Source organism: Mesoplodon mirus, assembly GCF_964341445.2.
Source record: "Mesoplodon mirus genome assembly, chromosome: 8".
Lineage (NCBI taxonomy): Eukaryota > Metazoa > Chordata > Mammalia > Artiodactyla > Ziphiidae > Mesoplodon > Mesoplodon mirus.
The window spans coordinates 8,253,707-8,325,298 of NC_138984.1; the positions used below are offsets into that span (position 1 = coordinate 8,253,707).

The 71,592-nt window shown below is 47.1% G+C and overlaps 1 protein-coding gene and 1 long non-coding RNA gene across 7 annotated transcripts; both read left to right on the forward strand.

Moving 5' to 3' along the window:
• The first annotated feature begins 25,412 nt into the window (after positions 1 to 25,412).
• Positions 25,413 to 34,031, forward strand: NMUR1 (neuromedin U receptor 1). Of its 2 annotated transcripts, none has more exons than XM_082629746.1 (3): positions 25,413 to 25,578; positions 27,481 to 28,366; positions 30,985 to 34,031. In XM_082629746.1, the coding sequence occupies exons 1-3, from the start codon at positions 25,576 to 25,578 to the stop codon at positions 31,365 to 31,367; spliced, it is 1,272 nt and encodes a 423-aa protein (XP_082485872.1). In that variant the 5' UTR covers positions 25,413 to 25,575; the 3' UTR covers positions 31,368 to 34,031. The 2 variants fall into 2 exon arrangements, with proteins under 2 accessions (XP_082485872.1, XP_082485873.1); XM_082629747.1 differs by having other exon boundaries at positions 27,481 to 28,350; positions 30,985 to 31,355.
• Positions 34,032 to 39,799: 5,768 nt separating this feature from the next.
• Positions 39,800 to 59,745, forward strand: LOC309809598. Of its 5 annotated transcripts, XR_014294879.1 has the most exons (6): positions 39,800 to 39,889; positions 40,826 to 40,933; positions 43,779 to 43,875; positions 44,186 to 44,393; positions 45,745 to 45,831; positions 57,968 to 59,745. It is a non-coding gene; the product is annotated as an uncharacterized lncRNA (long non-coding RNA). The 5 variants fall into 5 exon arrangements; XR_014294880.1 differs by lacking the exon at positions 57,968 to 59,745 and having other exon boundaries at positions 45,745 to 46,942; XR_014294881.1 differs by lacking the exon at positions 57,968 to 59,745 and having other exon boundaries at positions 39,801 to 39,889; positions 40,829 to 40,933; positions 45,745 to 46,942.
• The last annotated feature ends 11,847 nt before the right edge of the window (positions 59,746 to 71,592 follow it).

Sequence of the window (71,592 nt, forward strand, 5' to 3'; positions counted from 1 at the left end):
TCCTTGGGCACCTCCTGCTCGCAGCTGTGACTCTTCATGGAGCCAGCTTTGCTCCATCTCTGGGGCATCCTGCGGATGGTTCACCCGTTTGGATGGTCTGTGCGTCCCAGGGCTGGGACTCACTGCTGTTCCTTCTCTCCTCCCACCAGGGCCCCCTCAACACAAGAAAGAGTGGGGAGAGGGGTTCTTCCACCTCAGGTGGGTTTCCAGAAAGTTATTGCTCTAAGGAAGTTACTCACTGAGCCTTAGCTCTGAACTAGTGGTTTTAGCGTCCTTAGTCAGGAAGGAACAATTTGGAGAAGTGATGAAAGGTTTGGGCCCCTCCCCAGAAAACTGCACATGCACAGATGCCCTGAGCCCCACCGCTAAGATTGGAGCCGTGTCTGGTTTTTGCATTCCAGGGACCAGCAGACCCCTAAAGTTCACCTGCCAAGTGGCTTGTAGGTCCAGAGTTGTGCACAAGTGGAGGGGAGGGTGGTCAGGGATGCAATCCAGGTGGAAGACACCAAGGCAGCAAGACGACGCCCTGTGGGGAAGCCGTGGGAACACCCTGGCTGAGCCCAGAAGGAAGGCCCTCCTTGGAGGCAGAAGGTGTCACTTTCTCCTGGAGGCCGAGGGAGTGGTGGCGGGCTCTGGGCAGGAGACAGGCATGGAGGAAGTGGGCTTTGGGAAGGTTTGGGGAGGAAGCCTCTAGAAGCACAGCCCTGTAAGAGCCTGCCTGCCACATTGCTGCGTGAATGAGCACTGCATTTTGCAAACATTCCCAAGAAAGACAGGCTCTGTCTTCCAGAACAAAGCAGGAAGAGCAGGGCAGGAGGCCCAGTCAGGTTTGTGCTTAAACAACAGAACAGAAAGTCTCCACCTGCCCCAGACAGGAATGTATTCATGGAGGACGGTCAGCAAGGAGTTTAGGAGATGAGGATTTGGCGCGCCAGCGTTATCAAGGCGAGAGCGTGATGTGCCTCGCGTCTCCCCTGGAGGGGAGGGACCGCCAGCTTGCAGGTACCTAGACGGGTCCCACTCGCCCCGACTCCATGTCCACACTCAGCCAGCTACCTTGGGTGTCCCTTAGCTTCTGTAGTGGATTCAACTGTGGCCCCCAAAAGACATGTCCACTTGCAACCTCAGAATGTTACCTTATTTAGAATTTGCAGATATAATTAGTTAAGGATCTCTTGATGAGCTCATCCTGGATTTAGGGTGGGCCCTAAATCCAAAGACTGGGTCCTTATAAGAGCAAGTGGAAGAAGTTAAGAAGAAGACACAGAGGGGGAAGCCATGTGAAGATGGAGGGGAGATGGGAGACATAGAACACTAAGGGTCCCCGGCAGCGAGCAGAGGCTGGGAGAGAGGCATGGAGCAGATTCTCCCTCAGGGCCTCTAGAAGGAACCCATTCCTGCTGACGCCTTGATTTTTTTTTTTTTTTTTTGCGGTACGCGGGCCTCTCACTGTTGTGGCCTCTCCCGTTGCGGAGCACAGGCTCCGGACGTGCCGGCTCAGCGGCCGTGGCTCACGGGCCCAGCTGCTCCGTGGCATGTGGGATCCTCCCGGACCGGGGCACGAACCCGTGTCCCCTGCATCGGCAGGCGGACTCTCAACCTCTGCGCCACCAGGGAAGCCCTGAGGCCTTGATTTCTAACTTTAGGTTTCTAAAACTGTGAGAGAATAAGTTCATCAAGTTTGTGGTAGTTTGTTATGACAATCCTAGAAATAAATACACCTTCCCATGGTGATCATAGGTGTTGGGAAAGGATCTCATGTTTAAATAAATTTGGGAAACACTGTGTTAAACTAGAAGTTTCTTTGCTGAGGAACTTCTCAGAGCCTTTAATAGGCTACAGAGCCCTATGAATTTTCAAGGAGGGGGATCAGTATTGAACACACATTTCCCAAACGTATTTAACCAAGGAACACTTGTGTATTAGTTTGGGCTGTCATAACAGAATACCACAGACTGACTGGCTTAAACGACAGACATTTGTTTTCTACAGTCTGGAGGCTCCAAGTCCAAGATCAAGGTGTCAGCAAGGTTGGCTCTGGTGAGGTCTCTTTTCCTGGCTTGCAGATGGCTGCCTTCTCACTGTGTCCTCACATGGTCTCCTCTCCGTGCATACACGCAGAGAGAGAGAGAGAGAGAGAGACTGCAGTAGTGTCTCTTCCTTTTCTTGTAAGGACATGAGTCCTAATGGACCAAGGTCCTATGCTTTTGACCTCATTTAACCTCTATTACCTCTTTAAAGGTATCTCTAAGTACAGTCACATTAGAGCTTCAATATATGAATTTCCAGGAGTGGAGGGGACACAATTTAGCCCAAACATCTTACTTCGTGAGACTGGTTTTCCCCCAGATCTGGGGAGATGCGGATTTAATTGCCTTGAACTTGATCCCAGGGATATAGGGTGGCAGGGAGCACTGTTAGTTGGCAGGTGGCTGTCATTCATCCCTGCCTGTATAAGGATGTCCTCGGTATGACAGGAGAGGAGAAAGAAGACGTGGTAGATATTTTCTGAAGGTCACAACATTTTGCAGCTCCTCCTGTCAAAAGAAGGAGTCTATTTTCTCTAGCCCCTGAATCAGGGCTTGGCCATGTGACTCGCATTAGTCAAGGGGACAGTAGGAAACATGACACAAGCAGAAGCTTTAACAGTGTTTGTGCATTGGGGCTTGGCTTCTCTTACTGCTTTTGGAGCCCAGCTGCCAAGCGAAGAAGTCTGGCCGGCTCGATAATGAGATTCATGTGGCCCAGTTGCCTTCATCACCCCAGCCAAATGCCAGACATGTGAGTGGGGCTGTCTGGGATCTGGACCCTTCAGCCCCCAGCCCACCTGCCTACTGACCGCAGCCACATAGTGTACCCAGGTGAGACCAGCAGAAGAACTACCCAGGGGACTTCCCTGGTGGCGCAGTGCTTAAGAATCCGCCTGCCAGTGCAGGGGACACGGGTTCGAGCCCTGGTCCGGGAAGATCCCACATGCCGCGGAGCAACGAAGCCCGTGCACCACAACTACTGAGACCACGTGTGACAACTACTGAAACCCGTGCCCCCAGAGCCCGTGCTCCGCGACAAGAGAAGCCACCGCAATGAGAAGCCCACGCACCGCAACGAAGAGTAGCCCCTGCTCACCGCAACTAGAGAAAGCCCACGTGCAGCAACGAAGACCCAACACAGCCAAAAATAAATAAATAAATAAATAAACGACCCCCCCCCAAAGAACAACCCAGCTGAGCCCAGCCCAAATAATAATAATAATAAATAACAACAACAATAACATTTTCTTTAAACTTCTTGGTTTTGAGGTGTTTTCTTTCACAGTAGTAAAGCCATCTTAGAAAAGACATATGACTGTCACTGCTTTATAAGGAATAGCCTTCTCAGGGTACTGCTCTCTGTACCAAGTTAACCTCCTCAGTACTGTGGGGAAACATCTTTGCCACCAGTCTTGCTATTAAAGTTTTCTAGTCTTTTAAAGATCAGCATGATGAATATCAGGTGAAAAATCTTAAACTGACACACCACAAAAACAGGATGTGAGTTTTATTAGCTCAGTCCCTGAAATTAGCCATACACTGGCTACAGAGAAATCGGAAACATGTTTCAAATGATGGAATGTATCAAACATGTAAAAACTGACCTATCTTGAATATTCTTGAATATCCCTCTGGAAGGAGTTGGTGAAAAATATAGGTTTGCTTGCAAAACAATTTCCTCTTGAGAAATGGCACCATCTTCTGAAAATCAAGCTGAAACGACTGTCTCGGTTAGTCTTGGTGTCTTGGGAGAGTCAGGGGCAGGGGAATCGGGGGGGAGGGGCGGGGGGGGGAGAAAGCAGTGGATGTGGGGCAGCTCCCAGGTGCCATCTCTGCTTGAGCTGGCTCTCTGCTGCCACCCAGTGCTGGTTCTGTGGCATTGCAGGAGGCTGCCCATCCCTTATTCAGGCCCCTGGCTCTGCAGGTGGCACCTCTCCCTGCCATGTGACAGCATGAGGAAGAGGTTTGTGCTCCACACCTCACTCCTACCCCCACTCTAAAAGCTACACATTCACTGTTACTCCACAAGGTGTCTAGTGACAGGAGAATAGTGATCATTACCAACCACTGCCTCTTCTGGGGCAATTTTATTTTGGGGTCCCACTCACATGTGAGTTCCATAGAATCACAGAAGACTTGACTTTCATTGAAGTTGAGGATTTTTCCCCCCAGTGGTCAAATACACATAACATAAAATTTACCATTTTAACCATTTGAAGTGTACAATTTAGTGGCATTAAGTACATTCACAACATAATATGACTATCACCACAATCCAGTTCCAGAACTTTTCATCACCTCAAATGGCAACTTGTACCCATTAAGCAGTCACTGCACTGAAATTTTTGATGCGTGGTTACAATTTTTAGACATTTAAACATTTATTAACTTTTATTATTAACATTTACTAACCAGAAATCACACTTTTATTTTTATATTTGGAGCCAATTAATCTGTTTTTTAAAAGTTGCACATATTCTCATAGGACATTAAAAGCTGCTAGGTTTAAGCCTGTGCATGGGGTGCCTGGGTATAAGGAGACCATGAGAAGTCTCCCTCCACTCCCACCTCTGTGCCCCTCCAGGACCTACTGGGACCCTGGGCCCTGCTGCCTTCCCAGGGCTCCCTGCCCTCCATACTGCCGTTGGCTATGGATTCTTTTAAACATACCTGTACTATTTATCTAAATTATAAAAGCGTGACACGTCATTATGGATGAGTTGGGAAGTGCAGATGAGCATAAAGGAGAATAACAATGCTTTCTAATTCTACCACCTTGAGATAACCACTGGTAACGTTGAGGTGTCTTTCTCCCCACCCCCCCCAATCCTTTTCTTTCTAGGCAAAATTACCACCCAACTTACGTCAAGCAATATATACAAGATATATATATATATATTTATTTTATTTTATTTTATTTTATTTTTTTGCGGTACGCGGGCCTCTCACTGTTGTGGCCTCTCCCGTTGCAGAGCACAGGCTCCGGACGCATAGGCTTAGCGGCCATGGCTCACGGGCCCAGCTGCTCCGCGACATGTGGGATCTTCCCGGACCGGGGCATGAACCCGTGTCCCCTGCATCGGCAGGCGGACTCTCAACCACTGTGCCACCAGGGAAACCCATATACAAGATATATATTTATTTACAAAATTGGGATCCTGTACTTTCGGTTTGAAACTTTGCCTTTGTTTCCTTATTAAAAATGATACTTTGAGAAATTTCCTATATTCTTAAATTTAATATTAATAGCTGAATATATTTAAATATAAATTTTAATTGAAAACATAACTACATTTAATAGCTGCATACCCATCATTAAGACACACCATACTTTATTTAGCCAGGCACCTGTTGTAGGATGGTTTTAGTCAGCTTTCACTAGGTATAGCTGCAGTAACAATGTACCCCCACATCTTAGTAGCTCATGGCCATCAAGGCTCATTTCTTGACCCTCTTACATTTCCTTCACAGCTTGGCTGTGGCTTGGCACCTTTTGGCTGTGGGTCAGCTGTGGCTGTAATTCTCCTTTGTTCAAGCTGAAGGAACAGCCCCCAGGGGGGACATGTCAGCCTTGTGGCAGAGGACAAGAGCAAGCGAGCGGGTGGAAAAAAGCAATGGCTCTTAAAGTCTCTGCTCTGATGTGCCACAGGTCCTGTCTACACACAGGCCGTTTGCAAATGCAGTCATGGGGTCAAGGCCAAAGTCAGTGGGGCTGGGCGAATAGTTCTTCTCCAGGAGGCACCACAGGCCACACGGTAGTGGGTGAGGTTGTATAATACTCTTTCAGGAAGGGAGAGTGAATAATTGGAAATAATAATACAATTGTCTACAGATGTTTCCATTTTAAAACTATTAAAGTGGTTTGGGCTCTCTTTTTTAATGATATTAAAAAAGATATGCAATTTTTAATGCAATTTTAAAAATTAAATTTTCATTTTAACCAAGGTTGCAGAGGTACATGTTTTTAAAAGTCAAATAATTCTTTAAGGCTTACAAAAAACAACCCCCCCAAAATAGCAGCTTCCTTCCAGCTAAATTCCCACACCTCAACAAATAGAAAGAGAACTTTTCCCTGGTCTTATTACGTGCCAGGAATTGTGATAAATAATTTATCCAGGTTATCTCAACTTGATCCATACAACCACCTCAGGAGGTAAATATTATACTTATTTATCTCTCTAGTAGAGAAGAAATTTAGGCTGAAGAAGCAATTTCTTTGGCCTAAGGGGCCACTTGCCAGCACGGGGCAGATCTGCGATTGGAACCCAGGTTGCCCGAGATGCCAGAACCCGGGGAGCCAGACTTCCACATTAGCAGTTCTCAATGTGCGGTCCTCACCCGCAGCATCCGCCTTTCCTGGGACCTTGTTAGAAATGCATATTTCTTGGGCCCCACCGCACCCCTGGTGGCTCAGAAACTCTGGGGTTACAATCAACAGTTCAGTGACTTTGATGGACACAGAAGACTGCCAGCTGGTCTCTACCCGGATCCTCCCCACGCCGGCTTCAGTCATTTGGGGCTATTAAAAACGTTAATTTGCAGACAGACTTAGGAGCCCCTGGCCGTCCGTGGTCCTCCCCACTGTGCCCCCTTCCCCCCACACACACCTCCACCTCCAGCCAGACGCAGAGCTGAGTGAGGAGGGTGCTCCTCTTTCCCCTTTGAGGGGCGAAGGTGTTCGTGTGTGGCTTGGGGGCTTGGCTGGTTGCTCGGGGAGGTCTCTGCAGCCCTAACCTGGACTCAGAGCTGCTTGATGTCTGGTCTGGAACCGGATAGAGGCGTCTTTGCACTTTTCATCTAGGAAATAAGTGGGAAAAAACCAAACAAACCAAGCCTACAAATGTCAGAAACCTCCAAAACAAGTTCATCGCTGAGCTTTAGAGCATATAAAGCTCAGTCTACTTGCTTAGTTTCAGCCCCCAACCCCCATGCTGATGGGTTTCACCTCAGCCCTTTGCAGGGGCACCGCCTCCCACTCCATTGCCTCCGCACACCATTCCACAGAGCTGAGGCCAGGGTGGGAGAGCAGAGGGTCAAGAACCCACCCTGTGGCTGCAAGACTCCTTTTGTCTCTCTGTTGAACCCTGGAGGGTGGCTGCTCCCCACAGCTTGGGGCTGCCCTTGGGCTTGGTCTCTTACCTGATGCTGCCCTGGGGCCCTCGTCCTGAGGGCACCTCGCTAGTGGCATCCCTCTCTTGGTCCTGCCGCTCCCCAGGGGCACTGCCAGGACACAGGAGATGGGGGCCCCTCAGCCCTCAGACCCACTGACCTCCTGTCTCCCCTCCCCTCTCTGCCCATCTCTCCCTCCCGTCCTGTAATCGGGGGAGGGGGAAACCGTGCCCTCCTTCTAGCTGTTACTCTGCCCTTCCTCCCTTTTACTTCCTCAGCAAACCCTCCAAGTTCTCCTAAGAAGGGCCTTCAGGAGAGAAGGGGCCCTGCCCGAGTGGGTCCCCAGGGGTGGAGTGGAAGGGCAGACATGGGAGATAGTTTGAAGGCTGAATCAACAGAATCTGGTGGCTGATGGATGGTGAGGACAGGGAGAAGTTAAAGCCCAGCCATGCTGGGAGAACAGGCCTAGTCCCCAGAGATGGAGATGTGAAACATTTGTTCACGTTAAAGATGACGGAAGGACCAGACAGTGGACAGGTCCAGAAGGCCATTTGGAAGGGCTGGGCCTGGATTCTATTCATGGAGGGTATGGGAGACCTTGGTGAGGACCACTGCTAGGGAGTGAGGTGGTGATCTTGCACAGGGAGGGCAGAGGGTCAGGTCGCAAGGTGGAGATGGCTTTATTTAGGGGACTGAGGCAGAGGAGGAGCAGGCAAGGAGGATGGAATGTTTACAAACAGCTAATGGGGACCAGCTGGCCCACAGCCCCACCACAGGCCAAGCAGAGCAGTCAGCAGGAAAGGGAAGCAGGCAGGCCTGAGAATCAGGCATCCATGTATCCAGTGAGCCTGGTGCATAATAGGTGCTCAATATGTGTGTTTCCGACTGTAAGGAACAAATGCAGGACTGGAGTGTATTAGTTTCCTGCGGCTGCCATAGCAAAGTACCACAGGGTGGGTGGCTTAAACAACAGAAATTAAATCTCTCACAGTTCTGAGGTCTTGAAGCACAAGATCAAAGTGTCATGAGGGTTGGTTTCTTCTGAGGCCTCTCCCCTTGGCTTGTAGATGGCCATCTTCTCACTGTGTCTTTTGCACAGTCTTCCCTCTGTGTCCTAATCTCATCTTCTTATAAGGACACCAGTCATATTGGATTAGGGCCCACCCCAATGATCTCATTTAACCTTAATTATGTCTTTAAAGATCCTATCTCCATATATAGTCATGCTAACTGGAGGTTAGGATTTCAACATATGAATTTTGTGGGGACAACATTCAGTCTTTAACAAGCTGCAACTACATACAGTTGGGGAGATAAAATATACACACTGAAGTAATGGACAAAATGGTGCACAATTAATTGTTAAATTGTGTGCTAGAGAGGAACAAGAAAATAAGGCTGTATATAAGAAATGACTAAAAGTCCTAGAGAACCGACTCCCTCTTGCGAGAGCACCAGAATCGCAACTAACTGCTGAACAATCATTGACAGAAAGACACTGGAACTCACCATAAAAGATACCCCACATCCAAAGACAAAGGAGAAGCCAAAATGAGATGATAGGAGGGGCGCAATCACAATAAAATCAAATCCCATAACTGCTGGGCGGGTGACTCACGCACTGGAGAACACTTATACCACAGAAGTCCACCCAATGGAGTGAAGGTTCTGAGCCCCATGTCAGGCTTCCCAACCTGGGGGTCTGGCAATGGGAGGAAGAATTCCTAGAGAATCAGACTTTGAAGTCTAGCGGGATTTGATTGCAGGACTTTGACAGGACTGGGGGAAACAGAGACTCCACTCTTGGAGGGCACACACAAAGCAGTGTGTGCATCAGGACCCCAGGGGAAGAAGCAGTGACCCCATAGGAGACTGAACCAGACCTATCTGCTAGTGTTGGAGGGTCTCCTGCAGAGGCGGGGGGTGGCTGTGTCTCACTGTGAGGACAAGGACACTGGCAGCAGAAGTTCTGGGAAGTACTCCTTGGCGTGAGCCCTCCCAGAGTCCGCCATTAGCCTCATTGAAGAGCCCGGGTAGGCTCCAGTGTTGGGTTGACTCAAGCCAAACAACCAACAGGGAGGGAACCCAGCCCACGCCCCACCCCCCCATCAGCAGACAAGTGGACTAAAGTTTTACTGAGCCCTGCCCACTAGAGCAACAGCCAGCTCTACCCACCACCAGTCCCTCCCATCAGGGAACTTGAACAAAACTGTTAGATAGCCTCGTCCGCCGGAGGGCAGACAGCAGAAGCAAGAAGAACTACAATCCTGCAGCCTGTGGAACGAAAACCACATTCACAGAAAGACAGACAAAATGAAAAGGCAGAGGGCTATGTACCAGATGAAGGAACAAGATAAAACCCCAGAAAAACAACTAAATGAAGTGGAGACAGGCAACATTTCAGAAAAAGAATTCAGAATAATGATAGTGAAGATGATCCAGGACCTCAGAAAAAGAATGGAGGCAAAGATCAAGCAGATGCAAGAAATGTTTAACAAAGACCTGGAAGAATTAAAGAACAAACAAACAGAGATGATCAATACAATAACTGAAATGAAAACTACACTAGAAGGAATCAATAGCAGAATAACTGAGGCAGAAGAACGGATAAGTGACCTGGAAGACAGAATGGTGGAACTCACTGCTGCGGAACAGAATAAAGAAAAAAGAATGAAAAGAAATGAAGACAGCCTAAGAGACCTCTGGGACAACACTGGGAATACACTTTCTTCTCAAGTGCGCACAGAACATTCTCCAGGATAGATCACATCTTGGGTCACAAATCAAGCCTCAGTAAATTTAAGAAAATTGAAGTCATATCAAGCATCTCTTCTGACCACAACGCTATGAGATTAGAAATCAATTACAGGGAAATAAACGTAAAAAACACAAACACAAGGAGGCTAAACAATACGTTACTTAAAAAACCAAGAGATCACTGAAGAAATCAAAGAGGAAATCAAAAAATACCTAGAGACAAATGACAATGAAAACACGACAATCCAAAACCTATGGGATACAGCAAAAGCAGTTCTAAGAGGGAAGTTTATAGCAATACAATCCTACCTCAAGAAATGGCAAACACCTCAAATAAACAACCTAATCTTACACCTAAAGGAACTAGAGAAAGAAGAACAAACACAACCCAAAGTTAGTAGAAGGAAAGAAATCATAGAGATCAGAGCAGAAATAAATGAAATAGAAACAAAGAAGACAGTAACAAAGATCAATAAAACTAAAAGCTGGTTCTTTGAGAAGATAAAGAAAATTGACAAACCATTAGCCAGATTCATCAAGAAAAAGAGGGAGAGGACTCAAATCAATAAAATTAGAAATGAAAAAGGAGAAGTTACAACAGACACCGCAGAAATACAAAGCATCCTAAGAGATTCCTACAAGCAACTCTATGCCAATAAAATGGACAACCTGGAAGAAATGGACAAATTCTTAGAAAGGTATAACCTTCCAAGACAACCAGGAAGAAATAGAAAATATGAACAGACCAATCACAAGTAATGAAATTGAAACTGTGATTAAAAATCTTCCAGGGTGGCACAGTGGTTGAGAGTCCGCCTGCCGATGCAGGGGACGCGGGTTCGTGCCCCGGTCCGGGAGGATCCCACATGCTGCGGGGTGGCTGGGCCCGTGAGCCATGGCTGCTGAGCCTGCGCGTCCGGAGCCTGTGCTCCGCAACGGGAGAGGCCACAACAGTGAGAGGCCCACGTACTGCAAAAGAAAAAAAAAAATCTACAAACAACAAATGCTGGAGAGGGTGTGGAGAAAAGAGAACCCTCTTGCACTGTTGGTGGGAATGTAAATTGATACAGCCACTATGGAGAAAAGTATGAAGGTTCCTTAAAAAACTAAAATAGAATTACCATATGACCCAGCGATCCCACTACTAGGCATTTACCCAGAGAAAACCATAATTCAAAAAGACACATGCACCCCAATGTTCATTGCAGCACTATTTACAATAACCAGGTCATGGAAGCAACCTAAATGCCCATCGACAGACAAATGGATAAAGAAGATGTGGTACATATATACAATGGAATATTACTCAGCCATAAAAAGGAGTGAAAGTGGGTCATTTGTAGAGACGTGGATGGATCTAGAGACTGTCATACAGAGTGAAGTAAGTCAGAAAGAGAAAAACAAATACCTTATATTAACGCATATATGTGGAACCTAGAAAAATGGTACAGATGAACCAGTTTGCAGGGCAAAAATAGAGACACAGATGTAAAGAACATACGTATGGACACAAAGCAGGGAAAGTGGTGGGTAGGGGGGTGGTGGTGGGATGAATTGGGAGATTGGGACTGACATATATACACTAATATGTATAAAATAGATAACTAATAAGAACCTGCTCTATCAAGAAATAAATAAAAGAAAGTACAAAAAAGAATTTTCTCATAAGTCCCACTCAACAATTTCTACTCAACAGTATCTCCTGTTTGGGAAATGTAATTAGTTAGCTGGATACATACTGTATAAATGGTCATTTGGAAAAGCAAAGAAACTAGGATCTGGGAGTGAGGAAAGAGCGAGAAAGGAGAGTGGAATCATGTGGGCAGCTTGCGTCTCTGTCGCAGGTCCCAACCCAAATCCCCTCTATCTCTTACGGTCTGGCCTCCGCCTAGCAGTCAGAGTGATTGTGTTTCTGCTTAAGTTTTAAGGCAGCACCTTTACAGAGTGGAAAACAAAACCCAGCAGTGCACCTGGCACTATAGTAAACAATGTCCCTCTCTCAACCCTACTCCCCACTCCCTCAGTCCAGAAACAACCACTGAAGTTTCAACATGTAAACCAGACCATAGCATTTTCCTACTGAAGACCCTGCCCTGGATCCCAGAGTCTGCTCTCAGGCCCTGCCCTCCTTTCTGCCCTCAGCTCACGCGGCTCTCCTCCTGGCTCATAGCGGGAGGTCCTCTGGCTTCCAGGCAGTTACTGAGGGCACTGCCCCACAGCCCTTCCCCTGCTGTTCTCTCCGCCTGGAACACTCTTCAGGGCTCATTTCAGTTCCATCTTGTTTGGCAGCAAGTTTTTCTCTTTAGGTTCAACCCTGTTCAAGGTATCCAAGTCCTGTACCCTCCAGTGAGGGGCTCAAACCCCCACACAGCTGAATTCCATGGCTGTACTGTCAACAACCAAGGGACATGATGGAGCTGGTCCAGGGCACTGTGGGAAGGGGGAAAGGGCTCCTGACCCAACATGGATGAGCTTAGGAGCTGAGGGATCATTCATTTATTGAATATGTATCAGGGGAATTCCCTGGTAGTCCAGTGGTTAGGACCCAGTGCTTCCACTGCAAGGGGTATGGGTTCGATCTCTGGTCAGGGAACTAAGATCCTATAAGCTGTGTGGCATGGCCAAAAAAAAAAAAAAAAAAAAAAAAGAATACGTATCAGGTGCTGTCTCCTATGACCTGGTATTGGGAAGATACAAGACAATGAGATGGGCATGTTCTCCTGGAACCTCTAGACAGATTGAGGAGATGCAATAGACAAGAAAACGAACAAATAAGATTGTTCCAGGCTGCAATAAGTTCCATGAAGGGCATAAACAGGGGATGTAGAAGAAGGTTTGGGAGTGGAAGAGGGCATGCCCGAATGTGTGGTCAGGGAAGCCAACTCAGAGCCCTGAGGATGAGAAGATGCCAGGGAAAGAGCCAGGGAAAGGGAGTCCTAGCAGAGCAAGCAGCACGTGCAAAGGCCCTGAGGTGGCAGAGAGTGGTCTGGCCAAGCACAGGGAAGCAGAAGGTGAACAGAGTTGGGCAAGGCTGAGCTGCAGGCTGACTTAAGCTGGGGTTTATTCTAGGAGCCTTGGGAGGATTTTCAGGAGGACTGTGGCACGATCCGGTTTGATTTATGAGGAAGTTGGCTAAGGGACTTGAACTTCATGAGTCCTTTACGTGGTTTCTGTAATTTTCCATTTGCAGCGCTGTCTTGCGATAGCATTATGGGGGTTATTTTTGGTTTTCTGGCCAGCTTGGTTAAACCAACAGCAGGATGCATTTTATGAGTGCAGAGCAGCAGGGCAAGTCTCAGCAAATCTCCTACCTGCTTTTCTAAGACCTTGGGAGTTGTCTCCCCAGGAGTGACACTTGTGCCCCCTGAATGGGGTACCCTTATCCTTGACATCCCGCCACTCAGCACCTCTCCGGCTTGCCTTCCACTGAGAGTAGAGGCATCAATCAGGGCTCTCTAGAGAAACAGAACCAATAGGAGATAGGTGATAGATAAATAGATAGGTAGGTAAGTAGATAGATGGATGGATGGATAGATAGATAGATAGATAGATAGATAGATAGATAGATAGATGGATAATGAAAACTTTGAGCCAACCTGGGCCCTTTGGCTCTGTTGCTCTGGGAAACTCTGTATATGTTGGGAGTATTAACATCCACCAACTGTCTTTTGCTTGAAGATGAAGGCATTTGACTGAGGCTGAACAGATCTGAATTTGGGAAGGGATAAAGTTCTGGGCACTTGGTTCCTAATCTGGGCCTGGAGGCTGGTGTGAGAAGCCTGGTTGAGCCCAAACCTCTCCCCTCTGCTGTTTGACTCTCAGCCTTTGCTTGGTGACTGTTGGTGAAGTTCACTGCCAAAGTGACCTGGGACTCGCTGGGCAGGAGATGACTCACCACACTGGTCCCTTTGCCTGGGGGACCTCAAGAGGTGTTCCTGTCTCCCTAATTGCAAGTCTTGGCTGTACAATCTTTGCTTTTTCTTAATCAGATCCCTCAATATCACACTCGAAGGGTCTGACCCTTCCCACAGAGTCTGCTGAACTCTGACCCCACAGCCCTTCATAACCTCCTGCTTCTCTGTCTTGGTGGTTTGTGTGGTCAGATGACGCCCAGCCACAGAGACAGGAAAAATAAGCCCAAGGGGAAATGAACACGTCCCACATATCTCATCTCAGATAAAGCGCAGAGGCAGGCCCTGGTTGTTTAATGGTCCTACCACTGTTCCCAGGCCTGAAAGTGTGTGTGTGTATGTGTGTGTGTGTGTGTGTGTGTATGTTAGCATGTGTGCAAATCACACCAGGCTCATGCCACGCATGCTGGGGGGATGAAGGCCAGCTCTGTGACTATTTTGGACTTTGGTTCAAGCCTTTGCCCTGGACAACCAGCCAGTGGGCAGTCCCCCAGCTGAGATCGTATGGATGGGGCTCAGAACCAGCCCCACCCCGGGGGACCTTGACCCTCAACCCGAAGAACATGATTGCTTTTGTTTGGGTTCCCTCAAAAGCGAACCTTGAGACAAGAATTGGGTTAAGTAGTTTATTTGAGATGTGATCCCAAAAAGCGTGGGGTGGAGGAGTGAGACAGTGATGAGAGGAAAGAAAATCAAGTGTTTATTAACAGACCAGCTCTGGCTTTGGGCAACTAGTGTTCAGTCCTACTGGGGACCCTCTGAGAGACTCTGTGGAATATGCCTCAGAGTTGTTCCACGAGGGGGAAAGGAAGCTGTGGTGTATTCGTGACCTGTTTTTTTAAAAAATAAGTTTTATTATGATATAACTGTCAGGACTTCCCTGGTGGTGCAGTGGTTAAGAATCCGCCTGCCAATGCAGGGGACACGGGTTCAAGTCCTGGGCTGGGAAGATCCCGCATGCCGCGGAGCAACTAAGCCCGTGTGCCACAACTACTGAGCCTGCACTCTAGAGCCCTTGAGGCACAACTACTGAGCCTGTGTGCTACAACTACTGAAACCCACGCGCCTAGAGCCCGTGCTCCGCAACAAAAGAAGCCACCACAATGACAAGCCTGTGCACCCCAACGAAGAGTAGCCCCTGCTCGCCACAGCTAGAGAAAGCCTGCATGCAGAAATGAAGGCCCAATGCAGCCAAAAATATAAATAAATAAATAAATAAATTTATTAAATAATTTTTAAAAAGATATAACCGCCATACCATACAATTCACCCATTAAAAGTATACAATTCAATGGGGTTTTTTGTATATTTACAGACATGTGCAACCATCACCAACCATAGTCAATTTTAGAAGATTTTCATAGCCTCAAAAATCCCACACATTTAACTGTCACCCCTATCCACTACCACCCCACCTCAACCTAAGCAGCCACTAATCTACTTTCTGTATCTATAGATTTGCCTATTCTGGCCATTTCATATGAATAGAATCATATAATACATGGATTTTTGTGACCAGCTTCTTTCACTTTTCAAGATTCAGTCAAGCTATAGCATGTATCTCTACTTCTTTCCTTTTTATGGCCGAATAATATTCCATTGTATGAATATACCACATTTTGTTTCTCCACTTGTCCATTGATGGACATCTGGGTTGTTTCCACCTTCTGACTATCATGAACAATGCTGCTATAAACATTTGTGTACAAGTTTTTGTGTAAACAAATGTTTTCATTTCTCTTGGGCATATACCTAGGAGTGGAATTGCTGAATCCTATGTAACTCTGTATTCAATCATTTGAGGAACCACCAAACTGTTTTCCAAAGTGGCTGTTCTGTTTTACATTCCTACCAGGAGTGTATGAGGCTCTTAGTTAGCTATTGCTGCATAACAAATTACTCCAGAACTTAGCAGCTTAAAAAAATAAACATTTACATAACACACTTTTTTCAAGGGTCAGGAATCCAGGAGCAGCTGCATTGGTGGTTCTGGCTCAGGGTTCTAGCTACTGTCTCTCATGAGACTGGAAGTATCTGAAGCTTTGACTGGGACTGGAGGATCCCCTTCCAAGGGGGCTCGCTTGCTTGCCTGACAAGTTAGTGCTGGTTGTTGGCAGGAGTCCTTAGTTCCTCACCCCAGACACCTTCTCCTGCGCTGCTTCAGCATCCTCATAACATGGCAGGTGGCTTCCACCAAGAGCAAGTGACACAAAAGAGAGAAGGGCAGAAGCCTCAATGCTTTTATGATCTAGCCTTGGATGTCACACACCGTCATTTCTGCAACTGCATAGTTCAACCCTGTTCAGTGTGGGAGGGAACTACACGGGGTGTGAGTACTAGGAAGCAAGGCTCATTGGGGGCCATCTTGGAAGCTGCCTACCATGTGGGGCATTTATCCATCCATTCCCATCCCTCCATAGGAGTGTTGTTTCTGGGGAGTTAAGTCCCTGGCACTTTTGGCCTAAACCAGAAAACCCTGAAGACACTACCATGCTAAAGAACACCCTCAGGCAGAGAGAGAGATTCAGGAAATTGTCACTGTGTATGAGCTGTATTTGCAGATGTTTAGAGGAGATAAGGGCAGGGTGCTGACTTCACCTGTTACAGTGATCAGACCCGTCCCACGTCAGGTCTCCTGTGTCCTCCTTCCTTGCTGAAAGGCCCACCACCACCCAACACTTGCCCTCATGCTAACATCCCTCCCCTCCCCTGCCTGTGCGTTCTTATCTGTTCCTCCCTTACTTGGTCAATAGCTGTTTCAGCAGATTCCACAGACTTCTTTAACTATTTACTTGATTTTTGTTTGTTTTATGATTATACAAGCAATACACATTGCTGAAAATACAAACAATACAAAAATATATTACTTAGGAAGGAGAAGTCCCTTATAATCCCACTCTCTAGAAACGATCACTGTTGTCTGATTGACGTATGTTCTTCAACAATTTCCTGGGCATAAAAACCTACCCTAAGGCTTCCCTGGTGGCACAGTGGTTGAGAGTCCGCCTGCCGATGCAGGGGGACGTGGGTTCATGCCCCGGTCCGGGAAGATCCCACATGCCGCAGAGCGGCTGGGCCCGTGAGCCATGGCCGCTGAGCCTGCGCGTCTGGAGCCTGTGCTCCGCAGCGGGAGAGGCCACAACAGTGAGAGGCCCGCGTACCGCAAAAAACAAAACAAAACAAAAAAAAACCTACCCTAGTTTTTTTTTTTTAAAAACAACCACCTAGTAATATACATGCCTGGGATCCAACCCTTCCTGCTGCTGTTTCTTACAGGCTCCTCTGGGCAACATATCTTGCCTGGGTGCCTTTCTAGGGCAACATGTGTAGATCAGCCTCCAGCTTTCACATGCATGCACAGTACCACTTAATATGCATGTTCGACCACTTATTGTGCCCATTCCCTACTGACAGAGATAGCGGATGTCTTTGGGGTCCCCTGTCTCCTCCCCTTGGCCTGACTCTGATTTCAGCCTCAGCTGGGGAGGGAGGGTCCCTGCTCAGGCACATGCTTTGCATCTTCCTCTTTCTGCCTCAAGACCTTCTCTGGCACACAGGAGCCCTCTGGACTCTTGTACAAACACAGTCAGGAAGTACAGGGGGAGCTAAGAGCTCCGGAGGAAGTCAGTTAGAAACCAGTTGTCTGGTCCTCAGGCAGATGACTCTGGGAGGCATGCAGGGCACTCTGCTTTCAGGAGCTGAGATAAAGAAAATTTAGATTGTCTCCAATTTTTCATTATTACAGACAAAGTTATAACTCGTACCCTCTTACACTTATCTCTGTATTTTAGCTACTATTCTTTCCCATAAATTTTTGGAGGTAAAGTTGCAGGGCCAAAGGGATAAATCTCAATATTTTGGTAGTTACTGCCAATTTGTCCTCCAGAAATGTTGTAATACTCATCCATGGTGAGGGAGACTGTTTCCCTCTATCTGGGAGGCTGAGTGCACTGAGGAGGGTGTCCTGCATGCTTCTCAGCTAGAGGAGGGGAGAGGGCAGGGACAGCTCAGAGCTAGACTTGAGTGGGTGAGGAGGGGTCGGCAAGATTGGTTACATACTGAGGGGGGTCCACCTAGTAAGTAAATATGCTGAAAATAACAGAAGGCACATTTCTCACTGTCAGGGAGGGATAGTAAAGGGTGAATGCTGTGGTGTTGGATTGGAATTAGGGGTACTGATGTCAGTTCATGTTTTTCAATGTTTATGGCTAGATACACAAATAAATATTGATGTGTGCATATATGTGTGTTACGTTTACCTGCATGTATATTTATGTTTATACGTGTATTCCCTAGTTGGGCTTCCTGAGAGGGCCTGGGGGCAGCAACACCCTAGTAGTAATGAGCACACATGGCACCCAGATCTTGGTTTCTAAACTCCAGTCTCTGCTAAAAAGAACCAGAGCTCCTTGGAAAATGGCTGATTCCAGACTGGTGCAGGGAAATACATGATGAGCCTGGAATATCTGATTGTGCCAGAAAACACAGAAATATTTATGATGAAGACATGTGAAAAGGATATAGCAGGCAACTTGAAGAGGTTCCCACTGGCCAAATCTGGGACAATTTAAACATGATAAATAATGATAATGGATTATTATTCATTGAATACAGTAAGAAATCCTGAGTCCACAAGGATATAAATAGTGAGAGGAAAATTTTTTATCTTACAGTACAGTGCCAACTAATCAATGAAGGAACGATAAAATTAGAATTACCATTTGGCAACCAATAATTAATTCATCTAAGAATCATAAATGAATGCTAAAATTAGTGGGTAAGGGTTTGATGAGAAATGGGATATTTACACAATCTCAAAGTACCCTCCACAAAATATAAACTAATTCCAAAAGGAAACGTAGTAGCTTTCCAGAGGAGAAACCTGGCAGGTACCACCTTAACCAAGGGAATAAAGATTACCATTTTCAGTAACAGGGCCAATCAAAACTGGGTCCTACCTCATAGTATGCGATGAAAAGGGCGGATCTCCCTTTCTGTGATATTCCCACCCAAAATGTATAACCTGAATGTATCGTAAGGAGACATCAGCAAGCCCTAATTGAGAGAAATCCTACTAAATAACTGGCTTGTAATCTTAAAAAATGTCAAGGTCACGAAGTCAAGGGATGATTGAGGAACTGTTCCAGACTGGGACAACTGGCAGAACTTGAAAGGGTTTGTGGATTAGCCGGCAGTAATGCCTCAATGCAGTTCCTGAGGTTGATGGCTGTGTTGTGGTGATGCAGGAGAGGGTCTCCGTTTGCAGGAAACATGTACTAAAGTATTTAGGGCGACTGAGCTTCAGGCCAACAACTTACTTTCAAAAGGTTGAGGACAAAAAGTTCTTTGTAATTTTTTTTTTTTTTTTACCCGGGCTGCACCGTGCATCTTGCAGGATCCTATTTCCCTGACCAGAGATCGAACCCACAACCTCAGCAGTGAAAGCGTGGAGCCCTAACCACTGGACAGCCAGGGAATTCCCTTTTTGTACTATTCTTTTTTTTTTTTTTGCGGTACGCGGGCCTCTCACTGTTGTGGCCTCTCCCGTTGCGGAGCACAGGCTCCAGACGTGCAGGCTCAGCAGCCATGGCTCACGGACCCAGCCGCTCCGCGGCATGTGGTATCTTCCCGGACCGGGGCACGAACCTGTGTCCCCTGCATCGGCAGGCAGACCCTCAACCACTACGCCACCAGGGAAGCCCTTTGTACTATTCTTGCAAAAATTTTTCTGGAATGTATTTTGTCATTAAAAATGCCACATGTACCCCGGAGTCTGTAAGAATTATTTCATCCTCACAGCAGCTGGCGAAAGATGGTTAATGAGGCCCTGCAGCTCACACAGGCAGTCGGGGCAACAGGGGTTTCAGCCAGGCTTGTGCTGTCTTTTTAGGTCATTCAATGAGGGATGTGGTTGGTCAAGATCAGGGCTTTGCACAGGGAGTGAGAAGTAGGGAGAAATAGAGAGGATGGCGCCCTCCCCATGGAAGCGATACTAAAGCCTGTAAGTGCCCACAGGCCCACGCTGTTAGGTATGATGCATCCCACCCCGACACAGGGACCACATAGGGAATGGGATCTGGGTCCAGGCTCCTGGCCAGAAACCCCTGTGTGCCCCTGGTGGCCAGGAAGTGCCCATGCTGGGCCTGGGCAGAGGTTGCCCTTCCATCCCGGCCGCTGCACCAGGACCAGGAGTGGAGGACCATAAGGCAGAAGGCCCTGTACCTGGGCGTGAGGAGAGGGGAGCAGAACAGGCTCGTGTTGTGGCTCCTGGCTCCTTGCACAGGGCCTGGGATCCTGCGTGCTTGGTAGGGGTGACAGAGTGGAGGGTGTGACAGTTGGGGGTGACGAAATAGCAGCGATACGGAGGGGGCCTTGGGGGCACCAGGGCATGTGACCAGCTGGAGTGCATCTCTGTGTCCAAGTTTTCCCCACCTGTCCTTGGAAGGCTTCTGACCAGGCTAGGCCTGACCCCAATGAAGGGCTTGGCCAGAGACAAGCTACCAGGATTAAGCAAGGAACTGCATTTTAAAATAAAAAAAAAATATATATATATATCTACATATATAATTATTATAAGAAAAACAAATGTTGACTGTTGAAAAAAATCTGTTTAACGGAAAACAAAAAGAATTACCTCCCCTCCTCTTACCCTAATCCACTCCCCAGAGATAACCCCTGTCAACTTCAGAACTGAGGGCTGCTGGGTTATAATATCCATCTCAAGGCAGCTGGGAGGAGAACTGACATTGTCTACTTGAGGACAGGCTGTTTATAAATCCGCCATTTTTTAGTCCAAATGGACCAAAAAGTGTTTAAACTTTCAGTTCCTGGATGTGGCTCCCTCAAATAGGTGTGTGAACTGGTCCTTCCAAATTTGCATAACTGGAATCTCTTATCTTCTTTGCAGACACGTGTTCTCCTGGGTGTAGTTTTCCAAAAAGGTTTTGTCGACACTTGTGAGCCTGTTGGGACAAGCCACCCCACCCCTAATGCCAGGCTCCCCTGTGCCCACGTGAGCGCCAGCCCCTCTCTCTGATGCTGGTGCATTTGAAGAGGCCTTGAACCCCTGGGTGGCAGAGACTTGTGTGCTTTGTTTTGATTGCTTGGCAGCTGCACCATCTGCCAGGGGCTGTGGATGCCCCTCTGGGCGGGGCATCTGCCTTCCTCCACTCCAGAAGGCCTGAAGGCTCACCTGTCCCAAACAGTGAGAGTGCTGGGGTAGGACCCAACTTCACAGCATCCGGGGTGTCACCCTGGGGCAGGGGTCCATCAAGTGTCTCAAAGAAGTAGGGACATGGTCCTGGGCTGGGGCTCATGTCCAGGGGACACAGGGTCACACCAGCAGCCCTTTCAGCTGCAAGGGGTCTTCAGCTACCTAATGGTCTTCAGGAAACCGTGCCTAAATTAGCCAGACCCAGTTTTGATATTTGCAAACCAAGATCCTCATCTGGCACAGGAGTCCACCATCACCTGCGACAAGAATTTCAGCAGCAGCATTTCTGGCACGCTGCCTTCAAGCGCTCAGACTCCTGGCCTTCTTTAACTTTGGGCCAACTGTACCCACACTGATACCTAACCCCCAGCACACACTCTCCGTGTCCCTGTGTTTTGTGCCCTTCGCCATGTCTAACGACTACTGGTGGATACAGCCAGCACTTTTCACTTACCTTGCGATAACCCTAGAAAGACTCACGCACATGCACAAACAGCTTTCACTTTTTCACTGCTTTTAGCTTCTTTAATTGATTTTCTCCAATTTAATGTTATTTCCTTTGTAATCCTGAGCCTCTTTTTGCTAGCACTTTGAATACTGCTTTTGTATCCATTGGCTTGAAAGCAGTCTGCCTTGGGAATGGCAATAATTGGGAAGAAAGGTAAAGTGGTAATCAGCCCAGCTGGAAGTGGTCTGCTGTCTATAATCACAAAGTGCTGAGTGGAAAGATATTATTCCTGCCAGGCTGACTGTTCCTTCTACCCTCACCCCTTGGCGTGCCACTGCCTATGGGAAGGTAGAATTAATAATATTCATGGAAATCTTTGAAACTAAACCAGAACTGAAGTATTAAGTGGTAAAGGGGCATCATGTTTGCAACTGACTCTCATAGAGTCCAGAAGAATTGCATACACACATATACATACACACAGAAAAGGATTCAAGAAATGTAAAATTTTAACACTCAGTGAATCAGTGTCAAGGGTGTATAGGAATTCTTGGTTGTATTCTTTCAACTTTTCTGGAAGTGTGAAATTGTGCCGATATCAAAAGCTGAGAGACTGGGGTCGCTCAGAACCAGCTCATGGCCCTTTGTCAGCAAGGGGCTGGACGGTCCCAAGTGGGCCTCTTCATGGGCAGGAGAGGCGGAGGTCTCCGAGGTCCAGCTGCAGGGCCTGGCCTGCCCATGCTCCCCACAGCTTTGTGCTCTCCTTCCTTCCCACTGGGGCCAGCTCTCCCGCCCCAGCTTGCTGGGGACCTTCCCCCCCAACCTGCTGAGGGAAGCTCTTCTGTCTTCCAGCTCCCACACCAGCACTGACTCCTGGCAGTTTTCTGGTATCTCCCAGAGAATTCTGAGCAGAGTTATGACCCCCATTTCTTGAGTGTGTCAGACCGAAGTGTTTTAACCCACGTTATCCCGCTGAATCCTCACAGCACCCTGACAGACAGGTGCTGTTCTTGCTGGTTTACAGACCAGGAAGCTGGGGTCTGGCATGCACAGTCTCTGGCAGAGTGGGGATTCTCATCCAGGCCCCACTGTCCCCTGCCTTCCTTTACTATCTCTCTTCTTGGGAGTAGGCCAGTTTCTGTGAGCGGAACCAGGTATGGGGGCTCGGCAGTACGGTTGACCACACAAGCCGCACGGCTTACTGAGGTGCATCCCAGCCCCCCACCACCTTGTGGGACCCAGACCTTTCCTCCTTTCTCCTGGCCATGGCCTGGCTCCGAGCCAGCCAAGCAGAGCCAGGTTGAAAGGGCTCTGACCTGGGAAAGTGCCCAGGTAAGCACAGCGACTCTCCTGCTCGGATGTTTGCTGTTCCCAGCTCTCCGTGTTTGCTGAGCCCGATTACTGGTGGGTCCCGGGCTGTCCCCCTTGCCCAGGCTGCAGAACTGCCCCTCCATCCCATCCAGTGCCCCAGTGTCCCCAAGCTCACCTCTTCCTCCTTGTCTCATCCTCGAGGGCAGTAAAGCAGGGCGGGGTGGGGTTTCTGGACCTCCCAGGAGTCAGCAGGGTGGGGAGGGCTATGGGACTCATCACGTGCCTCAGGCCCAGTGAGCCCTGTACACGCTCTGGGACCTGGGAGGTGTGCCCACCGGCTCCTCGAGGTCCCAGTGGCACACGCTTGGCAGATTTGCTGTCGTGTGGAGTTGGGCCCCTAGCACCCAAGTCTGGGTAGAAGTCTACTGGCTAAGCTCAGGAGACTGAGGTATACACCCAGAAAACCTGGCACCCATCTAGGCCAGGCCTCAGCCTTGTGGGAGTCCCCGGACGGACACGGCCCTGGGGAAGCCACCTCAGGATGGAGAGGAAGGCAGCAGATGTCATGGGGTTCTGATGGGACATGCTGCCGTGGTGCTCTCGAGCTCCAGCCCGGAGGCTGGGACACCCAGGGCCCTCTGGACAGTGCTACAGCCATGATGGCCACTGGGTCTCTCCTTTTGGGGAGCTACCCTTTTAGCCTGACTTGGTGTTTGATGGTTGCTAAGTGAATGATTCAGCCAGCTGTAGGAATTCCTAACAGGCGGAGCCATTCTTCCTCTGTAAGACAGAGATAAGGTCTTTCCCCATCCTTTCCTGGGCTCTGAGTGCCTCCAAAGAGTCCACAGTGGGTTTCGGGCCCTCAGAGTCTGTACGAAGTGGCACAGTGGTGTGAGAGGGTGTGTTCCAGTGAGGGGGGTAGGGGTCCACAAGGCTTATCACATGCCAAGTGCGGTCTGTGACCCCATGGGGGGCGGTCTTCCCCTCACTGCTCAACTGATGTGATGGCAGCCCCGATCTTGAAGTTTCCATCCAGCCAGGCTCACGCATCTGAGGCTGAGTAGTTAAGTCTCAGGGACACCCCAGAATCCTTTCCCCCAGGGACATGGGCTTCCCGTGTCGCTGCCCTGCCTGCAACCTTTCTGTGCCTGGGGCTGTGTTTACATGTGGAGTTCCTGGGAAGGCAGGAACAGGGTCTAACTCCCAGTCTCCAAGGCCTGACCGTGACTCATGGGGAGGGGGTGGGGCAGCGAGAGAGTCTGAGGAAAGAAGGTTTTGCCTCCAGTTGTCATTAAATAGAAATAGTCCCACCCGGCGTTCTTGAGTGCTGGCCCTGTGCCAGCCCTGGGCTGCATCTTTGCAGTCCGCGTCTCACAGAGTGCACACAGTAGAGGTAAGGATGGTTACACGTTCTACAAGGCACAGAGGAGCTGAGTCTCTTCCCTCTACACAGCTCACAGCAGCCTTCCTGGGGCCTGGGGCTTTATACTTAACCCTGCCTGGTGCTTCTCACAGTGAGATTCTGGGGTCTGGGGCTCTCTGGAGGGTGTGTGTATCAAAAAACACGAGGATTTCTGGATCTCGCCCAGACGAAGTAAATCAAACCTTGGGAAGAGGCCCAGGAGCCAGCATTTCAGCCTGTGAGATCCACGCTTCTAAGCTCCCTAGCAAGTTCCTGATGAAATAACTTCAGCTAAGGAGCTGGTTGGAGGAGGCGGGCCAAGCAGGGAAGGTGCTCCCTGTTGGGTTGAACAAATGCACAGTTTGGGGGAGAGGAGGAGGTCTCTTCCCTCTCTACAGTCTCCTCCCTCCAGTGGACCCCCTGTGGTAGGGAGAGAGGAGCAGGGGGAACATTTGAATGGCTGAGAGGTATTTGGGGTATTTGGGCTGGGAGAACATAGTGACGGGGGACCAGGAAGGCAAGTGGGGTGGGGAGGTCCGAAACCAGGCTAGACTTTGGTGTTCTTTTTCAGGAGGGAGTGGGGGGGCCCTACAGAAGGTTTTCAAGAAGAGGAATGCCATTGTTGGAGCTTCAGGAAGATGACTGGGCTGTGGGAGCCCAGACCAGAGGGAGAATGGAGGTTCCGGCAGCAGTCCTGTGGGGGGATGAGGACTGGACTCAGGGGCTGGAGGACCCAAAGGGAGAGAGCGTTAAGGGAGAGGGCGTGGAGACTGATGTCCTGGGACTGAGATAGAGGGGTAAGAGTCCCATGTGAAGCCTAGGAGGGGGGATGAGACCTTTTGGGGCTTGTTGACTTGGAGGGGCTGGTGGGACGTCCTTGGAGGTGCATTTGAAACGTGGGGCAGGAGGTGGGATCTGGAGGGACACCGTAATAAGGGATTAAGCTAAGAGTCAGCACGCTGGAGCGCAGGGACATGGTGTGAGACCCAGATCATTTGAACTTCATCTCTCTGCGGCTCAGTTTTCTCATCTGTAAAATGGGTTGTTGTGAGGGCTCCATGAGGTAAGGGTGTTCCTGGAAGCGCCCCATCAGACACTGGGAAACACAATCGCTACGGTCTGGGTGGCTGCGGGGGGCCCCAGACGAGCGTGTCTGGGTTCAGCGGCCGGGTGGGCTGCAGGGGCACCACTGCCCCCTGTTGGCGGTCCTGGCCAGAGCGTCCCCGGCCTCTGACAGGCGGGGCGACCCGGCGGGCTGCTAGTGCGCCGGCCGCCCTCAGTCTGCCTGTCGGCTCGCTCTGGGGCCGCGTCTGTCCGTCGATCGATCCGCGGACGCCCGCCCCACGCTCGGCGGGTGGGCTCCCGGCCCCTGGATCTCGCGGGGCGCAGACTGCATGGTAGGTGAACGGGATGCCGGCGTGGGCACGGGCGCGGCGGGAAGAGCGCGCGGGCAGGGTCTCCCCAGGGCTGTAGGGATCGGAGGGCCCGTCGGGACGCCCCCTCCCCGGGGGACTCGCAGCCTCCTGGGGTATTTCTGTCTTTTTGTCGGCCACGCACGCCGCGGGGCTGGGGGCTCCGGTGCAGCGACCTTTCTCGGGGGCGTAGGGAACCTCTCTCGAACCTGGGTTGGCGCCTGCGCATTCCCAGCTCATCTCCTCTGTCCCCGCTCGGCTCCCGCAACAGCCGGGGTAGGGAGTGCGGTGCGGCGGCCGCGGGCGAAACGTTTGAGTGGATGAAGATGCCCCTCGATTCCAAAATGCGGGGATTAGGTGTAAGAGAGGCAGGGAGGCTGGGGGAGGCTTCTGGGGGGAGGCTTCGGCGAGGAGAAAGATACTCGCGATTAAGAATACTTGGGATCTAGGAGAGAGACAGACCTGAAAAAGAAAGTCGAGTGGTAGGTGCGCGGGTACGTGGGCCACGGGAGCCCCAAACCCCCATCTGAGGACAGGAAATGGTGCTGAAAAGAGAATCCAGGGAGGGGATCCAGGAACCGAGCCTGAAAATCCGCGGTTACTCTGAAGGCAGGGGAGGTGGTGGTGGCGGGCTTGGGGAATAGGCTCAGAAGGGCAGCTCCCCATCTTTCACGCCAAGACACATGCCCAGTGGAATCCCGTTCAACCCCTGCCCCATGTCCCTTAGACTGTCCTTCCCTTGCCAGGTGGGAAATAAGGATCATGTCACTATGCGTTGAAGTTGAGCACCTGAAATGTATCAGGCACACTCCTGAGAACTTTATTCTTTCATTTAATCTTCCCAGAAACTATGAGGTAGGTTCTACTTACCCATTTTACAGGTGAGGAGACTGAGGCACAGTGAGGGCATGTCACAGAAGAGGATAGCAGAGCTAGCATTTGACTCCAGGCCAGTCTGTTTAGTTCCATGGCCTGGGCCCTTAACTACTATATCTGGTGGACTAGCAAAGAGATGGGAGCTGGAGAAAGGAGAGGGAACCCCAGAGCTGGCAGTGTCAAATATTCCTACTTCAAACAGTTCAGGTGATAGAAAACAGAAACAAGAACCAACTTTTGGATCAGCATTATAGTTTTTGGCCCTTTCACCGCCTTGCTTGATCCCCACGGTGACTCAGTCCTCACAGTGAGGTGATATAATCAGGCCCTTCTGTGTGTCAGGCAGGCCCTGTGTTAATACCTTTCATGTCTTAAATTCCTGGATCCTTGTAATATGGGAACAGCCACAGAGAGGTCACCATGCAAATAGTCCCACAGCTCGAAATTGGGGAGGCTGGATTTGAATCCAGGCAGCTGGATTTCCAGAGACCTTGCGATACTGTGCATTGTGCCCATTTTACAGATGCCCAAACTGAGTGTCTCTCCCAAAGTCCATGACTTGAAAGGGGAGAGACCCAAAGGGTGACTGCTGATGGCATAGCCCATGCTTGAGAGTCTCCAACACTGTTCAAAGGTTTCAGTAGATCGTGAAATTTAAAATTGAAGTCCCACTTTTTATCATTTTAAAGATATACTTGTTTTGGTTTTTTTTGGCCACACCACGTGGCATGCGGGATCTTATTTCCCCAACCAGGGATTGAACCTGTGCCCCCTGCAGTGGAAGCATACGGTCTTCACCACTGGACTGCCAGGGAAGTCCCTAAGGTGTACATTTTTAAGATGAAATTGTGATGCATCTTACAGTGGGTGGCAGAGTTTTTCCTTCTCAGCGGCACATGATATATCGGCCTTCTTGGTGTCGATGGCATCTTTGGTTTGACGAATAACAACAGAACCAGATTCCCTGAGTGACTTTTCTGGGTGTCTCTCTCTCTCTCTTCTGTTCCACAGGCTCCTCTCTGCCTCAACTGCTCCACCCTCCCTGGAGACAGGTCCCTGGGTACAAGGAGCCCGGTGCCCTGCAATGGCAGCAGGGCTCTGGGGCCCTTTGACCCCCAGGACTTGAACCTGACTGATGAGGAGCTCAGGCTCAAGTACCTGGGGCCCCAGCAGACGGAGCTGTTCGTGCCCATCTGTGTCACGTACCTGTTGATCTTTGTGCTGGGCGCCGTGGGCAACGCGCTGACCTGCACGGTCATCCTGCGCCACAGGTCCATGCGCACGCCCACCAACTACTACCTCTTCAGCCTGGCCGTGTCAGACCTGCTGGTGCTGCTCCTGGGTCTGCCCCTGGAGCTCTATGAGATGTGGCGCAACTACCCTTTCCTGCTGGGCGCCGGTGGCTGCTACTTCCGCACGATGCTCTTCGAGACTGTCTGCCTGGCCTCGGTGCTCAACGTCACCGCCCTGAGCATAGAGCGCTACGTGGCCGTGGTGCACCCGCTGCAGGCCAGGTCTGTAGTGACGCACGCCCACGTGCGCCGCGTGCTCGGGGCCATCTGGGGCCTCGCCCTGCTCTGCTCTCTGCCCAACACCAGCCTGCACGGCATCCGGCAGCTGGACGTGCCCTGCCGGGGCACAGTGCCCGACTCGGCCGTGTGCACCTTGGTCCACCGGAGAGCCCTCTACAACCTGGTCGTGCAGGCCACCGCGCTGCTCTTCTTCTGCCTGCCCATGGTCACCATCAGCGTGCTCTACCTGCTCATCGGGCTGCGGCTGCGGCGCGACAGGCTGCTGATTCTCAGGGAGGAGGCCAAGGGCAGGGCCAGGACTAGCGACGGCCGCAGGCTCCAGCCGCTGCGGGATAGGGGTCGGACACAGGTGACCAAGATGTTGTGTAAGTGTTGCTGCTGGGAAGGGGGGCGGGGCCAGGCACTGGGTATGGGGCTGGGGCTTCCAGGGGCCTGGGGGAAAGGGCCGAGTGTTTCGGGTTAGGATGGAGGCTGAGTGTGAGGTGTGAAGTAACCACCCCCCCCACTCCCCCGTGTGTGTGGGCACGCACTGCCTGTGTGTATACTCTTCTAGATTACCCTTGAGAAAGTGATACCAAAGGTAAATGCTAATGGTTCATGGCGGGACCAGCTACATAATTTGTGGCGCCCAATGCAAAATGAAAATTCAGGGTCCCCTGTTAAAAAATCACTAGGAATGTCAAGACAGCAATAGTAGAGCAGCTGTCTTTTTTTAAAAAAATTAACTAATTAATTAATTATATTTATTTTTGGCTGCATTGGGTCTTCATTGCTGCACGCGGGCTTTCTCTAGTTGCAGCGAGCAGGGGCCACTCCTCATTGTGGTGCGCGGGCTTCTCATTGCGGTAGCTTCTCTTGTTGCGGAACATGGCCTCAAGGCTCCTGGGCTTCAGTAAGCTGCAGCACACGGGCTCAGTAGCTGTGTCTCTCGGGCTCTAGAGCGCAGGCTCAGAAGTTGTGGCGCACGGGCTTAGGTGCTCCACGGCATGTGGGATCTTCCCAGACCAGGGCTTGAACCCATGTCCCCTGCATTGGCAGGTGGATTCTTAACCACTGTGCCACCAGGGAAATCCCAGAGCTGCTGTCTTGAAGGTTCGAAGGTCAGGGCTCTGTGCAAATGCACAGGTGGCACCCATGAAGCCAGCCCTTGCTCATGGAACCAACCACAGACAGGGCAGAGGCGTGTGGCTGGGCTCCAGGATGACAGAGCTGTTCATGGGCTCTGGACCCTCCAGGTCTCTCATCTTTGCTCCTAAATATGTTTTGGTTCTGTCCTTCCCTAAGTAGCCTGGGAGGCAGGACCATGGGCACAGAGTTCCCCTTTCCTGAGGAACTAACTGTCCTCTTCCCTTAGTGGCTATGGAAAATCCCAGGGAAGGATTCTGATTGGTGGGCTTGGTTCATGGCCTGCCACTGGGCCAGAGTGGCAGGAGGCTGAGGTAAGCAGCCCCCACAGACCCACATGGGGATCCGGGGGGAGCAAAGCTCCCAAAAGAAGGGGAGCAGGGTGCTGGAAAGGCAAGATGGTGAATTTCCTGCACACTGTGTCTGCGGTTCCCTGGGGACCAGAGGAAGGCTCATGATCTAAAAGAGGTCGTTGGAGGCATGTTTGTGAGGGTCTGTGTACAGAGCACAGGAGAATCAGGGCAGAAGTGTGGATTGGGGCCGGCCAGGGTATGCCCAGCTGGCTTGAGGCTCTGGATCTTACTGTGGCCTAGGCCCGGTGGGAAACCAGGCAAACGGATGCTAAGCCAGTCATTGATTCCCTCCCCATCCTGCCCTGTCCCACAGAGCCTGAATCAGGTAGGTGGGGTGAGCCAGGGCAGGACAGGGCTGGTGAGACCTTGGTCAAAGCCATGGGATTATGGCCAGCTAAGTGGGAACTGCCCCATTCCCAGAGAGAGACTCACTCCTCTCACCCCCCAGAACAGTGTCCCAGAGCCTATGGTCACTTGTACAGCCCCCTAAGATGGGACTGACCTGGAGCTCTGTGCTTGCCTCCTGCACTACAGACCACCTGCCCGGGTCTGCCTCTGCTGCCTTCTACTGCCCTGCCTACTCGGGCCGAGTCTGCTCATCTGGGATGGCTCTCGCCCTGGGAAAGTGGGGTGTTTCCTTAAGGCTGCCTTGCTTGCTGGCCCAGGGCTCTGGCTTTCTTCTCTCCCTCCTTCTCCTGTTTTCTCTTTCTGAGGGCCTACTGTGCACCAGGCTGTGTGCTGGGGATGTAAGCAATGTTCTGATTGAAATCCGGGATTAAGAGGAAAACCACGCTGGAATGTAAGGGGGACGACACTGTAGGGGAAGGATTGTGAGCTGGAGATGCAAACATGAGAAACAAGAAGCAAAAATCAACACAGACCTGATAGCAAAGACCCAGGAAGGGTAGGGTGAAAACCAGGTCTGGAGGGAAGCTCCGGAGAAAGAGTGAAGGAGTCTTTTACTGGGGCTTGGGGTGGGGCTGTCGAGGAAAGGGGAGGTAATGAAGGGCAGGGTATTCAGGAGCACCCAGGAGAGCTGGGGTGTGGGTCTGGGTCTGGGTCTGGGAAGGCTTCTAGGGCCAAGACAGGCAAGTGCGTGGGGGGCGGGTGTTTGTCTCGCTCTCCCTGTAACTCCCTGGCTACTGCTGTCTGACCACAGGCCTCATCCTCCTGTTCCTCTCTGCTTATGCATAAGCGGGCATGGCCTCTGAGTGGCACCCAGAGTGGGCCTTAGCCGCACTGTGTCACACTGGGGCTCAGCATCCACAGCTGTCACTTAGTTCCAGTTCCATGGTGAGAGAATCGGACCAGGCCAGTCTGGCCTGGGTGTCCACACCTGGTCCAGGGCGCACGCCCACTGCCCAGTCGGTGACAGTGGCGAGAGCAGCCTCTCCTATAGGGGTGTGGCCAGGACAGGCAAACTTCCAGAAACCTCCAGATGGACAGTGGGTGTGGGTGGCTGGTGGGAGAGGAGAGGAGAGAACAGGCTCCCTTTCTGCCCACAGTTGTCCTGGTCGTGGTGTTTGGGATCTGCTGGGCCCCGTTCCACATCGACCGCCTCATGTGGAGCCTCGTGTCCCGCTGGACCGAGGGCCTGCACCTGGCCTTCCAGTACGTGCACGTCGTCTCCGGCGTCTTCTTCTACTTTAGCTCGGCCGCCAACCCTGTGCTCTACAGCCTCATGTCCAGCCGCTTCCGGGACACCTTCTGGGAGGCCCTGTGCCCGGGGACCCGGTGCCGCCGCCACGGACCCCGCCGCAGCTCCCACAGCCTCAGCAGGGTGACCACGGGCAGCACCCTGGGTGACATGGGCTCCCCCAGCAGCAGGGCCCAGCCCCTGGCTGAGAACGGTGGCCCAGAGGGGTGGCAAGAGACGGACCCCTCCTGAGAGGAGCCTCAGGCAGCTTCACCCTGAGGGGCCACAGGGCCACGCCCAGCTTTGGGGGCCACACCTGCCTCCTCTGTAGCGTGTCTTCGTGGCCTGTCCCCCTTCGTGCCCCGTCCCCACTTCAGCCTAGAAACCCTGACCAGCACCTCAGTGATCCTGCCCCACCCACGGATCGGAAGGACTGTAAGGTTGCTGTCTGTCCTCCAGACTCTCAGGTCCCCAGTTCCAGCCCTTCCCCTGGAAGGGGAACATCGTGGCCGGACAACCGCGCACGGCAAGACTCCATCTGGGGACCCCCCCACCCCCAGCGCGTTTCTGAAGTGTTTCCGTGGCGCCCTACCTTTCCTGCCCATTTCTTGCAGAGCTTCTGCAAGTTCTGGCCCATTCTGTCCCTCTCTAGCTCTTGGCCTGCACCTGGGATTCTGACCCGACCCCTCCCGGGCCCCCAGTCGGCTTGTTTTGCTCTGGGAGCTCCACCCGGTGGAGCCACTAAGCGGCAGGTGTGTCAGGGATCCGGGAGACCTGGCTCCGGTCTCAGCTGAGCCACCACCACCTGGCCCTGGCATCAAGCAAACTGCCTCGCCTTACAAGCCTCGGGCCCTGTTTGCAAAATGAAAGGGGCCATGACATTCTGGAGTGTGGCGCTTTGGCACTTTAGCTGTGGTTTTCTGTGTGCGTGCCTAAGTCCCTGCTTGTAACAAAACAGATACCCTCAGATTAGCAAGGCGGAAATTACTCTTTACATCCTCACTAACCCCCAACCCTTACTCCCTCCCTGACCTCTACAAGCCCCCCACCCCACCCCCTCGAGAGCCACTCGGGGAACATTCTTTGCTTGTCCTAGAGCAAGTGAGGTTTGGCACCGACCAAGGGACTGTGTGTGAGCAGAGGCCCCTGCCTGCCTCTGTCTTCACCTCCTCACAGGCTGGCTTGGGGGCCTGAGATGAGCAGAGAATTGGGCCTGACTGGCCAGAGAATCTCTGGGGGCAAGAGACATGGGCCAACCAAGGGCAACGAGTGACTCCGCGAGAACTGCTTGGGACTCAGTGAGGTGAGAAGAGAGACACGTGAGTCCTGGAACGAAGCTCCATCCCAAATCCCTGTGGGTAACTGGGTGCTCAGTCAGGACCCAGTTAATGGCCAGAACTTGTCCTGCTGCAGCCCCTGACCTGTCCTCCTCCTAAGAGGGGACTGCAGCAGAAGGAGCCCTGGCCTCCCTTGTGGGGAGCTGCAGGACGCCCAGGGTGCTACAGGTTCTCCCTGCAGACTCTCCACAGCTCAGGCCCCAGGTCCCCTGACTGCAAAGTGGAGAAGATTGTACAAAAATGTCCTGGAGATTTTGAAATTCAGTTGTAAAAATAATAAATACTCATTTTGAAAAATTGGAAAGTACAAATGAGCAAAAATGAAAACAATTTAAAATAATTAAAACCCACCCTTGCTAGGGGATGGGGGGAGGGGGAAATAGAGAGTTGTTTAATGGGTACAGAGTTTCAGTTTTTTAAGATGAAAAAGTTCTGGAGATTGGTGGCAAAACAATGTGAATATGCTTGAACAATATTGAATTGTACACCTAAATGGTTAAGATTTAAATTGTATATGTATTTTACTACAGTTTTTTTTAAAGAAAGGATTAAGTCTAAAGGAAAAGAAAAAATTAAAAAGCCACCCATAGCTTTACCTTCCAGGGGTAACCACCACATATAAGACAGGATGGGGGGATCTGAGAAAGGAGCTTGTGAAAAGAGGCTGTGCTGAGCTAGGAGTTCCCAATGTCACCCCTGAAATGAGCTGCCAGGCAGCCTTGGGGTGTCGTCGGGGGAAGCAGCTGAGGCCAGACTTCAGGCTGGAGCCTGCCGTTGTTCCCAAAGACAAACTGGACTCCCCGGGGCCTCTCTTAAGTGACAGAGACGACATGCTCCTGAGGCTCTGGTCAGTATTTATGAAGGGACTACTATGGGCAGAGAAGCACTGGGCAGGTTGGGAAAGGGGGGGATGTGAGTTATCAGAAGGCCTGGGCTCTGTAAATTTGATGTCTCTCAGGTGTCTCCACGGCATGTCTGTGGATAGGTCCCACTTGTCATGAGTCACTAGTTACCATGGAAAGTGGAAGCAGCAGCTGTGGGCTCAGCCCTGGAGACAAAAGGATGGAGGTGGAAAGGCCAGCCAGCAAGCTCCCACTCTCTGCTGGAAGCAGCAGCCCCTGCAGCTTGCTCTTCTGCACTGGTCAGGGGGTAGCAGCATTCCCGAGTGCCCAGTGCTGCTCCCAGGACAGGAGTCCTGGCTCATCTGGGACTCGAGTCACCTCCCGTCCTGGCTCTGGCTGCAGTCACACAGATCTCTCCTCCTCCCATGTTCGAGCGTTTGGGCCCGCTCTACTTTCCGTCTGCTCCACCCCTGCCACTATCCTGGGTGATGCCGAAGTCCCTGTGGATGGCCCACCGCTGCCCCGGTATCAGCTCCTGATCTTTCCTGCAGCTCTGGAGGCTCTCCTCCACCGTGTCCTTTTGGCCCCTTGGTAACATCCTGACCCCAGGACCTCCGGGAGTTTTTCCATTTCTGGAAGTGTGAGCTCCTGATCATGATTGCCTCCTTCCTGCTCTGCTGCTCTATAAATCATACTTATTCTTTTTTTTTTTTTTTTTTTTTTGCGGCACGCGAGCCTCTCACTGCTGTGGCCTCTCCCGTTGCCGGACGCGCAGGCCCAGCGGCCATGGCTCACGGGCCCAGCCGCTCTGCGGCATGTGGGATCCTCCCGGACCGGGGCACGAACCCGTGTCCCCTGCATCGGCAGGCGGACTCTCAACCACCGCCCCACCAGGGAAGCCTGATACATTTATTCTTTAACCTCATCTCACCTTCCCAGTTCTCGACCACTCTGCTTTCTCCCCCATCCATCAGCTTCCCCTCATCTTCACTTCCTTTCTGATGGGTCCTAGATCCCATGGTCCATCACACACAACCCTCTCTGCCAGTATTTCTGAGGGCCAAGGTGAACATACTGGGATCACCCTTTCCTTCTCAGAAAAAAGGTTGATTTTCTTTGGGAACTCACCAAGACGAGTCTCATCAACAAACAAAGCTGCGTTTGCCCACCCTTCCTTCTGTGAAGTACCTGATCAGGAAATATCAAGTGTGCAACACTTCACATCTATTCTTACACAGTCAGATGGCGTTTCCAAATCAATTCTGACACCTGGGAGCCCATCTCATTTTGTACACTTCTTGGTGTCTCCCTTTTCCCCATCCTTGTCTTCTAGTGGGTCCACCAAGTCTTCTTTGTTTCATGTCTTCCCTGTAGAGAGGAGTTGCCTTTTTGGAGGGCTTCCTAGTATTTGCACTCCCTTCCCATTGAGGGGGATCCCTGTGTGTGTGACTCTTGGTGTGAGACCAAGCCCAGGCTCCTACTACAGAAGCTGAAAGGGTTCTGGACACTGCATCACTGACATCACTGTGTGACCCAGGACTTGCACTCAGGCAGCTGGATGATCTGACCTGGGACTTCCACTGGGAGTGATACTAAGACCGCTGACAACAGGGGCAGACATGTCCAGGGTGCTAACAGCAGCATCCCATCCAGGCTGCTCCCGGGGCCCCTGCTGCCCAGCCTGCCTTGGCTTCTGCCCATTTTCTCTGCCGGTTTTTCAACCTTCTTGTTGTTCTGAGCTACTAGGAGCCTTTCAATAAATTCCTTTTTTGCTTCAGTTGGCCAGAGTTGTTTGCTGCTGTTTGCAACCAAAAACCTTAACAGATCCATCTACCACTGCTGTGAAGGTTACACATTCTGTTTGTTCTACTAGTGGTTGTCTTTACATATTTCTAAGATGAGCAGATATTATCATTGTTTTGAAACGCCAAACTACAGTCTGTAATAATCATTCTCCTCTCTCACTCTGTTTTTAAAAGTTTTTTTAAGAGGCAAGAACGATGAGGACAGACTTAAGGAATCTGATCCTAGAAACACATTTACATTTTCCTAACAGTCTAATCCTCTTCAGCACAAGAACTTTAGTATGCTTCTTCTGACAAAGCAGTAGGGTATAAAGGTGGTGAGCAGGGACTCTAGTCAGGCTGCCTGGGTTCAAATCCTGACGCAAAAGTCAGACTGGCCTTAGGCCAAAGTCAGACTGGACTGAAAGGTACTGACATTTCTAAACAAAGGATGAGCAACCTGCCTGCACACAAATAAGAGACTCAGAGGCCAACACTGACCGCTGCATCGTTGCAAACAGTGTCCAGTTTCCTAAGTCTACGACGTTTAGTTTGAGGATGGTAGTTACTGAGGTAAATGTCCCTCTGTGTGGCCTCTTTAAATGCAACACCCCAACTTCACCTTCTTTCAAGCTTCTGCACAAGGCAGGGCAGGACAACTGGGGGGCTGTTTAGGAATAGAGGCCACGGCCCAGGTGAGGGACAGTGGGGATCCAGGGAAGGCCGTACCTGGCTGGGTAAGAGTGCCCTGGCTCAGGAGAGGTGGCCACAGGCTAGAGCTAGGCTGGAGGGCCTGGAAGCTGCTTCCACATTCTCTGGAACACCTACAAGAGTACCTGGGGTCTTTTAATCTAATATTCAAGTACCTTCATCAGCTCCAAGCAGTGTGGGCATCATTCATTCAGCTAACATGTACTGAGTACCACGTGCCAGGGACTGTACAAGGCTGGGAGGTGGGGGCATACAAGTGTTCTGACAGCTGGAAGTCTGGGGGCACAGAAGAGAGGCAGCTGCCCCAGTGGAGGGAAGGTTTCCAGGAGGAGGCGATGCTGCTCAAAGTTGTGGGAGAAGGGGTTGCACTGGCCTCTGAGCTTTGGCCAGGGAAGGGCGGAGCAGCTCTAATGACAGTTCCACCAAAACTGAATCCAGGGGAGGAGGACTCTAAAGGAAACAGGGGCCGTCAGGAGGAGGAATGGACACTGGACAGGCAAAAACAATAGCAAAGCAGACTGCGGTCCAAGTTCTTTGCTCTCATCCTCTGGACTACCCTGGTTGCTCTTCCTGGAATTTGGACTTGGAACCTTCCCTCCAGTCTTCTTCCTTGTCTGTCTGGCCTTCATGCATAGGCAGGATGTGTTTCCATTTTAGTAAATTTGAGGGAAAAAAAATGAAGTACACAAATAACTACTTTTATTCCCAACACCTAAATTAACCACTATTAACATTTTGGCAATTTGATCCCTGTCATTTCCCACACATATACCCTCCCCTAATTAATGAATAATAGATTGTTTTCAATCATTTGCTTTATGAGAGAACTGCCTTGAACCGTCTGGTACAATGTCCATGGTTATGATGGATGGATGAAGCTGACAATACCCAAACTGTGAGATCAATTTTACCATCACTAAAAGTGCTGACTTAACCAGACATTAAGTGCCTCCTAGAAGGGTGTAACAAGTACACAAAACCAACCATAAGTCTTGCAAAAAAAAAAAACTGAAGCTGAATGTAAGGAAGCCTCCAGATCTAACTGGCAGTTTACAAGATCACTGCGGATGCAGGAGCATGTTCAAGACACCTCAGCGATGTAAGCCAAATCTAGTGTAAGGACAAAGTCTATAAGACAAATGGCTTGGTTTCCTCAACAGATAAATGGTATTTAAAAGGGGGTTTCTATTACAAAGTAAAAAAGATTTAAAAGATGTATCAACCAAATGTAATGCATGGAAATGTCTGAATCCTAATTCAAACATGCTAAGAGCAAAAAGGCATTTTTGAGACAGAAAACTGAACACAGACTAGATATTAGATGATATTAATCCTGATAGCCTGTATCAGCACTTAATAAAGTGTTTACTGGCGAAATAATAGGATGCCTGGGATTCACATTAAAATACTCAAGCCAAAAAAAAATCAGGGAGAGAGGGAGAGGAAAAAAACAGTGGGGCAGGGAATAGCTGAAAAAAGAATTGCAAAAATATTGAAGTGATTGAGGTGATGGGTAAAAAGGAATTCATGATATTATATTCTACTTAATAATGTATGCTTGAAAATGTCCATAATAAATTTTAAGTTTGCAATAAAGATTCACATATTTGTATCTTCATCAGCGTGATCCTTTATCTCTAGGTGAGAAAAGTGGAATTCCTAAATTTAAGGAAGGAGAATTTTTACCTCAACAGGAAGTCGCCAAATTTCTCTCCAGGTGTTTGTAATGAGGGGGTTCAGGATATGCTACCCCAAAATACAGCACCTTGGCCTACTGAGTATCTTAAGCCAAATGCATTGGTAACACAGCAGGTGCCGAGAGGACTCTCTGACCTTCCCCTGAAGCAGGTCATAAGACCGTCACGTGAGAGGTGCTCTCCCTCTACCCAGAAGGAAGAAGCATTCTTTTCTCCAAGACTGAGGAACACCAAGACCACACTTACCTCACACTTCTTTCCATCCTATCACATTTTGTGACACCCTCTACTCTTCATCAAATCTAGCAAAACACTCAGGTTTAACCCATTCTTCAGGTCTTCATTTCCTTAGGAAGGCTCCAGTGTCACATCAAGCTGTATGCTTTTCGCTTGTTAATCTGCCTTTTGTTACAGGGTCCCAGCTAACAATTTAGACAGGTAGAGGAAAAAGATGTTTTTCCTCCTCTACAGTAACAATTTGCCTTCTCACCAGTTTCCCCACAATCCCCAAACACTTGTTTGATGTTTTAATTTCTGTTAATCTGACTATACAAAATAGTACTGTATTATTGTTTTAAATGATATTTTCCATGGTGGTTGTATAGCTGAGCATCTCTTCATTATCTTTTCGTGCCACCTAAATTTCTTCTGAAAACTACTTTTCATATCCTTTGCCCATATTTGTTCGCCTTTTTTTTTTTGTTTAACTTTTGGCCGCACCCCATGGCATGTGGGATCTTAGTTCCCTAACCAGGGATGGAATCAGCACCCCCCGTTGGAAGCGCAGAGTCTTAACCACTGGACCACCAGGAAAGTCCCTGTTTGCCTTTTTCTTATTGTAGTTTTTCATATTCTGATACTAACTTTTTATTATATATGTTACAAATATTTCTTCCCAATTTGTTCCTTATATTTTAAATTTGTTTATAGAGACTCTTGCACCCAAAGGTTTTAAACTGTAACATGGCCAAATCTGTCATAATTTTTTTGCTGTCATAATCTTGCTCTGTGTCTTAAGAGTGACATTCATATCCCAAGTTATTACAGATTTTAATAAGAATGCTTCTTAATTTTTGCCATCAAATATTGTACATTTTCAGATAAGGTTTATCTAAAAGATGTGTATTTTTCTTCCTTTAGTCTCTTACTTTGACATTATTAACTTACCTTGCAACATCTGGCATTCCAGAGATAAATCCTATTGGTCAATATTCTTTTACTATATTCAGTCAAGTACCAAATCTAAAATATGTACGCAAATCGTTCTTCTTACTCTTCTTCCTTCCCAATTTGGGACTTTCTGAAGCTAGGACAAAAGCAGGGCCCCTTACTCTGGGCCACCCTTCCCCACCCCCCAAAAAACACACACATGACCCAAAGTGCTCATTTTCAAATGCCAGTGTGGGTATTATTCCTAGAATTTTGATCCTACTACAGGGCCTTAGGTGCTAATGGTTGTTGAGAGAGCACATATTAAAGATGGCTTAATTCAAAGAAAATAAGAGACCATATTAAGTAATTGAGGATGCAAATCAATGGCCTCGGACGAGCTCCTTAACCTTACTCTGTGAGCCTGTGAAACCAGTAACCAACCGATTCTAAGTCACAGATTTGTTTTGAAAAGTCCATGATAAAATGTATGAAAAGCAACAAGTATAAGGCCTGGCACAAAACAGATATTAATGTTTTAGCTGTGACCATTACTACTATCACTAACTGCTTTGAGGGCAGCTTCAGACGCGGGTGCGCAGCGAGGGAAGGTTCCCCGGGGTCAAGAGGCCGACTGCCGGGTTCTGGTCTCCGCTCCACCTCGCGCTGTAAGGTCTGTGCCTCCTTCTAGGCTGAAAATGTCTAGCGTACACACCCCAATGAGGCGGTGGCTGCCTCACCGGATTAATGGATGAGGAAGCCTGGAACCGACCCTGGTTTACCAGCCCGCAATGAGTTGCTGTTTTTATGACCCCTGTTTGCTTCCTACAACTCCACTAGTAGGTAAGCGTCGAGGTGCGTGACCTACCGCCAGGTCCCCGCATGTATTGGAACCCGTGCCTCCTTCCACGAAAACACTGCTCTCACGGCGGGCGCCCACCTGACCCACTCGGTGGGCCTCCCGGGCCCGCCCAAACCAAAATGTCCGCCCTGCGCGCAGGCGCAACACTTGCTGCCCCGGCTCGAGACCCCGCCCCTAGTCTCGCGCACTGCCCGCCCCCCCCAGGACTGCGGCTCGGGACTGGCCTAAAGGCAGCGCGGGCTCTGATTGGGCGAGGCGTAGTCACGAGGGCGCCATTCTCTTCCGTGCTGTATTCTGCCTGGGCCTAGAGTTCTGGGAGGCTGCTGGGAAGGCGTTCCCAGCTTGTCGGCGCCTGCGAGCCGCTGCAGGCTCTTTCCGGGCGTGTAGTGCAGGTGGCTGCGCGTGGTGGCCCGCGGGGCTTTGAGTGGGCGGGGCCCTACACCAGCGATAGCTTTAAGGGGAGGAGTACTCGTCAGGGACGACACTGTGCGGGTTAATTTGGGAAGTGATGGTTAAAGGTCCTGGCTTGAGACTCACTTGTGTTGTTAATTTTGATGGGGGTAGAGATGGAAGCTGCTCCAGTTAACACTGAGTTCTCAGTCTGGAGAGGTAAAGACACTTGAATTGTAGGTACTGATTTTGTTCCGCTATGGGGGCTTTATTTTGGTCCCGTGTGCTTCCGTTTGAGCAGTCGGTGGTGGAATTACTAATTTATTTTTATTTTATTTATTTACTTTTTTTTGCGGTACGCGGGCCTCTCACTGTTGTGGCCTCTCCCATTGCGGAGCACAGGCTCCGGACACGCAGGCTCAGCGGCCATGGCTCACAGGCCCAGCCGCTCCGCGGCATGTGGGATCTTCCCGGACCGGGGCACGAACCCGTGTCCCCTGCATCGGCAGGCGGACTCTCAACCACTGTGCCACCAGGGAAGCCCAGAATTACTAATTTTTAAGAGCATCAGAGTTACTTGAAAACGGTGGTGAAGGGAGCAGAATGAGAGGAAAAGGGAGGAATTCCTTTTTTACCTCGAGGAGTTTCATTTCTAGATCGTGGCAAAAGAGAAGGTATGGGAGGCCTAACCTACAAACATATACCAAAAATTATCTGTGCAATATATTTTGATATTAGCTGGTGAGAGTAAAAGATTCCAAATGAAAATAACTAGGATGAGGCCTAACACGGACTTATTGCAAATGGAAACTTACCAGGAATACTAGAGGCAAAAGGTGCATAGCCTGGAATGTTGAAGTCCCTGTGATGTGCCTTGTCCATTTGAAGCAGGAAATCTTGCCCATTTGAATAATAATAATAATCTTGTCCATTTGAAGCAGGAAAACAAAAAAAGGTGAACTGAAGAAAATGAGTCTTTCCCCAGAGAGATAGAAGATGGGGAAGATGAGACGTCAGAAGATGAGGACCATGGCAGTAGAGGTGAGGTAACCTATGTACAGTGTGCAGCAGAGTAACTTAATGTCAACAATCAAAATCCAGAAGAAAGCAGTTAAACTGCATTGTTTGATCTGAAAAGTGGTTTTGTGAACATTTTCCGACTAGTTTTCCAAGCTCACCCTAAGCTCAATACCAAAATCTGACAAGGTCATTTTTAGAAAAGAACATTACAGACCACTCTCATGTGCATAGATGTAAAAATTCCAAACAAAATATTAGCAAACTAAATATTAGTGTTATGCAAAGAGAAAAGTACATTGTGACTAAGTGCAGTTTATTTGGGGAATACGAAAGTGTTCTTTGTTTGAAAAGTGATTTTGATTGCCTGGAAATACCGGTTTGAAAGAAAATCTCTCGATTCTTAAAATTGCTTCCTTAAATTCCATTAGTTTGTGTGTCCACCAAACATATGTTTCCATATTTATCCTTTCGGCAAATATTTAGGTCCCTAGTATGTTCAGTTTCTGGCTGGGAGCCTCTGCATTAGTAGTCCAATGTAGATAGGTTTAAGTTGGGCCCTAAAAGAATTGCGGTGGGTGAGTGGGTACACAGTTAATGAATATTGAATGCTTCATCTGTGCAGCCACTGTGCTAGGACTTGATGCACTATCTCATTTCATTCTCCCAGTGACCATGTTAGGTAGGGATCCTTAGCTCCATTTTATAGACAGGAAAAGAGATTTAGTCATTGACTAACTTGCTCATGGTTTCATGAGCTAATAAGTGACAGATAATAAGTGACAGAACCTGTGTTATGCATTTGGTTCTGCCGAATCCAAAGCCCCTACTCTTTCCTGGTTCATTTCTCAGTCTTTGCCCAAGCAGCTCTTTTGGAGAGACAGATAGGTATTCAATTGCCAATCTTTTGATATGGGGCTAAGGCTTTGTATTTGACTTTGAGTTCACTGTTGCAGTAGCTTATCTTTGTATAAAGTATCCCATTGTGTATCTTTTGCAATTTAAAATTTGTTTCTTTAAAACAAAGCAAAACTTAAACCCTAGGAAAGCAATTCGAATACAGACGCCTACATTTTTACATTTTTTCCCCCATTCTTTTATGGTTCCTCACCCACACCTAATTTGACTGCACTTTTTGAGCTTTATTGAGTATGTCCAAAGCGTTCACCTTTGTTTTACTAGATTCAATAACTTTTTGCATTAATCTGATTGGTTTATATGACATTTATTATGTAATTGAAACTGCAACTACAACGGTCATGTATAGGTTTGCGAACAAAAGACTGAGGCTTATTAAGGATACAGTTCAGCTTATACGATCAGAAATTTCCAGGTGTACTGAGTACCACTTAGTAGCCCATTAGCCGCGTGTGCTTTTTTTTTTTTTTTTTTTTGGCGGTACGTGGGCTTCTCACTGTTGTGGCCTCTCCCGTTGTGAAGCACAGGCTCCGGACGCGCAGGCTCAGCGGCCATGGCTCACGGGCCCAGCTGCTCCGCGGCATGTGGGATCTTCCCAGACGGGGGTACGAACCCGTGTCCCCTGCATCAGCAGGCGGACTCTCAACCACTACACCACCAGGGAATCCCCAGCCGCATGTGCTTTTCACACGCGTTTCATAGGCATCAAGTTAGTAAATCCTGTTTGGAATTGAGATGGCCATTTAATCCAGCCACAGACTAGCTTAATTTGACACAGTTAAGTGGACATAGATAGGAGAGCACCTACTGTACTGTGATGTCCACAACACAGTGCATTAACTCTCTATACCAGTCAGAGCCAAAAAATTCTTGGTGAATGCAACTTTTGTTTCAGAACCCAGACTGTGTTAGCTCAGAGGAAAATAGGAGTAGTCACATTAAATTTTCCTTAAACTGAGATGCATGTGTTATGGTTCTAGACTGTTCACACTGGCAGCCCTTGGTCATTCCTCTTTAAAATGTGATGTTTTCGGGCTTCCCTGGTGGCGCAGTGGTTGAGAGTCCGCCTGCTGATGCAGGGGACGTGGGTTCGTGCCCCGGTCCGGGAAGATCCCACATGCAGTGGAGTGGCTCGGCCCGTGAGCCATGGCCACTGAGCCTGTGTGTCTGGAGCCTGTGCTCCGCAATGGGAGAGGCCACAACAGTGAGAGGCCCACGTACTGCAAAAAAAAAAAAAAAAAAAAAATGTGATGTTTTCTCTGATTGGTGCAGCATATAGTGGAAGTATCACAGTTAGATTAACTTCTAGGCTAACCATACCCTACTGTGGGCTCGTTGAAATTATTTAATTCAAACCCTAGTCTCTTTCACGTGCCTTCCCTGATCCCATGTCATTCCTATGCCAGATGAACTGGTCCCTCATCTGTTTGCCTGTAAATATTGTTCATAGCCAGTAATGCTAATCACATATTATAGTGACTCTTCTCTTCCTGTGATGTGGGTTGAGGTCTGTATGTGTGTATGTGTGTATGTATATATGCACACATACATATACATACACACACACACCAGTTGTGTCTTTGCTGGGGCTGCCATAATAAAATATCACAGATGTATGGGTGGCTGAAACAACAGAAATTTACTTTCTCTCAGTTCGGGAGGCCGGATCAACTTGTTGGCAATTTGGTTACTTCTGAGGCCTCTCTCCTTGGCATGTAGATATCTGCCTTCTTGCTGTGTTTTTACATGGTCATCCACCACCCATAGTTCTTCATTTTCTCCTTTTGTATGTGGCGAGACTTCATTCAGTGTTCTGCTAAAATTTTCATCTTTAGTCATTTACTTTTATAATACTGTGCCCAATTTTTAGTAGCTCTGGGATGGGGATCAGTGGTGTAATTAGGAAGCATGAGGTCCAGTTTTGGGGCCTGGCTCTCATTCCTGCGTGTGTTTCAGGTGCCTGCGTGGGGGTCCTCTCCTTTGGTGTTTTACTTGAATGCAGAGAGTTGGGACTCTACAGACACACTGAGCCACCTAAACAGTAGTTGACTTGGTATGTTTTCCTAGGGCAGTAGCTTGCATACTTCTAGAAACCTAGATCCTTCCCTGTAGAGATTCTGATTTCAAAGCTCTAAGTGAAATCCAAGAATTTTCTTTTTCTCTTTTTTTCTTAGACAAGCATGCTAGGTAATTCTGGTGCTGGGAGCTCTTTTACTGCACACTGAGAAATTCTTTCTGGAGAAATCAGCACAGACGTTGACACGTGGGCCTGAGCAGATGTTGCACTTGCTGACTGTGCAGTGTGACTGTCGCCTCCTGGCCACAGAGGAGACATCTCTTCATTGTTGTTCTTCCTCCTCTAGGTTGATGTCCCTTAGAAAAATGGTAGGAAGATTACTACTGCTCCAGGAAATAAAATCGAGAAAAAAAAGTTTCTGGCTCCCATGTTTGCTGAGAAATTAATATCACCATGCAGGAAGGGAGCCACAGGGGCCAAGTTGCCAAAAGACAGGAGGAGTGCCATGCTCGAGAACCATGAGAAGTTACATGAGAACCCTGAGGAGGATGAAGGTAAGAACTGTGAGTTGTGTTAGGATGAGGGACGTAAAGAGTCCCCTCTGGGGACATCCCTGCTGGTGGCTGTCAGGGGTCAGCCTTACGTGCCATTGCACATGGCTCTCGAAAGGGTTCTGTGGAAATACCACCCTTGGCATCCCTCGCCGATTCTCCAGGCTTGGCTTGAGGAGTCCCAGTGGACATTTGACTTCTGCTGTCCACATGACCAGAATCAGAGTTTTCTCTTTGAATACTGTACACTCTTTCTCTCTTTGTGCTTATGAGCCAGGCAGGTTAATTGTCCCCCAGATTTCACTCTGAGTGATTTTTTTGTCCTGAGGGCGTCTATGTAACATTTTAAATGGTATTGCTTCCAAAGCAGTAATTCTTAGCATTGTTATGAAAATACAATAATACATTTTAAATTATTTCAAATAAAAGGTTAAAATGACAGCGAATTTTTTTCTTAGGTTTGTGTATACAGTCAGACTTATGAGCAGTTTCTCTGAAAGAACAACTTGTTTTCATTCTTAACAAGTCTGTGTGGCAGTAATTGATAGGGTGGGTTTTCATTTGGATTCTGAAAAAGAAGCCCTGTATCCTTCATGGGCCAGGGGGAGAAAAGCCTTTCCCCTGGGGGCAGAGGAAGATGAGCAGGATCATAAGGGTGATGACACAGGCTGTGAGGAAGAGGAAGGTCAGAATGACCTAAACCAGTTCTGTTAGTGATGGCCAGTATCAAAGAATTAGAGTTATAAGCGAAGCCATTGAGCAGGGCTGTTGAAGTTCTTTTATGAACTTGAAGAACTTTTCCTAATTAATTTATAAATGCTTTTAAAAGTATTCTGACCAGGCCTAACCCAGGTGTCTTGTGGAGAATAGGCACAGTGTAGGTATGGTATTTGTGGACAGTGCAAAAGCTCCCACTTTACTCATTAGTGGCACAGACAGATCATTAAAAATACTGTATTCTGGGGACTTCCCTGGTGGCGCAGTGGTTAAGAATCTGCCTGCCAACTCAGGGGACACGGGTTTGAGCCCTGGTCTGGGAAGATCCCACATGCCGTGGAGCAATTAAGCCCATGCACCACGACTACTGAGCTTGCTCTCTAGAGCCTGTGAGCCACAACTACTGAGCTCGCGTGCCACAACTGCTGAAGCCCGCGTGACTTGAGCCCATGCTCCACTGCAAGAGAAGCCACCGCAGTGAGAAGCCCGTGCACCACAACAAAGAGTAGACCCCGCACGCAGCAACTAGAGAAAGCCTGTGCAGCAACGAAGACCCAACACAGCCAAAATAAATAAATAAAATTATTTTTAAAAAACCCAAAGAAACAAAAAACTGTATTCTGGCTTTTGCCCACAGAGCCTATGAAGAAAGCAGCTGATAAATAGAAGGAGGAAATGACCAAACAGAATGCTTCCCCTGAAACCAAAAATCAGAAATTAGAAGGTAACTTCTTTGCTGTGTTTTAGAGCACAAGAGACACGTGGAGAATTTCATATTGGTGAAAACCAAATCTCTGTTAGCCCAAATGATGGACAAAGGGATTTTAATTGCAGCCTGGTGTTACAATATGCCAGATTCTTCAATGGATATTTTTTTTAGCGTCATTCTTTCTGAACTGTTTCTTTGAGTTCTCTCTCTCTAGTTTTTGCCTTTTTGTATGGCAGCTAAACCACCTGTAAGTTTCAAACTATTTGTTGGAAATCTGAATTTCAACAAAACTGTTGCTGAACTAAAAACTGGTCTTAGTGAATTTTTTGCTAAAAATGACGTCGCAGTCATTGGTGTCAGAGTTGGCTTGTCCAGGTAAATACTGATAAATTAAGGGTGTTGTTAAGAGTATCAGCCCAACAATTATTATTCTTGTCAGATCCTTTTGTTACTTGTTCTTCGCCCTTTATAAGATATTACCTCAGCCTCTTGTAGTTCAGAACGAGTATTTAAAGTCCTTCAGTGGCTCATTTAATACATCCATTATATTAAATTTTGCTATCCCATTTTTCCAACCAAAATACTAAACTAATCACAAGATCTTCCAAGTCTTTACAGAAACATGTTTTCATGATTTTCCAACTGTGAGCAATGTTATTTGCCTAGAATTATTTTAAACGAACACAGATTTAATCACAAAACCCCTAGCTTTGGTGGCAAATATAGGTTCTGTATCAGTTCTGCTTTTTTGCTGAGTTGAATTTCATCCTTTCTTACTTCTTTCTCATCAGAAGCATATGTCTTGGGTGTGAGCATGCTTATTTTATGGTACTCAGAATTTCTTAGGTAGAAATGAAAAGATAATAATAATAGTAAACATTCATTGAGTACTCACTGTACCAGGCATTGTTCCTTGTTTATTTAACTCATTGAATCCATAAGACAATTCTCAGCAGTAATTATTGTCATTATCCCCATTTTACAAAGGAGGAAGTTGAGGCACAGAGAAGTTAAGTGACGTACCAAATATCACACAGTTAGAAAGTGGCAGGGTCAGGATTTGAGCCCAGCATTCTGGCTCCAGAGGTAATGCCACAACTTTTGACACATTGCCCTGCTTACACTTTTTTTTTTTTTTTTTTTTTTTGCGGTACGTGGGCCTCTCACTGTTGTGGCCTCTCCTGTTGCGGAGCACAGGCTCCGGACGCGCAGACTCAGCGACCATGGCTCACGGGCCTAACCGCTCCGCGGCATGTGGGATCCTCCCAGACCAGGGCTCGAACCCGTGTCCCCTGCATCGGCAGGCGGACTCTCAACCACTGCGCCACCAGGGAAGCCCACTGCTTACACTTTTTGTTAACTATATTGTGAAATATTGTTGTGTTTGTAGTAAATAAAGATTCCTTTTGCATTAAAAAAAAATTCTTGGGACTTCCGTGGTGGCGCAGTGGTTAAGAATCCACCCGCCAATGCAGGGAACACGGGTTCGAGCCCTGGTCCTGGAGGATCCCACATGCTGCGGAGCAACTAAGCCGTGCGCCACAACTACTGAGCCTGCACTTTAGAGCCCACAAGCCACAACTACTGAGCCCGTGTGCCACAGCTACTGAAGCCTGTGGACCTTAGAGCCCGTTCTCCACAACAAGAGAAGCCACCACGATGAGAAGCCTGTGCACTGCAACGAAGAGTAGTCCCCGCTCACTGCAACTACAAGAAAGCCTGCAGGCAGCAACGAAGACCCAACACAGTCCCCAACACCCCCCCAAAAAAGAAAGAAATTTACTCTAATAGCCTTTGAGTTTGCCAACACGTTCTGTTTTAAGAATGATATTTTTGGGAATTCCCTGGTGGTCCAGTGGTTAGGGCTCCGTGCTTTCACTGCCGTGGGCATGGGTTCAATCCCTGGTCAGGGAACTAAGATCCCACAAGCCAGGGCTTCCCTGGTGGCGCAGTGGTTAAGAATCCGCCTGCCAGTGCAGGGGACACAGGTTTGAGGCCTGGTCTGGGAAGATCCCATATGCCACGGAGCAGCTAAGGCAGTGCGTCACAACTACTGACCGTGTGTGAGCCCGCAAGCCATAACTACTGAACCCGTGTGCCACAACTCCTGAAGACTGCATGCCTAGAGTCCGTGCTCCACAGCAAGAGAAGCCACCGCAATGAGAAGCCCATGCACCGCAATGAAGAGTAGCCCCCGCTTGCCGCAACTAGAGAAAGCCCACGCGCAGCAACGAAGACCCGATGCTGCCAAAAGTAAATAAATAAGTAAATTTATTTTCAAAAAAAGATCCCACAAGCCGCATGGCATGGCCAGAAAAAAAAAAAACCGATATTTTTGTTTCAATACACAAGTGCAATGGCTGTTTCTTAAAACAGAAATTCAAAAACGTGTCATTTCAAGTTTCATTTTTTATAGCTTTTAGTTAAATCTGGCCAGTAGTTAGAAAACTAATAATGATTTCAGCGGGTGAGTTTGCCCTGACTCTCAGTCCTTGCCCCAGAGGAGGGCTTCTCGACTCTTGCACTATTAAAATTTGGGGCCAGCTAATTCCTTGTTTGGGGGGGGGGCGCTGTTCAACAGCATCCCTGGATTCTACCCACTAGATACTAGAAGTAGTCCTCCAGTTGTGATGGCCAAAGATGTCTCCAGATATTGTCAGACTCACCCCAGGTGAGAACTGCTGCTCTCCAGTTACTTCATGGCACCGATATTGCCAGTTGGTGGAGCCTTGGTTTTAATTTGTAAAATTTGACAGCTGCGTTTGACTCAATGCTAATTTCCACTTTCACAGCCAGTGTGAGTAGCCAGCTGGAAGGCATATGCCTTTTGACTCTGCTTGTGTTTTTTTTTCCTTTTCGGCTGCATCTCTGTAGGAGATTTGGTTATGTGAATTTTAAATCTGCTGACGACCAGGAAAAAGCCCTGGAACTTAGTGAGACAAACGTCCTTGGATATGAAATTAAATGGAAGAAACCGAAAAGGGAAAGGAAACAAAGAAATGTATGCAAGCAAGGTAACTTGTTCAGAGATACCTGTGTACCTAGAAGACTCTGCATCAGACAGGAATATCGTATTCTTTCTTACTCTGTGCAAGCACTCCTCAGTTTCTAGCAAGTCGCCTACTTCCACAGCACAGACTCTGTCTGCCGTGCTCACTCCTTCTGCTCTAGCCGCACGGCTCACCTTCTCTGTCCTAATGTTCATGACTCATCCCCTGGCTACTGACAACCCATCCAAGAGTCTCAGCTTAAAGGTCACCTCTGCAGATCAGAAAAATTTTCCCTTACCCCCAGACTAAGTTAAGTCTTCTCTACTTGATGTTTTCATTTCCCTTTTTACTTTTCCTTCCTGACACTTACCACAGTTTGTAATTATGTGGCTATTTGTTTACTAGCCTTTTCCCCAACAAGACTACATTCTCAAGAGTGGAGACCAAGTTCGTATTTTCACAGCCAGCACATAGCACAGGCTGTTGTCACCCAGACGCTGTGTGCAAATGTCTATTTTCAAAAAATATTTTATTTATTTATCTTCCTTATTATTATTATTTTTTTGGCTGTGTCAGGTCTTAGTTATGGCACATGGGATCTTTGTTGAGGCATGAGAGATCTTTTTGTTACGGCGCGTGCGGGCTTCTCTCTAGTTGTGGCGTGCAGGCTCCAGGGCGTGTGGGCTCTGTAGTTTGCAGCGCATGGGCTTAGTTGCCCTGCAGTATGTGGTATCTTAGTTCCCCGACCAGGGATTGAACCTGCGTCCCCTGCATTAGAAGGTGGATTCTTTACCACTGGACCACCAGGGAAGTCCCCAAATATTGTTAAATGAAGGAATATGTACTACTCTCCAACTCTTTGAGAAGTATTTTTTCTCTCTTAGAGAACTCTTGATGCTTATGAGATCTAAACTCAGACTAAAAATACTCTTTTGTGTTTATGAAGATGGAAATGCCAAAACACTTTGGATCAAGAACTTGCCTGACAGAGTCACTCAACATGAATTAATAGAAGTGTTTGAGGATACTTTTCAAATCAGATTGGTGAGCAAGGATGGGATGAGTGAAAGGTATGCCTTTGTACCTTGTACTGAAAAAGAATATATGATAACAGAATTTCATTGTATTCTCCCAAATCACTCATACCGGATTTTAGAGAAGGAAAAAGTAGTTATCCAGCCTTTCTACCAGCAGGCAGAAAAAGCATCATAAATGGATAGCCAAAGGCTTCTAGAAGACGGTAGGGCTGTCATAGAGAAATGAAGACTTTATTCTATCAAGTACAAGATTGAAGATTAGAACTCATAGGTTATCTTCATCCTATCTCTCCAGGGCTGACTACAGGAAAATAACACCCTTGGTGACTTGTCTGGACAGGTACCAAAAGAGAACATTAACTTGGTCTGTTAGAATTATGTTGTAACCAATTAATGAAATACTGTCACTATGTATCTGGGCTTTGGTAGCCTAAGAGGGTGAATATGGTGAAATTAGAAAGGATGGAATAGAATGTATTTTGAAGGGATTCTCAATGTGGTAAAAAATGGGTATCAGGATTACAGATACATTTGAGCTAAATTTGTTGGTGTAGGTGAACTCTAAAATAATCTATGCCAGTGTATTCTGATGAACATAATCTCTGGAAAAGAATCCCACAGATTTAGAAAACAAGTCTGAAAAGATAAATCCCAAATTGTTAGCAGTGTTTACTGTGAGGAGGTTTCGGGGCACTCTGCTGGGCTTGCATACTGTACCCCAAAATTAACTCAAAATAGATCAAAGACCTAAATGTAAAAGCTAAAATAGAAAACTATGAAGAAATACAGGAGTCAATCTTTGTGATCTTGGATTAGAGTCTTGCACAAGCAATAAAAGAGAAGATTGAGAAGTTGGGCTTTATCAAAATTAAAAACATTTGTACTTCAGAGGACACTATCTAAAAAGTCAAAAGAAGCTCTACATCCTGGGAGAAAATATTGCAAATCATATATATGAAAGAGACCTGTATTTGTAAAAGGTATATAAAGAACTCTTATAGCTCAATAATTAAAAGACAACCCAATTAAAAAATGGGGAAAGGACTTGAATGACCGTTTCTCCAAACAAGGTGTACAAATGGCCAATAAACGTGTAGAAAGATGCTCAACATTAGTCACTGAGGAAGTGCAAATCAAAACCATGATGTGAAGCAGGGCTGAGTCAAGATGGTGGACTAGGAGGATGCAGAATTCGCATCTCCGCACAACTAGGGAACCTACCAGGCACCGTTGGGGGATCACGGACACCTAAGGGGATGGGAGGAACTGCTAGCAACCGGCTTGTGGGATATTGGTGCCCAGGCTGGAGGTCGGGCCTGAGCTCCTGTAGTGGGAGCTCTGAGTCCAAACTGCTGGACTAACAGAGGACCTCTGTTATTAATTGGAGTGAGGCCTCCCATGGGTCCTAATCTCAGCACCAAGACCCAGCTCTGCCCAACTGACAGCAAACTCCAGTGCTGGATGCCTCAGGCCAAACAACCAGGAAGACAGGAATACAGCCCCACCCATAAAAAAAAATGACAGAAAAATATGTTACAGACGAAGGAGCAAGATAAAAACCCACAAAACCAAATAAATGAAGATGAAATAGGCAACCTACCTGAAAAAGAATTCGGAGTAATGATAGTAAAGATGATCCAAAATTTCGGAAACAGAACGGAGAAAATATAAGAAACAGTTAACAAGGATCTAAAAGAACTAAAGAGCAAACAAACAGTGATGAACAACACAATAACTGAAATTAAAAATACCCTGGAAGGAATCATTAGCAAAATAACTGAGGCAGAAGAACGGATAAGTGAGCTGGAAGATAAAATGGTAGAAATAACTGCCAGGGAGCAGAATAAAGAAAAAAAAATGAAAAGAATTGAGGACAGTCTCAGAGACCTCTGGGACAGCAGTAAACGCACCAACATTCGAATTCTAGGGGTTCCAGATGAAGAAGAAAGAAAGAAAGGGACTGAGAAAGTATTTGAAGAGTCTATAGTCGAAAACTTCCCTAACATGGGAAAGGAAATAGTCAAGTCCAGGAAGCGCAGAGAGTCCCATACAGGATAAACCCAAAGAGAAACACGCTGAGACACATATTAATCAAACCATCAAAAATTAAATACAAAGAAAAAATATGAAAAGCAACATATAACATATAAGGGAATCCCCATAATGTTAACAGCTGATCTTTGAGCAGAAATTCTGCAAGCCAGAAGGGAGTGGCAGGACATATTTAAAGTGATAAAAGGGAAAAACCTAAAAGCAAGATTACTCTACCCAGCAAGGATCTCATTCAGATTGAACGGAGAAATTAAAACCTTTACAGACAAGCATAGTTAAGAGAATTCAGCACCACCAAACCAGCTTTACAACAAATGCTAAAGGAACTTCTCGAGGCAGGGAACACAAGAGAAGGAAAAGACCTAGAAAAACAAACCCAAAACAATTAAGAAAATGGTAATAGGAACATACATATCGATAGCTACCTTAAATGTAAATGGATTAAATGCTCCAACCAAAAGACATAGACCGGCTGAATGGAAACAAAAACAAGACCTGTATATATATTGTCTACAAGAGACCCACTTTAGACCTAGGAATGTATACAGACTGAAAAAGATATTCCATGCAAATGGAAATCAAAAGAAAGCTGGCGTAGCAATTCTCATATCAGACAAAATAGACTTTAAAATAAAGATGATTACAAGAGACAAAGAAGGACACTACATAATGATCAGGGGATCAATCCAGAAGATACAACAATTGTAAATGTTTATGCACCCAACACAAGAGCACCTCAATACATAAGGAAAATGCTAACAGCCATAAAAGGGGAAATCGACAGTAACACAATAATAACGGGACTTTTAACACCCCACTTTCAACAATGGACAGATCATCCAAAATGAAAATAAATAAGGAAACACAAGCTTTAAATGACACATTAAACAAGATGGACTTAATTGATATTTATAGGACATTCCATCCAAAAACAACAGAATACACTTCTCAAGTGCTCGTGGAACATTCTCCAAGATAGACCATATCTTGGGTCACAAATCAAGCCTTGGTAAATTTAAGAAAATTGAAATCATATCAAGTATCTTTTCTGATCACAATGCTATGAGACTAGATATCAATTACAGGAAAAAAACTGTAAAAAATACAAACACATGGAGGCTAAACAATATGCTAACCAAGAGATCACTGAAGAAATCAAAGAGGAAATCAAAGAGGAAATCAAAAAATACCTAGAAACAAATGACAAAACACGACGACCCAAAACCGATGGGCTGCAGCAAAAGCAGTTGTAAGAGGGAAGTTTATAGCAATACAATCCTACCTCAAGAAACAAGAAAATCTCAAATAAACAACCTAACCTTACACCTAAAGCAACTAGAGAAAGAACATAAAAAACCCCAAAGTTAGCAGAAGGAAAGAAATCATAAAGATCAGGTCAGAAATAAATAAAAAAGAAATGAAGGAAACAATAGCAAAGATCAATAAAACTAAAAGCTGGTTCTTTGAGAAGATAAACAAAATTGATAAACCATTAGCCAGACTCATCAAGAAAACAGGGGAGAAGACTCAAATCAACAATTAGAAATGAAAAAGGAGAAGTAACAACTGACACTGCAGAAATGCAAAGGATCATGAGAGATTACTACAGGCAACTGTATGCCAATAAAATGGACAACCTGGAAGAAATGGACAAATTCTTAGAAAAGCACAGCCTTCCGAGACTAAACCAGGAAGAAATAGAAAATATAAACAGACCAGTCACAAACAGTGAAATTGAAACTGTGATTTAAAATCTTCCAACAGGGCTTCCCTGGTGGCGCAGTGGTTGAGAGTCCGCCTGCCGACGCAGGGGACACAAGTTCGTGCCCCGGTCCGGGAAGATCCCACATGCCGCGGAGCGGCTGGGCCCGTGAGCCATGGCCGCTGAGCCTGCGCGTCTGGAGCCTGTGCTCCGCAATGGGAGAGGCCACAACAGTGAGAGGCCCGCGTACCACAAAAAGAAAAAAAAAAAAAAAATCTTCCAACAAACAAAAGCCCAGGACCAGATGGCTTCACAGGCGAATTCTATCAAACATTTAGAGAAGAGCTAACACCTATCCTTCTCAAACTCTTCCAAAGCATAGCAGAGGGAGGAGCACTCCCAAACTCATTCTACGAGGCCACCATCATCCTGATACCAAAACCAGGCAAGGATGTCACAAAGAAAGAAAACTACAGGCCAATATCACTGATGAACATAGATGCAAAAATCCTCAACAAAGTACTAGCAAACAGAATCCAACAGTACATTAAAAGGATCATACACCATGATCAAGGGAGATTTATCCCAGGAATGCAAGGATTCTTCAATATACTCAAATCAATCAATGTGATACACCATATTAAGGAACTGAAGGATAAAAAACATGATAACCTCAATAGATGCAGAAAAAGCTTTTGACAAAATTCAATACCCATATATGATAAAAACTCTCCAGAAAGTAGGCATAGAGGGAACATACCTCAACATAATAAAGGCCATATATGACAAACCCACAGCCAACATCGTCCTCAATGGTGAAAAACAAACCATTTCCTCTAAGATCAGGAACAAGACAAAGGTGCCCACTCTCACCACTGTTATTCAACACAGTTTTGGATGTTTTAGCCACAGCAATTAGAGAAGAAAAAGAAATAAAAGGAATCCAAATCAGAAAAGAAGAGGTAAAACTCTCACTGTTTGCAGATGACATGATACTGTACATAGAGAATCCTAAAGATGCTACCAGAAAACTACTAGAGCTAATCAATGAATTTGGTAGAGTAGCAGGATACAAGATTAATGCACAGAAATCTCTTGCATTCCTATACACTAATGATTAAAAGTCTGAAAGTGAAGTTAAGGAAACACTCTCATTTACCATTGCAATAAAAAGAATAAAATTCCTAGGAATAAACCTACCTAAGGAGACAAAAGACCTGTATGCATAATACTATAAGACACTGCTGAAAGAAATTAAAGATGATACAAACAGAGAGATATACCATGTTCTTGGATTGGAAGAATCAACACTGTGAAAATGACTGTGCCACCCAAAACAATCTACAGATTCAGTGCAATCCCTATCAAACTACCAATGGCATTTTTCACAGAACTAGAACAAAAAACTGCACAATTTGTATGGAAACACAAAAGACCCCGAATAGCCAAAGCAACCTTGAGTAAGAAAACCGGAGCTGGAGGAATCAGGCTCCCTGACTTTGTAGTATGGAAGTATGTACTCCCATACTACAAAGCTACAGTAATCAAGACAATATGGTACTGGCACAAGAACAGAAATACAGATCAGGATAGAAAGCCCAGAGATAAACCCATGCACATATGGTCACCTTATCTTTGATAAACGAGGCAAGAATATGCAGTGGAGAAAAGACAGCCTCTTCAATAAGTGGTGCTGGAAAAACTGGACAGCTACGTGTAAAAGAATGAAATTAGGACACTTCCTAGCACCATTCACAAAAATAAAGTCAAAATGCATTAAAGACCTAAACGTAAGGCCAGACACTATAAAACTCTTAGAGGAAAACATAGGCAGAATACTCTATGACATAAATCACAGCAAGATCCTTTCTGACCCACATCCTAGAGAAATGGAAATGAAAACAAAAAAAAATGGGACCTAATGAAACTTAAAAGCTTTTGCACAGCAAAGGAAAACATAAACAAGACGAAAAGACAACCCTCTGAATGGGAGAAAATATTTGCAAACGAAGCAACTGACAAAGGATTAATCTCTAAAGTATACAAGCAGCTCATGCAGCTCAATATCAAAAAAACAAACAATCCAATGCAATAATGGGGAGAAGACCTAAATAGACATTTCTCCAATGAAGATATACAGATTGCCAGCAAACACATGAAAGGATGCTCAACATCACTAATCATTAGAGAAATGTAAATCAAAACTACAATGAGGGGGCTTCCCTGGTGGCACAGTGGTTAAGAATCTGCCTGCCAATGCAGGAGATACAGGTTCGAGCCCTGGTCTGGGAAGATCCCACATGCCGCAGAGCAACTAAGCCCATGCGTCACAACTACTGAGCCTGTGCTCTAGAGCCCACGAGCCACAACTACTGAAGCCCGTGTGCCTAGAGCCAGTGCTCCGCAACAAGAGAAGCCACCGCAGTGAGAAGCCTGTGCACCACAATGAAGAGTAGCCCCTCTCTCGCCATAACCAGAGAAATGCCCGTGTGCAGCAACGAAGACCCAATGCAGCCAAAAATGAAATACATTAAATAAATAAATTTATATATAAAAAAACTACAATGAAGTATCACCCCATACCGGTCAGAATGGCCATCATCAAAAAGTCTACAAATAATAAATGCTGGAGAGGGTGTGGAGAAAAGGGAACCCTCTTGCACTGTTGGTGGGAATGTAAATTGATACAGCCACTATGGAGAACAGTATGGAGGTTCCTTAAAAAACTGAAAATAGAACTGTCATATGACCCAGCAATCCCACTACTGGGCATATACCGTGAGAAAACCATAATTCAAAAAGAGTCATGTACCAAAATGTTCATTGCAGCACTATTTACAATAGCCAGGGCATGGAAGCAACCTAAGTGTCCATTGACAAATGAATGGATAAAGAAGATGTGGCACATATATACAATGGAATACTATTCAGCCATAAAAAGAAACGAAATTGAGTTATTTGTAGTGAGGTGGATGGACCTAGAGTCTGTCATGCAGAGTGAAGTAAGTCAGAAAGAGATAAACAAATACCGTATGCTAACACATATATATAGAACCTAAAAAATATGGTTCTGATGAATCTAGGGGCAGGACAGGAATAAAGATGCAGATGTAGAGGATGGACTTGAGGACACGGGGAGGGGGAAGGGTAAGCTGGGATGAAGTGAGAGAGTGGCATGGACATATATACACTACCAAACGTAAGGTAGATAGCTAGTGGGAAGCAGCTGCATAGCACAGGGAGATCAGCTCGGTGCTTTGTGACCACCTAGAGGGGTGGGATAGGGAGGGTGCGAGGGAGACGCAAGAGGGAGCGTATATAGGGATATATGTGTGCATATAGCTGATTCATTTTGTTATACAGCAGAAACTAACACAACATTGTAAAGCAATTATACTCCAATAAAGATGTTAAGAAAAACCAAAACGAAACAAAACCATGATGTGATACCACTGCACACTTGTTAGAGTGGCTGTAATAAAAAAGACAATAACAAGTGTTGACAAGGATGTGGAGAAATCCGAACCCTCACTCATTGCTGGTGGGAATGTAAAGTAGCACAGTTGCTTTGGAAAACGGTTTGGCAGTTTCTCAAAATGTTCAACATAGAGTTGTCATACGGTCCAGCAATTCTACTGTTAGGTATGAATCCAAAAGAAGTGAAAACGTATATCCACACATTTCTACAAATGTTTGTATCAGCTTTATTCATAATAGCCCAAACCGGAAACAACCCAAAATGTCTTAACAGCTGATGAATGGATAAACAAAATGTCGTATTTTCATGCAATGTAATGTTACTCAGCCATGAAAAGGAATGAAGTACTGATACATGCTACAACCCAGATGAATCTCAAACATATTAGGCTAAGTGAAAGAAGCCAGACACAAAAGATGGCATATTTGTATAATCCCAGTTATGTGAAATGTCCAGAATAGGCAGATTTACAGAGACAGGAAGTAGCATAGCGATTGCCTGCAGCTGGGGGATGGGAGTGAGTTGGGGGGGATGAGGAGTGACTGGGGCTGGGTGCTTAATTGTCCTAAAATTAGATTATGGTGATGGTTGTAGAATTCTGTAAATATACCCTTGTACACTTTAAATGGGTGAATTTTATGATTTGGAAATTATATCTCAGTAGAGATTTAAAAAAAAAAAAACAGTGTGTGTATGTGTGTACATTTGCTTTTATTTATACAGCATGTTGCCTCTAAGGATAGAAATTGGGCAGAAGGAAGACTTCACTGTACCCTGTCTACCTTTTGCATTTCGAATCTTGTATGTGCATTACTATTTCGAAAGACAGTACAGAAGAGTACTAAATGTTGACGTCTTTCTTCTCTCCCCTACCTTATCCCCACAATTGCAGGATTGCCTCTATTGACTTCAAGTCACAGGCCGATGCAGAGAGAGCCTTGGAAGAGAAGCAAGGAACAGAGATCGGTGGGCTTGCTGTAGTTCTGGAACTTGTCGGAGCAAAAAGCCAAGGCCAAGATGAGAGAGACTGGAAAAAAGTGCAACTGGCGAAGTAAGGGTGTGACAGCTCGGTAGATGGAGACTCGCCAGGTTTCCCAGAGAGGGGCTTGTATGAGGTTAGGGGCACTTGGCACTGTTTTTTTTTTTTTTTTTTTTTTTGGCAGCGTTGGGTCTTTGTTGCTGCACGTGGGCTTTCTCTACTTGTGGCGGGTGGGGGCTACTCTTTGTTGCAGTGTGCGGGCTTCTCATTGTGGTGGCTTCTCTTGCTGCAGAGCATAGGCTCTAGGGGCACGGGCTTCAGTAGTTGCAGCACATGGGCCGTAGAGTGTGCAGGCTTTAGTAGTTTCAGCATGTGGGCTCAGTAGTCGTGGCTCACGGGCTGTAGAGCGCAGGCTCAGTAGTTGTGGCACGCGGGCTTACTTGCTCTGCGGCATGTGGGATCTTCCTGGACCAGAGTTCGAACCCATGTCCCCTGCATTGGTAGGTGGATTCTTAACCACTGCACCACCAGGGAAGTCCCACTTGGCACTTTTAAATACAGTTTCTCACTCTATCAAAAAGGTGTAAGTCATCCTCATAATTCTGTCAAGCTAATAAGTATTGTCCTAATTAACTGTAACCTCGATGCCTGCAGAAGACATGGCACTTTGAGAGACATCAGTTTAGTTCCCCCTTTTGGGGTATCTTCTAGGATTCTGTTTCAACAAGCTCTTAAACCTGTGGTTTCAGAGTTAGATATTTAATTCTCTTCAAGTTGTGTTTTTTGTTTTTTTGTTTTTTAAAAAATTTTGGCTCTGTTACGTGGCTTGCGGGCCACGGCAGTGAAAGTGCCGAATCCTAACCACTAGACCACCAGGGAACTTCCTCAGGTTTAAAGACCCCAAACCTAATCTGCCTAATCTGACTGCTAGACGTGGTGGCTTATACAGAAAAAAAAAAAACAATAGAATTTACCATGAATATTTTTAAAAATCAAGAGATTTCACATAAAAAACTGGATTTCCAGCTTCTTTTGCTACATCAGAAAATCTGGTGGCCCAGAGGCTGCATCCCTACACGTCCACAGGCGTCTGGAGAGAGGCAGCTGCTTCCCCTCAGCTGTGGCATTTGCTCTGCTGGCTACAACCCTACTGTTCCGGCAGTTCTTACCAACCCTGAAGGAGTGAACATCACGCTGACACTTTGAAAAAATAGTTAATACTTTTTTTTTTTTATCACAAAGCCATATATTTTTCTTCTTGGTAAAGATATTTTTATATGTCTTATGCATTTGTCTCTTTCAAAAGTGGGAAAATGAAAGTTAGAACAAGAAAACCATGGACTTCAAGAAAAATGGGAGAGAGCTTATTTCTTTGGAGGAAAAGAACGTTCCTTCATATTTAATATGCAAACAAAGTCTGTCTGTGTCAAGAGAATGTGACCTAAGACACCATTATGAAAGCAACCATCGTAGGAACCATGATGAATTTACAGAAAAGCTGTGTGATAGAAAATTCAATGAACTGAAAAAAAGACTGAAATTTCAACATGATTTGCTTTTGAATGTGAATAAAATAACTGATGCTGCTATGAAATGTAGTACATATTAAGCGAGAAAATTGCCCGGGCGGCCAAACCTTTTGCAGATGGTGAGTTTATCAAGGACTGTCTGTTGAGTGCAGCAGAAAACATGTGCCCTGAACAGAGACAAGCGTTTTCCAACATAAGACTAACTGGTAGTGTTGTTGCCCAGCATGTTGACAACACGACTGAGAACTTGCAGGACAAGTTGCAAGAAAAAGCCGAATCATTTGTGGCTTTTTCCATTGCAGCTCAGGAAGGAGTGGATGGCAATATCGACCCCCACGTCGGTGTATTTATTCGTGGTGGCAGTGAAACTTTTGATGTGACCAAAGAACTTCTGGACATGGTCCCCATAACAGGCACAACATCAGGAAATGAATTAGCTTTACATGTTGAGAAAAGTCTTAAAACATTTAACGTGGACTGGTAAAAATTGGTGAGGATTAGCACAGATGGTGGCTCTGCAGTGGTTGGTGTTAAAGAACTAGTTGCAAAACTGAAATCTAAAGTGTCAGGGCTGGGCTCCCCTGGTGGCGCAGTGGTTAAGAATCCACCTGCCAATGCAGGGGACACGGGTTCGAGCCCTGATCCGGGAAGATCCCATGTGCCATGGAGCAACTAAGCCCGTGCGCCACAACTACTGAGCCTGCACTCTAGAGCCCGCGAGCCACAACTACTGAAGTGCGCACGCCTAGAGCCCATGTTCCACAACAAGAGAAGCCAGTGCAATGAGAAGCCTGCACACCGCAATGAAGAGTAGCCCTCGCTCACTGCAACTAGAGAAAGCCCGCGTGCAACAATGAAGACCCAATGCAGCCAAAAATAAATAAAATAAATAAATTTATTAAAAAATAAAAATAATAAAGTGTCGGAGCTTTGCCAAGACACAGAACTAAAGTCTGTGCACGGCCTCATTCTCCAGGAGTCACCTTGTGCTAAAAGGTTAAAAATGGTAGTTAAGGGCTTCCCTGGTGGCGCAGTGGTTGAGAGTCTGCCTGCCGATGCAGGGGACATGGGTTCGTGCCCCGGTCCGGGAAGATCCCACATGCCGCAGAGCGGCTGGGCCCGTGAGCCATGGCCGCTGGAGCCTGTGCTCTGCAATGGGAGAGGCCACAATAGTGAGAGGCCTGCATACCGCAAAAAAAAAAAAAAAAAAGCAGTTAAAAAACTACTATGTCATGGACAGAGTAGATTATACCATAATCTGGATACGCTCCCATGGCTTGGACTGCAGAAAGTTCGGTGCTTTGTTTAATGAGTTAGATGCACCATATGGAAGCATGTTCTGCTCCATGGAACTTAAGTGGCTGAGTTGTGGTGTGGTCCTAAGGCAGTTTTTTGAACTGTTGGAGGAAATTAACTTTTTCTTGTCTTCTAGAGGAAAATCTGTGCCTCAGCTTACAAGCAAAGATTGGGTCAGAAACTTAGCCTTTTTGGTTGACATTATGACATATCTAAACATGTTGGATATTTCTCTGCAAAGGCGTTCTCAAGTGGTGACACAAATGTATGATTCAGTTGGCTCATTCCTAGTGAAATTGTGTCTTTGGGAGACTCATTTGGCAAGGAACAATCTGGCCCACTTTCCTACCCTGAAATTAGTTTCTGAAAATGAAAATGACGGCTTGAACTACATTCACCAAATTAAGGAGTTGAAGGCTGAATTCCAAAAAAGGTTCTCTGATGAAAACTTTATGAGAATGAACTAATATTGGTCAGTTCCCCTTTCTCAATTAGTATTAATAATGTGATTGAAGAGCTACAAATGGAAGTTATTGAATTGCAGTGCAATAGTATACTGAAAGCCAAATATGGTGATGTTGGGATCCCAGAATTCTACAGATATCTTGGGAACGGTTACCCTAAATATAAAAACCATTGCGCAAAGATTCTGTCCATGTTTGGAAGTATTTATGTTTGTGAGCAGCTATTTTCTTCTATGAAACTAAAGAAAACTAAATGTTGCTTCCAGTTTAAGGATTCAAAGATGAATGTGCAACACAGGATTCACAGCCTGACGTTGATTGACATCTTGGGGCATAAGAAAGGCGTGTCAGATTTTGAATTTCAAATCTGAGGAGTAATAAATTATGGAACTTTGAATAATTATTTCTATTTCCAAATTATGTTTTTTCAATGTCAGATTTAAAGTATAATCTCTGGCATCATATGTTTGTACCTTATAACATATAAAATAACATTTGATTATATCCTGAACGCTTATTTCTCCTATACTTTGCTTTTCTGGCGCTTAGGTTATTCAAGTTTATAAACCTGTGCCCTAAAAGCAGCCACATTTTCCCAAAAGGCACTTGTGAGCCAGCGATGTGAACCAGGGAGTCAGCTGGATGAACGGAATGTTTAGATGCCTCATGCAACCCTGTCCCCTAGGATGACAGACGTGCCACAGTGATCATGGGGCTCAGGCCAGAGTAACCCGCTTCCTTAGACAGAGCTGGGGCGGCATAGCCAATTCTGGCCTCTAGGCTTCTTTTTTGGTGTTTCCATTTTGCATTTAAACACCTTTCTTTTTTTTTTTTTTTCTTTTTGCAGTACGCGGGCCTCTCACTGTTGTGGCCTCTCCCGTTGCGGAGCACAGGCTCCGGACGCGCAGGCTCAGTGGCCATGGCTCATGGGCCCAGCCGCTCCGCGGCATGTGGGATCTTCCCAGACCGGGGCACGAACCCGTGTCCCCTGCATTGGCAGGCAGACTCTCAACCACTGCGCCACGAGGGAAGCTCTGAACACCTTTCTTTTGAAATTTCAATATTGTTGGTCAGCTCACAGTCAGTTGTGTCTGGACCTGGGAGGCCATTCTACCTCTTACAGACAAGGATGGGCATTCCTTTGGCATCCTGGTCACCCCAAGGGGATGCAGAATGGGGTGTCAACATGTCTAAGAGCTTATGAGCATTTTTCCAGGGAGAAGGCCCATAGCTGCCTTCAGAGTCTTAAAGAGGTCTGTGATCCAAAAGGTGTTTTTCTACTGTGAAATTGGGACAGGACTCCTCACTGTTGCAGAAACTATATCTTGAAAAATTAGTCACATTATAGAAATGATATGTACTTTAGAACATTTGGGAACTCTAAAGAAATAAAGGGAGGGCTTCCCTGGTGGCGCAGTGGTTAAGGATCCGCCTGCCGGGCTTCCCTGGTGGCGCAGTGGTTGAGGGTCTGCCTGCCGATGCAGGGGACACGGGTTCGTGCCCCGGTCCGGGAAGATCCCACATGCTGCGGAGCGGCTGGGCCCGTGAGCCATGGCCGCTGAGCCTGTGCGTCCGGAGCCTGTGCTCCGCAATGGGAGAGGCCACAACAGTGAGAGGCCCGTGTACCGCAAAAAAAAAAAAAAAAAAAAAAAGAATCCGCCTGCCAATGCAGGGGACACGGGTTTGAGCCCTGGTCCGGGAAGATCCCACACGGCGCAGAGCAGCTAAGCCTGTGCACCACAACTGCTGAGCCTGCGCTCTAGAGCCTGTGAGCCACAGCTACTGAGCCCGCATGCCACAACTGCTGAAGCCCGTGTGCCTGGTGTCCGTGCTCTGCAACAAGAGAAGCCACCGCACTGCAACAAAGAGTAGCCCCCGCTCACTGTAGCTAGAGAAAGCCCACGTACAGCAACGAGGACCCAACACAGCCAAAAATAATAAATAAATAAAAAGAAAAGCAATAAAGGGAAAAACCTATAATCTCAACAACCAGAGGTAACCCCTATAAATATTTAGGTATGTTTTCTCCATCAACTTTCTGTGCATTATTTTATATGGTTGAGTACATCATGTATTCTGCTGCCTTCCCCCTCACTCCCTCACTTAGTAAACTCTAAACATCTGTCAGTTCTTCCAAGCTCACGGTTGAGTTTATTTGATTGTGTCAGGTGTGCACTGATGGGCCTTTGACAGCCAGAGTGAGTTCTCTGGGCATCACGTGAGCCACAAGGTTGATTTCCAGGGGTGGGATTCCTCTTCCATTCTGCCAGGCTCTGCAAAGGCCAGAGAACTACCCTGTTGTCTAGGGAAGCAGAGGCAGATGCCACCTGCTGACCCTCAAGGCAGCCTTCCAGCGGAGGTCCTGGGACCACTACTGAGGAGAAGCTTAGCTGAACAGCCACAGCAGAGCAAAGAGGGAGATGGGGGCTTTAGGACGAGGTCTCACCCATGGCTCCAGTCTTGGCTGGGCCATCAGTGCTCCCCGAAAGTCTTCCATTTCCTTTGTCCCATTGTCCCTATGACCCCCTATTCTTCCTACAAGTCAAACCAAATTTACCAGTCTTCTCTCCTTCTCATTCCGTAACTTCACCTCCTAAATAAAAGCCATTTGAGAAGGACCCCCTCCTCTCCTGTTCACCTTTACACACTTGCCAGGATCTGTAGCCTCCTCCCTTCCTAAGGTGCCTTCTCCCTGCCCATGGCCAGTCCCTCCCCCTGTGCTCCGGTCTCCATCCCTGCCTCTGTAGGGCTTTCCTCCATCCTCTACCTTTCTGTACTTCTGGGATTTTTGTTTGTACTGGCTGCTTCCACCAATATTTTTTTTAGTTTTCTGAATTTTTTAAACATTGAATACTTTTTGAATATTCACATAGTTCAAAATCAAAATAATACAAAAAAGTATATGGTGAAAATTATTGCTTCCTTTCCAGCCCACACTCATGTTCACCCTTCACCTCTCCTCCATCTTACTAGTTTCTTGTGTTATCTTTTTTTTTTTTAACATCTTTATTGGAGTATAGTTGCTTTACAATGATGTGTTAGTTTCTACTTTATAACAAAGTGAATCAGCTATACACATACATATATCCCCATATCTCTTCCCCCTTGCTTCTCCCTCCCTCCCACCCTCTGTATCCCACCCCTCTAGGTGGTCACAAAACACCGAGCTGATCTCCCTGTTTCCACCAATATTTAAACATGCCCATGTCTCTGACACACTCTTTTAAATTTTCTAATTAGGAGGGGATATGGAAACATATGTATATGTATAACTGATTATATTTGTTATAAAGCAAAAAAATAAAATTAAATTAAAAAAAAATTTTCTAATTAAAATGTTAAAATTAGGACACACGTTTACTAGTTCAAACTTTAACAGGTGTAAATTGAAAGGCCTCCTCCCCCATCCCCTAGCCACCTAGCTCCTTTGTATGGATGTAACCAGTGTTATTGGTTTCTTGTGTCCTTCCACTGTTGTGCATGGTCAAGGAATCATGTTTACGTTATTTTTCCCACCTATTTTTTTTTTACACAAAAACCTCATAGGTTATACAGGTGTATAATAGGTTATACAAGTGTAACCTATTAGTACCTTGCTTTTGTTTTTTCATTTAAAGTATCTTGGAGATCATATCAATACAAAGAGGTGCTTTGTTTGTTTTTACAGTTGTAGTGTCGTATGGCTGTACGAGGATTTATCTGCCAGTGTATTAGGTTAACTCCAGCTCCCCTCCTGTAACAGCTGGACTCCAGATTCCTGTCAACAGAGTAATCGTTTATTTCTCACTCATGACACAGTAGGGAGTGAGTATTCTTGGTCACGTGGCCTTCCATGTGATCATTTAGGGACTCCACTTTGTGCCTCTGTCCTGGGCCATTGGAAATCTCTTCATTCAGCAAGTGGATAGGAAAGAACAAGGAGGGTCCAATGTGGGGACTTTTTATGGTGGGCCTAGCTGTGTGTTGACTACTACCTTTGGCTAGAGCTTGGTCAAGTGACCGAACCTCTAGTCCCAAGGGAGGTAGGGAGAACTGGACCACAGCTCTGTCTCCAGGAAGAAGGAATGGCTTGGACGAGCAGCTCACCAGTCTGTTGCCACTGGTCTTTTGCTGATGTTGCCTCCGTTTCCACAGAATCCAAAACAAAGCCTTTCCCTCAACCCACATCTGCCTTTGAAGTCCTGCTCTCCTTCCTTTTACAGCTAAATGTATCTTGAAAGTGTCTCCCAATTTGCTGCCTGCAGTTCTTCTCTGACTCCTCTGTGCACCTGTGATGGAGATGCCCCCCTCCCCACCTGCCGTTCTGCTGAGACTCTTCCCAAGGACACCAAGGACCTCTGAGGAAAAGGCCCCTAGATGCTTTTTAGTTCATATCTTAATCCCTGCAACGTTTGACACCACTGACCCCCCCCTTCCTCCCCCTTTGAAATCTCATTCTTTTCATTTTTCTCCTCCTCTCTGAATGCTTCTTCTCAGGCTGTCCCCTTCCTCTGTCCCTTAAATGTTGATGTTCCTTAGATGACTTTTCCCCCTCACAACGTATCAGTGGCTTCTAACCTTTTGGGGGAAGGGGAAAGGGGAGGGCAGTCAGGGATCTCTTGGAGCATCAGTTAAAAGATGTCAACCCTCTTCCAAGAATTATGCACATGTGCACCTACATGTGTACTTTGGTTACACTTTCAGGAGGTCCCCGGATCCCAGAAGCCCACCTTGATATCCAGTTTAAGAACCTCTATTCTGTGTGTCCCCTGGGTGATTCTGTCTACTCCCACAGCTTCCATTGCGTGCAGAGGCTTACAGAGTAGAATCTCCAGCCAAGCACTTCCTTCTAAATGCCAGCCTGTAAGTGCTGGACCTCTCCATTAGGAGATCCTCCAGGCCCTGCCCCTGTATGGTGTTGATAATTGAATTCATCATTTCTTTCCCCAGCTTCTAAACCAATTCTCCCCTAGCTTGCTTTATTTTAGTGAATGGTACCACCATCCATCCAGTTTCTGGCTCAAGTCAGAAACTTGAGAGTTGTCTTCTACTTCCTACTACTTACTCATTTCCCATTTCTATCTAGTTGCTAAATCCTGTTGACTGTACTACTTAACTAAGCTTTTGAATCTTTCACTTCTCTACAATCTCATCGGTAGTGAACAGTACCACTCTTGTTGGGACCATCGTCATCTCTTGCTTGAACTTCTCTGCAAAAGCCCCCTAATTGGTCTCCCTGCCTCTCCATCTCTAATCTTTCTGCCTTCAAAACATTCTCCAGCCAACAGAGTGATCAAAACATAAACCCAAATTAGGTCACATTACCCCCCTGCTTAACATTCTCCAATGATTCCTTAAATCATTTATAATAAAACCCAAACTCTTCTTAACAGCAGCAGCAACAAGAACAAAACAATTAAAAATGGGCAAAGGACATGAATAGACGTTTCTCCAAAGATGATGTACCAAATGGCCAATAAACCTATGAAAAGATGCTCAACATCACTCATCATTAGGGAAATGCAAATCGAAACTACAACGAGATACCACCCCACACTCGTTAGGACGGCTACTGTAACAACAACAAAAAACAAAATAACAAGTGTTGGTGAGGATGTGGAGAAACTGGAAGCTTTGTGCACTGTTGGTGGGAATGTAAAATAGTACAGCCACTGCGGAAAACAGTCTGGTGATTAATCAAAGATTAAAAACATAACCATGTGATCCAGTAATTCCACTTCTGGGTATATATCCAGAATAACTGAAAGCATGGTCTCTGAGAGATACTTGTACACCCATGTTCACAATAACTAAAACCCAAGTGTCTCTCAGTGGATTAATGGGTAAGCAAAATGTGGTATATATATACAGTGGAGTATTAGTCCTTAAACAGGAAGAAAATTCTGACACGTGCTACAGCATTGATGAACCTTGAGAACATTATGCTAAGTGAAAAAACCAGCCTCAAAAAAAAACAAATACAGTATGATTCTACTTACTTGAGGTGCTTAGAGTAATCGAAAATCATAGAAACAGAAAGTTGAGCAGTGGTTGCCAGGCCTGTGGGGAGGGGGACTGGGGAGTTCTCGTTTCATGGATATGGAGTATCAGCTTTATGAGATGAAAAGAGTTCTGGAGGTGGATGCTGGTGATAATTGCACAGCCTTATGAATGTATTTCATACCATTGAGCTGTACACTGAAAAAAAATTAAGATGGTAAATTTTGTTATGTGTATTTTGCCACAGTCAAAAAATTTAGGGAAAAAAAACCCCCAAACTTCTTACCTACCATGTGACCACAGAGCCCCATGTAATAGGCGTTTCCCTGTCTTCCTGATCTCTTCTCTACTTCGCTCCTCACTGCACGTCGGATACTTGCCCTCTTTCTGTGCCGTGAGTCCTTGTACATAGCTGTTCCTGCTACCGGGAGCACTCCTCTCCAGCTCTTCTGACCACTCAGGTCAGAGCTTAAATGTTGCCACTTCAGAGAAGCCTCTCCTGACCCATCTTAGAATGACCACCTCCACCCCATCACCCCTTGTTTTGTTTTCACTTAGGTGATGTTCTTACTCCCCAAATGTCATATCCTTCTCAGTGCATCATATCAGGAGGCACATGTCGTCCACTGCCCCTTTCTGGGCGATGTTCACTTTGGTCATTTGGTTAAGATGATTTCTGTCAGGTTTCTTCATGTAAAATTACTCATTTTGGGACTTCCCTGGTGGTCCAGTGGTTAAGAATCTGCTTTCCAATGCAGGGGATGTGGGTTTGATCCCTGGTCAGGGAACTAACATCCCGTGTGCCGCAGAGCAACTAAGCCCACGCGCCGTGACTACTGAGCTTGTGCACCTCAACGAGAGAGCCCACGTGCTGCAAACTACAAAGCCCATGTGCCCTGGACCCTGTGGGCCACAACTAGAGAGAAGCCTGCCCCCTGCAACGAAGAGCCTGCGCACTGCAACTAGGACCCAATGCAGCCAAAAGTAAATTTTTTTTTAAAATTAAAAAAAATAAAATTACTTGTTTATAAGTATCTTATGTAGAGAGACTTTGCACCTCTCTAAATATTCCTATTTCTTATCCTACTTATCCCCACTCAGTTTAGTATCTACTGGTAATTCTTGCCTGACACAGTTATTACTGGGGTATTTGCCAAGTGGTGGTTTTCAGTTTTCCTTATTTTACATTTATGGGTTAGAATTCTACCATGAGGAAGGCTTTTCCCTTCACCTTTCTCCCTCCCTCCCTCCCTCCCTTCCTTCCTTTCTTCATTCATTTACTTACTTATTTATTTATTTATTTATTTGGCTGCACTGTGTGGCTTGTGGGAATCTTAGCTCCCCAACCAGGGATTGAAACTGGGCCCTCGCAGTGAAAGCACAGAGTCCTAACCACTGGATTACCAGTGAATTCCTCCTCCTTTATTTCTTCATTCATTCAAGTATTTATATTGATACGGACTCACAGATTCTTATTTTATTCTATAGGTTCTTATTCTATGAACTATCATCCATTACTGTCACTACTTATTTTGTCTGTCACATTGTCCCTGATTTGGCATGGGGACATTCAGGTTGCCTCCTGTATCTATTGACATGTCCCAATATGTCCCCATTACTATTTGAGCTCTTCCTTCCCTTTTGGCACCATAAAATGTTGGAGGCTCACCTCATACTTTACTTGCTGCAGCCCTGGAAATGGCCGTTTCTCCAAGGAGTCTTGGTGCCCTTTATTGGAGAATGGGTTTAGACACCAAGATCCAGGAGCTGGCTGAGTTCACTGGTGTTGGGCGTTACAACTTTCAGGCCCTCTCAGTGGACAGTTAGGAAGCACACACATGCACATCCAAAGCTATTTCTATATCTATTGATACGTATTTTGAAAACCATGAGTTCACACTGATGCCCCTTCAACACCACAGTGTTTATTTTGGCCTACCCCCTTCTTTCTTTCTTTTTTTTTTTAATAAATTTATTTATTTTGGCTGTGTTGGGTCTTTGATGCTGTACACGGGCTTTCTCTGGTTGCGGTGAGCAGGGACTACTCTTTGTTGTGGTGCACGGGCTTCTCATTGCAGTGGCTTCTCGTTGTGGAGCACGGTCTCTAGGCGGGCAGGCTTCAGTAGTTGTGGCACGTGGGCTCAGTAGTTGTGGCGCACAGGCTTAATTGCTCCATGGCATGTGGGATCTTCCCGGATCAGGGCTCGAACATGTGTCCCCTGCATTGGCAGATGGATTCTTTTTTTTTTTTTTTTTTGCGGCACGCCAGCCTCTCACTGTTGTGGCCTCTCCCGTTGCGGAGCACAGGCTCCGGACGCGCAGGCTCAGCGGCCATGGCTCATGGGCCCAGCCGCTCCGCGGCATGTGGGATCTTCCCGGACCGGGGCACAAACCCGTGTCCCCTGCATCGGCAGGCAGACTCTCAACCACTGCGCCACCAGGGAAGCCCCTTTTTTTAAATTTTGACATCTTTATTGGAGTATAATTGCTTTACAATGGTGTGTTAGTTTCTACTTTATAACAAAGTGAATCAACTGTACATATACATATATCCGCATATCTCCTCCCTCTTGTGTCTCCCTCCCATCCTCCCTATCCCACCCCAGCAGGAGGATTCTTAACCACTGCGCCACCAGGGAAGCCCCCCCCTTTCTTATTTCTAACTCATTTTTCTGACAGTGAGAAAGCTGGCTCTCATTAGTCACCATATATTTATTTGCTTAGTGCTAGAATACACATAAGCAGTTTCTGAACTTCTAACTCACAGCTCTGAAAAACAAACCTGCTACTTAGAGTACAATACTGTGCAGTTTTTTCCCTTTAATTTTAGAATAGATGGTCAGATACCCTTTTCTGAAGTCACGTAGAGGAGTGTCCCCCGGCATCCTCAGTGCTGTGATGCTCTCCATTTGTAGTACAGTTGGGTTCATCTGTTTCTGTTTATATTCCACTTTGGGGCTTCCCTGGTGGTGCAGTGGTTGAGAGTCCGCCTGCCGATGCAGGGGACACGGGTTCGTGCCCCGGTCCTGGAAGATTCCACATGCCGCGGAGCGGCTGGGCCTGTGAGCCATGGCTGCTGAGCCTGCGCGTCCGGAGCCTGTGCTCCGCAACGGGAGAGGCCACAACAGTGAGAGGCCTGTGTACCGCAAAAAAAAAAAAAAAAAAAAAGATAAAATATATTCCACTTTGGGTTGTCTCCACTCCCCCTTTCCCAATTCCTTGTTGATTAAAATTTTAAAAAAATTTATGAAACACAGTAATGATTCCAGAAGTCGGAACTACACAGAGATCCTCAGAGAAGTATCACTGCCCCTATGCCTTCTACCCGCTCCTGTCCTTCACACCCTGCCTCTCCCGGCAAGTAAGCAATCTCACTAGTTTCTGATTTGTCTGTATTTATTATTATTTTTCTTTTTGCACGGTGTGTATTTTCTAGTTCCTCTTGTGTACGTGGTAGGTAGCCTGCTAGAAGAGCTTTTGCCCTTTGCTTTTTTCACTTCACAGTTTCTTGGAAATCATTAGTAAACATTTTGGGCTGTTAATGTTATGGCTGTGCTTACTCACCAACGGTTTGTTTCAACAGTGTCCCCCCATCTTAGAAGGGGATGTGGAGAGAAGTCAGGCCGAAGAGGCAGGCAGAGGTCAGATCCTGGCCATTGCTTGCTGCACTAGTGAACTGGTACAGGATGGATGGGGATGAGGCCAGGGCCAAGGCCAGGGTGAGGAGACAGGGAGACCAGCCAGGAGAGCCTGCCGTGGCGTCGGCCTGGACCAAGGCAGGGTCGGAGGAGCTGGAGGGAAGGGGACTACTAATTGGGGAGGGCAACATCTGGAGGTGGGGGACAGCAGACAAAGAGGCAAAGATGCCTCCCAGGTTTCTAGTTTGGTGACTGAGGGAGAGAATGAAGGCAGAAGAGCTGGTCTGAGGGAACCTGAGTGACTGAGTTTCAGGCAGAGCTTATTAGAGGGCCGGAGTAGGGGGTGTGTGCCGTCAGCAGAGGGTGGTGCTCTTCCTTCCTCCTTCCCTCCCTCCCTCCCTCCCTCTCTTTTGCTGCACCATGTGGCTTGTGGGATCCCAGTTTCCCTACCAGGGACTGAACCGGCCCTCAGCAGTGAAAGCGTGGAGTCCTAACCACTGGACTACCAGGGAATTCCTGAATGGTGTTTTAAATGATGGCTGCGCAGGGAATGCCAAAACATGAGATTCAAAAATGGGTGTGCAGACTTCCCTCGTGGTCCAGTGGTTAGGACTCCACGCAGGGGGTGTGGG

Coding starts and splice junctions, on each gene's coding strand:
- NMUR1 (XM_082629746.1), top strand. Junction 28,367..30,984: donor ACAGGTGACCAAGATGTTGT/GTAAGTGTTGCT, acceptor TTCTGCCCACAG/TTGTCCTGGTCGTGGTGTTT.